The 72,089-nt window shown below is 29.6% G+C and overlaps 3 protein-coding genes and 1 long non-coding RNA gene across 9 annotated transcripts in view; all 4 read left to right on the top strand.

Annotated features, from left to right (window-relative positions):
- Window positions 1-931, top strand: part of LOC112692344 — a 14,729-nt gene extending 13,798 nt beyond the window's left edge. The window contains exon 2 of the mRNA XM_025566988.1: window positions 1-931. This exon is cut by the window's left edge and continues 311 nt beyond it. Within this exon, the coding sequence (XP_025422773.1) occupies window positions 1-147 (147 nt within the window). The 3' untranslated portion in view covers window positions 148-931.
- A 13,739-nt stretch (window positions 932-14,670) lies between these two features.
- Window positions 14,671-19,361, top strand: LOC112692390. Of its 3 annotated transcripts, none has more exons than XR_003149412.1 (5): window positions 14,671-14,744; window positions 16,466-16,527; window positions 17,457-17,534; window positions 17,612-17,923; window positions 19,218-19,361. It is a non-coding gene; the product is annotated as an uncharacterized LOC112692390 (long non-coding RNA). The 3 variants fall into 3 exon arrangements; XR_003149413.1 differs by lacking the exon at window positions 14,671-14,744 and adding an exon at window positions 15,114-15,318 and having other exon boundaries at window positions 17,462-17,534; XR_003149411.1 differs by lacking the exon at window positions 14,671-14,744 and adding an exon at window positions 15,115-15,318.
- Window positions 19,362-20,253: 892 nt separating this feature from the next.
- Window positions 20,254-22,025, top strand: LOC112692358 (vacuolar protein sorting-associated protein 29). 2 transcript variants are annotated; one of them, XM_025567007.1, is made up of 4 exons: window positions 20,254-20,380; window positions 20,522-20,716; window positions 20,780-21,015; window positions 21,867-22,025. In XM_025567007.1, exons 1-4 carry the CDS (start codon window positions 20,378-20,380, stop codon window positions 21,982-21,984), a joined length of 552 nt encoding a protein of 183 aa, XP_025422792.1. In that variant the 5' UTR covers window positions 20,254-20,377; the 3' UTR covers window positions 21,985-22,025. The 2 variants fall into 2 exon arrangements, with proteins under 2 accessions (XP_025422792.1, XP_025422793.1); XM_025567008.1 differs by having other exon boundaries at window positions 20,254-20,448.
- Window positions 22,026-26,130: 4,105 nt separating this feature from the next.
- On the top strand, window positions 26,131-65,823 carry LOC112692318 (transient-receptor-potential-like protein). Of its 3 annotated transcripts, none has more exons than XM_025566945.1 (15): window positions 26,530-26,609; window positions 44,555-44,624; window positions 44,715-44,952; window positions 45,681-45,823; window positions 48,151-48,352; window positions 50,484-50,648; window positions 51,160-51,394; window positions 53,899-54,051; window positions 54,113-54,371; window positions 54,699-54,941; window positions 56,572-56,767; window positions 56,827-56,994; window positions 57,849-58,086; window positions 62,083-62,293; window positions 64,139-65,823. In XM_025566945.1, the coding sequence occupies exons 3-15, from the start codon at window positions 44,716-44,718 to the stop codon at window positions 64,671-64,673; spliced, it is 2,985 nt and encodes a 994-aa protein (XP_025422730.1). In that variant the 5' UTR covers window positions 26,530-26,609; window positions 44,555-44,624; window position 44,715; the 3' UTR covers window positions 64,674-65,823. The 3 variants fall into 3 exon arrangements, with proteins under 3 accessions (XP_025422729.1, XP_025422730.1, XP_025422731.1); XM_025566946.1 differs by lacking the exon at window positions 26,530-26,609 and adding an exon at window positions 42,849-42,953; XM_025566944.1 differs by lacking the exon at window positions 44,555-44,624 and having other exon boundaries at window positions 26,131-26,609.
- The last annotated feature ends 6,266 nt before the right edge of the window (window positions 65,824-72,089 follow it).

The following is a 72,089-nucleotide window of genomic DNA, read 5'->3' as shown; positions in this document are numbered from 1 at the left end:
GAAGTGTACACGCCCGGCGACAACAAGATCCCACGGGGCCACTACGATGTGGACGTGGACGGGCTGGAGGTCCGGTTCGGCCGGTCCGCCGGTGCGGCTGCCGACCGCGGCGCGCCATCCGCTTACGATCACCGCCGCCGCCGTTGAACTCCGCCCGCACACCACGACACAACATGATCATTAATATTATTATTAATATTAATATTATTATCATTACTATTATTATTACTATTACTATTATTATTACTATTATTATTATTATTATTATTATTATTAATATTATTATTATTGTCATCACTATCTTCGTATCCCGTCACCATGACATCACACGACCACACGCGAAACGACCGAATACAGTGAGTATACATAGGAAACCGACGGATCGATGGAATCCGCGGAGTTGGATCTTTCAAAAGACATGGAGGACAGTTAGAGGGACGGTTAAAACATTCAATTTCGCATGACTACAGGATTAAAGATCTAAGTTGATCAAGGCTTCGAGGGGGAGGACGTTATCTTATCCTTTTCCACCCTTTCCTTTGCCCACCTCAAGCGCTAACCGTGGATCCACCGCCGTAGAGTCAATGCAGTCTTAACGAAGTATATGAGCTATAATAGCGATTTCGCCGTAAAAAATATTTCATATTTCTATTTCCAACGATCAACTGTTACATTATTGGTATTCAATCGTAATTTTAACCGCACAGCCGACACGGTTAGACACACAGTTAATCGTGTTATTTACACGTAGTCTTTGATATGTGGTTCTTGTCCAATTATCAATATCATAATACATTACTTTAATTTTAATGTTTACTCATATATTGGCTTCATATACGTTAACTATAATGTAACAGTAGTTTTAACCAAAAAATATGTATAGCATCATATTATACAACGTTGTAACTAGTAACATATTAAATAAACTATCATAAACATAGTGTATATTGTTTTTTATGATTAACGATCACTGTTTAGATGTATAAGCAACTATTCGTTCGTATTAAAATTATTTAAAAACTTGAAAACCCATGTTATCTTATATTCAAATGAAATTGAATTGAATAATTATTGTTTTAAAAAAAAATCCCGTAAAGAATGAAATGTATACTTGCAAAGAGAGTGCCCGTGAATTGATTTTTTTATGAGTGAATCGTTTTCAAAATACGATAAATTGTAGCATTCGAATTTAAAATTGCAATTTTTTGTAAGTACACCACTATTTTGTGCAATGGAAAAAATTGTCTGAGCAAACTAATAAATTCTCGAAAACACTACCAGTCTCATTACGAGTAACATTAACATTGTTAGACATTTGCATAGTGAAAAACATGTTGTTATAAAAATAAATATGTTGTGGTAAAATAACCGTAGAATTATCAACTACGAAGAAAACAAGTCAAAAATAATTAAGTAGGTGTGTTAACTAGCAGTAAACTGGCGCATCATAAGACTTACGAGTATGTGTAAAGAAAAATGTATTGCTTTAAATATACAAACTAAGAAATAGTTTATATAATATTTAATGTTATAAAAATAAATAAATAAATAATATAGGTATACATTTTATTTTTTCATAATCAGTCACAATTGTATTAACATCGTATATGTTAGAGCTAGTCACTTCATGCCCATAAAAACTTTTAAATATGCATGCAGTTATATCCCAAAAAAATCACTTAATGTATTGCTAAAATATGCATTAAAAAAAAAATTGAAGTTTTAATAAAATTATTTTAGTTTAATTTCTTCATAGCACCTACAACATTATAAATTATAATTTATAGAGAAAAAACCTTGTTGAAGTAAGATAAGTAAACAAATAATATTTATTGTTCTCCGCTTTGTATAGTTCATACTTTGAGTTTAATCTAAAACAAAAATTTAATATTTGATTAGAATAACAACTTTTAAATTTAATATATCTTTATATATTTTTAATAAATATAGTACTAACTTAAACTCTCCTTGAGCATTATATTGACCAATTAGATATTTTCTTAAGCTGGAAAATTTGAATGACCTCCTGTTGTCGCCCAGAATATTTTTATACTTTGAAAAGGAACGATCCATTTCTATAGAACATATTGGCGCAAACTTAACAAATTATAAATCATCACGCACTTGTATAACATCACTAACTTCGCAATTCGACTGCCGAATTTTCAGCTAACGTACGGCTCCAAATATGAATTGAGATTAACCGCATAGGCGATTCGGGGATTTTGTTGGTTAATATTTTACTATGGAAAATTCGAGTATATTATAAATAAAAAATGTCTTGTCAGGTAAATCACAACGTCATAAAAACGCAAATGAATATGAAAAAATAAAGGAAGGAATTCATTGAGAAAAATTTGTCGTTTTATAAAGAGATAATTAAATTTAAAAGAAGAGGTTAAAATAAGTTATTATTAGAGATAATGTTGTTAAGAAGTAAACATTTTTTTTCAGTTATTATTTATTATAAAATATTGTTTTTAAAATCGGTTTGTATATTTAAAATTGTACATGGGTTTCGATACTCAAAAATTTCCAAATCCCGTTGCAGCACCAACAAAGGACTAAGACGAATATTAAACCACACGAATACCGCCGATAAGTGACATTAAACGACAGAAAAACAGGGAATGAAGCGGGGACTGCAAAACGGGATGAACACAGAGACGTTCACGCATCGACAAAGAGTTGGTGCCGACGAAATTGACCACGAGGACAGCCGATGGACACAACCACGATGGTTGAACGATCCAGTGGCACCACAACAGACACGAGTACTTACGAACCTTTTGTAAGGTGTTTATCGTAGCAGAAGACCGTGGGAAAATCGATTGATGGGAAACGTCAACACGACCGTAGCGACTCGGGCCGAAAAAAATTTATCTTGATGGTTGAAAAAATTGCAAAAATTTTTGTTGGGGATGGTTGGTGGTGGTGGTGTGGTTGTTGTTATTGCCACGTGGTGTGGACAACGTACGCGTAATAAACACCCTCTCACAGGTTGGGGGGTCGTCGGTCGACGACGCCGTGAATACCGTTCCCGCACGAGAGGGTGAGGAAGTGTGACGTCAGTTTATTCCGGCGTCACGTAGTTTTTATATTTTTCTTCGACTGAGGGAGAATTTCCCAAGGGACACGTGCGGACATCCGATCGATTGCAGAAGTCACGAGTCCATGGATCTTTCGCGCCGCGCGCGGTTACGACATTCCACGTGAACACACACTTCCTTCTCAACACCGCTGACGACGCTCCGTTGTTGTGAAACACGTACGACAAGCGAAACGGTAGGTGAGGATGGGGCGGGGGGTGAACATGAGGTCGCATCGACGGTGATCCGGTCCGTACGTGCACCACGGGTTCGGCCGTGCGGCCGGTTTGACGTACGTTGCCACTCGCATCCCCGAACGTATTGGTGACGTTCCGTTGGTATATATACCAGCGGTCGACTGGGAAACCTTTACAAGCGAGAGTTTACGTTACCAACACCGCTATCTGTCAGCGAAAGTGTTGTACGTTTGCTCGACGCGATTGTCGAAGCGAAACGATTCGTCGTTTACCGTTGCTGCCGCCCGGACTCGTGGACGGAACATCGTTCTTTTCAACAGCGGGCACACAAATATAACTTGTAAGCACTATTAAAAATACAGACCGTGGTGTTTTGGCAAAAAAATACGCGTATTTAAGGATTTATGACAATGACTATTGTGTATTCATTAGGATCAAGACTTATCAGATTTTATCACTTAAAAAGACGTTCGCTTCGCTCGCGAGTATTCAAGTCTTTTCTGGATCTCATGTTCACAAGTATAAACTTTAATATAAAAAAAAAAAAAATGTGTATTAATTTTATACCATATGACTTCTTGATTTATCTAAGTATTTAACAGCTTCTATGGAAAATTTAATAATTTACCGATTTTAAAGGCAAAAAATATAATAAAATATTATTATATTTATTTTTTTTATTTACAATTATTGTAAAATAAAAGCATAATCATGTAATAGTCAAATAGATAACTACAAAACATATAAAATATAATATATTATATTGTATATTATACAATTAACTTTAACAGAACCTATACTTAATAAAAAGGAATAAATGACAACGGTTAAAATTGATTATAGTTTATCAGCAATGCATCAACATTGATCACGGATAACAGTAAATTGAAGATTGCAAATGTTTATATGAAACGCCAACGCATTCGGTTATCAGGAATCTATTACTACTACAATTCTGGCTCCATTTGAGACATTTTAGGCGTTTCCAATATTTATCATTGCGTGGGCTATCTATGTATGTTTATTTAATCATTGGCCATACTATCTAGTATATTCTTGTATAGAAACGTCAACGGCCGCTAGTAGATGTTATAATTTGATACCTAATGAATATAGTAAGACAACAATCGATAGCTATGAATAATAATCAATTATCAATGTTATTATTAACCTACCAATAACAAATTTTCTAAAAATAAATGTATTTCCTATGGATTTTTTTTCTATTTATGAAGTAGGTATACGAGCGTATACGTGCGTATTGGTTGTACTTTTATAAAGTATACGCTAAATCACCATAATGGTTCACGGGTATACATCGTATACCCGCGTATACCCTTCAAAACACCACGCTTGTCTCAGATGTGTATTGCTAAAAAATGATTTCCATAGCAAAATATACAAAGAGAACATAAGTTTATATATTGTTGCTGTGCAAAACTCTTTGTTTGTATTTAAAATAATAATATAATTTTATAATTTTTTTATTCGTACCTTATATATATTTTTATAATATTATAAAATCACTTATTTTTTAAAAAAATGTAAAACTCCCACAAAAATTTTAAATTACATCACTGCTATCTATCAGTTCACCGTGTCGTATTTTACGGCAGAACGACGTGATTTGACTTCGTAAATAGAGAGCGCTATATAATACTATTCGGCAGTAAATATTTTAAGATATATTCTATTCTCTGAGCTAATAAAAAAATGTCCACGCGTATAATCAAAACATCAACATCAACAAACTATGAAAACCCTATAAAAAAAAAAAAAAATGTCAGTGTAAGAAAATTTTTCAAACCTTGAAACTCTAATATACCATCCAAACTCGTAATGGTATGTATAATCATTGATTATATACATAAAAACCTCGATAAGACGAAATCGCTTGGGACCATAATATTTTTCCATGTTAACGAGGTTTCCGTCTTGACGGGGTTAGTTAATTGTATGTAATTTGAAACGGGACCAAAAAAATGTTCCGTTATACCGAGGTTTCCGTGTTATCAAAGTTCCATCTTATCGAGGTTTTACTGTATTACTAATCAATGATATAATACAATATATTACAATATTATATGATTTTTATCGGTTTTCCATTGTAGATACATAAATTTCAATATAATTAATATTTCAACTTCAAATCCTCAAATGAAATGATAAACAAATAACAAAATCAAACATAAAAAATGTATATACATTAAATAAAATAATAAAATAATTGAAAATATATTAATTTTTGCCAAAATATCGTCGTCGCCCTGTAATTAAAGATAAGATCTAGGCGACAAATGACGTGTATTAATTGCTATTCTGCTATTCGGTGATTGAATACTGTATGGAGCAGTGGTTTTTAACCTGTGGTCCACTGCCCTCTAGGGGTCCGCGGTAGCCCTGACACATAACATAATATGTACATATTATGTACATCAATACATGAAATGAGTGTATTGTTATAATATTGTTGGATAAATATTATTATTATTTTTTTTCATATTTTTTATTATATAATATATAGATTTTATCATTATACGATGTTATACAACTTGTATATCAACCATCGTATTAAGCTAATAAAAATTAAATTTTAAGAATATTAAAAAAGATATTAAAACTAAAATAATGAAATTCAAGTTAACTTAAAAATTAAATTAAATAATAATAATTATAAATATGTATGTTATGCTATGTCTATTAACGTAATTTATTAAATGAAATAATTATTATAATTTTGGTTTTAATAACATGAGATGTTTTGTCAAAAAAAATGTATTCGAAAAAGAATTAGTCAAATTAGTTAAATTAAAAAAAAGGGGGTCCTCTATTTCTAAACATTTTTCATCGGGGGTCCGCGATATACAAAAGGTTAAGAACCGATGGTATAGAGTATACGTCTATATAACACAAAATAATATCACCTTCATTTTCCATGTATCATTTGGCAATTCTTCGAAATCATAATCGATATTATAAGAATTTTTTATATGAACGCTTGGAGGTTTTCCAAAAAAAGAAATATTTTTGTAGATTCTACCATTTGAGTATATATAACTTGGGCACACAACCCTCTTCTCGGCTTCGTGGTCACAATCTAGTCCACCACCGTTGTTATGAACCCCTAAATAGTTATTATAACGTTGTTCGAAAACAATGCATTACGATTGTGTGTTGTTATCGCGTCGTGTCAGTAAGAAATGCTTCTCACATAAGTTTTATTCGATTCTACACACGAACCATAGCTAATATAGTCAGTCAGTCGTATTTCCACAGCTAATATATGAGATTTTTGTCGTCATATAATTATCATTCTGTTTTAATAAATATTTTAACTTTTTCCGTGCAATTTTCATTTTTTAATTTGTTATGATTTAATTCATAACATCATTTACACTATTTTGAATTTGTTTGAATACGTAATCAATATCATTAATTCTTCTGTCCGATATATGGTCTAAAGAATCCTAGATTGATTACTTTCGATATTGGATTTGTCATTATTTACATTTATAGGTAAAGGTATCGAAGTAAACCTAAATGTATTAATTTATAACTACTAGAGTATAAAATAGATAGAATTGAGTTGGCACATATAGGTAGCAATAAAATTAAAAAATAATTATTAAAACATTTTCAGAGGTTTTACTTACTGGATTGATGTACCAAAATCCGTATTATCAATTACAATGCCATTTTTTTGAAATGTTTTTTAGGTTCTCTGAAAAATGCGAGTAATGTAATCATTTATTTTTCATTGCTTTTCATTTGTAATACTTATATAACTATAAATTATAGAACGTATAATGAATACGTTTATGAATATTTAGTATATTAATACTTTTCACATATTCTTACCTACCCCATTGCGAACTTCAAATATTTTTGTCGGCCTGTAGCATAATGCCTAATAATATATTATATTTTAGAACAATATTATATTATAAAATAGATAGATCCTAGTAAAAAGTCATCATTAGTACTGTGAGTAACGATTCATAATTCATATAAGAAATTTTCTATTCCCAAATGCACGGATATGATCACTTTTTTCTAGCTCAACAAATGTTTTAATAATTTTAGAGGTGGCCATACTAACACTAACTTTTTGGTATTTGTGCGATAAATAATTTAAGTTTCAACAGCATACAAATGTAACCTCGCACTTGAATAATAATATACCTAACTCAATAATCTATAGCGTATTCTGTTTCCGTCAATGTGACTGTCTGTTTGTCTATGATATAATAAACTAGATATGATGTCAATAGTCGTATTTTAGTCTCAATTTCGCAAATATGGTGCTGATCTTTCGCCACTACTCATTGGTTCATCTAATATTGACTTCAAACTATTTTGGCGGTAACCGATATATCTCGTTTTTATCGAAACTTTTTTAGTAAAAAATATTTACCTATTACATTAATGTTAATCCTAATTATCTATGTTATTAACCTTAAGTAAATATTATTATTTTAAGCAAGTTAGTTTTAAACAATTTATAGTATCAAATAACTAATTACTTATAAGTTCATGTAATCATGTTAGTCAATAATCGGACGATATATTGAAGTCTGTGCTTATCACAGTAACATAAAGTACAATGGATGAAGGGCGTTTTTCACCACTAGAGAATAATTCAATAATAACAATTTGAGAAAAGTAATTAGAATTGAAAGAAAAAAAAAATGTTATTGATGCTACTAAAAAAGAAAAAATTATCTGAGCGCACGGTAGTGCGCCGACCAAGTTCCAGCAATGCCAGTGGATCTTTACATGAACCAATTCGCCCAGTTATTCTAACCCATATATCTCTGTTTCCTCTTAAGATAAATTTTTGAAATTTAAAACACAGATTAAGCTTAAGTAGCTTAGGACGCTGTAAGAAAATGAGCCATTAATATTGTATCATTTCGAAATGGGAGGATTTCAAAATTTTCAATTTTGTTACTGATTCACTCACTCACTGATCATCAAAATTATAAGACATTTCTCGTATATGTAGAAACGTGATATTTGGCACATAGGTAGGTTTTACAGTGTAACTAAAGAGAAAAATCTAAAAATTGAATACCGCCTTAGAGTGTATTTTTAAACGTATGAAGTGGCGCGCTTAATACGCATAAACGTTTTCTTTCAAACAGCGTAACAATATAGTAATAAGAAATTGTTTGTAGTTGACTTATATATATATATTTATAAAACATAATAATATTTTCGTAAATTTATTTTATTAAAAATCAAAATATAATATAATTATTCAAATACAGAATATTTTAATAATATTCGTCGGTATACGAACCATTATTTTACGTAGTAACGTCATAAGAAAACATTGATGAAATGTTGAATACTCTTATGAATTGAATGGAATTATTAGTTATCGAAATAGCCACGACCGTATCGTGATGAGCATCCAAGGATGTCACTTAATTCATTTTGATCCCTATCAGGTGAAAGCCAAGGATAGTGCCATTCTTGAATATAACCGTCTATGAACTTTGTATTAGTCAGACTTAAGAGATATTCTATCTAAAAAGTATCGACGACGAAAAATAAAAGACCGTACTTGGCTATCATTGTACGTATCATAACCTACCATCGTTCACTATTAACAAATTATCTCCAATTATCCATACTAATCATTTCCCCAACTGATATTTTTGGAACACGGACAATATTGACAGTAGGTGTTCGACGACTTGGTGTGTGACCACTGCACTTCTACATTAAAGAGCAATACTCCTCTTTTATTTGTATTGTTTAACACTTGACCAGTTTCTGAATAAGGCATATAACATTATTATCGAATGTACTCATTTATGACCTACGTGGGTGATGTGGAGAAAAAACTCAGAAAAAAGAAAAAGGTTTAGATTTCTTCTCAAAAAGATAGCGAATCATAGTAGGTAGTGATGTCTAAATTGCGACCAAGTCTAGTTTATGTTTCATTCAGAAACTGACTTAGTGTTAAACATTACAAATAAAAGAGGAGTGTTGCTCTTTAATGTAGGAGTGCAGTCGTTACACACCAAGTCGTCGAACACCAACTGTCAATGTTGTCCGTGTTCCAAAAATATCAGTTGGGGAAATGATTGGTATGGATAATTGGAGATAATTTGTTAATAGTAGACGACGGCAGGTGATTACGATTACCACAGCGTCGTCATGACATCTATTGATCATAACAAATTCCCATCCGACCACCGTTATGGTTAAAAGAATTTCGGCTAAAGAAAATACACGAATACGACATAAACAGACGAATAAACACTTATCGGATGGTCGCTGTCGGTGGAGCCTGCGGCATTCGGTTTACATCAATCTCTCATTAGCTTTCTGAAGAAGATCAAACATCTTTGGGCTGCTTGCGCTTTTGCCAAATGTAGCGCGTCCCCGTCACCGATGGTCGTCGATACATAAGGGCCCACGTCCAGTCGAACGCGGTATTGGCTTTCGGCTGAGAATGCACAACGCGAGAGTAAGATTTACAAAAAGAAATACGAAAACGTGGACGACGTGATCACGTCGATGGAAGTCCAAAACCCCTTACGGATGCCGTCCGTGATCTGGGTGTAGGTCAACGTGAACCCTTCTTCGTCGGCGATCCTCTTCAGAAAATCTTCGTAATGACAGCGTAACATGTACACGCTTATAGACGAAAATCTCTGCGAACACAAGGACGATTATATACGTTTGCAACCTTACTACGGCGGCCCGACACTTTTAGTTTGCCCAACGATTTGTTTTTCGATAAATTCAATCGCGAAGCTACTTCTTTAGCGTTGATCATCGTGCCGTCCGCGAAACGTATGATCAGTTCGCGGTTATCACGATTTTCTCCGATCGTTCGCGGTGTCGCCTCCGGGGTAACCGACTCCTTCGCCGGTTCTCTGCCTGCGGTGCGTCCCCGTGAAATGAAAAAAATCAAAACCGTCATCATCAGACCACCGTTCAGGTCAGGTGGGGAGAGGGGTGAATAGAACCTCTAACGACCAAACCTTTGACGGTGGACAACGCCGTAGAGTTTATCGGCCTGGTGTTACGCAGGACACGGCGTACGCTCACGGTATCGTCGTCGCTGTTGGCCGTCCAGTATTCGGTGTCGTCTGCCTCGTTCGCGTTCGCGACCCGACAACCGACCTCCACGGTTTCGGTGCTCGCGTCCACGGTCACGGTGACGGTCTGACAACCGCGGTCCTGGGCGACGACCGCGGGCGACTTCGGTTCGACCGACCGAGCGACGCACGCGCCCGCAAAAGCCCAACACTGTTCATGCACGTACACGTGGCAAACTGTTGACGCGAAACGGGTGACGATGGATGGGAACGACGCCACCGCACCGCCATCCGACAGATTTTTTTTTTAGTTTACCGTACATTTTATCGTGCGAACCCGATCTAATGGTTACCGGTGCATTCGAACATCCGCGGCGAGTAAATCCTCCGTGAGTCGCACGCGACGCATTTCGTCCACCAGAACCCTCTGAAATGTTTGCCGGACGACGTAGGCATCCCACCGCTGTCTCTCAAACACGTGATGTGCACGCAGCTGCTGCAGTCGTACGGTCCGAAAATGCAATACACAATGTCACGATGACCGCTCCACGTCTCGCGTGTACCATACTCACGTTTGTTCCCCCATCTCTGCACTGTTGTCCGCGTAGGTGCGTGTCTTCTACGAAAAGATTCGAAACCTGTTCACGAACCTAACCTGTCTTCGAATGTACGTTGACAATACTTGTTACTGTACAGGTTAAAATATCGCAAACATCGAATGACGTTGTCCTCGGAGGTTTTCCACTTCGTTAACTTTATTTTAACGTCGAACATTTTCCCCGGCAACGAGATTTGTTTTTACGCGTGGCCAGTATATTATAATAAATATTAATAGTACATTCACCGATAAGACTTGTTTCAAAAGTAATAATACTTATAGGAGATATTGACTTCTTTCTATTAAACGATGATGGTAATTTTAAAAGAACACGAGAATTTAATAGAATGCAATGTGCTGAAAAATTTCTTATTTTCTCTAAAGTCTTAATTGATTCTAATTCTTCTTCGGGTGGATTAATTAGAGGTGTTAAATTGTTAACAACCTATGGTGGATTTATAACATTTGGTTCACCAACTTTCACAGTTAATTTATTTTTTATTTTCAACTTCATACTTTTTTCTTTCTTATTTTTATTTGGATTTTATTATTATTATAATTATTAAAAGCATTATTTGTATTTGATTTTAATTTATGTATTTAAACGTATTTTTTATATTTTTTATTACACTAATTAGTTATTGGCAAAATGATAAATAATAATTTAAAAATATTCATTATAATATATAAGTGCCTGAGTGTATAATGTACTAATAAAAATCAAAATTAAATTTGGTTATAAAGACATCTGGCTATTATGACATATATTTTACGGTTCCTTGACCGTCGTTATTGGTGTATGGACTGTATTTACATTCACTAAAAATAAATACGAACAGTTTAGGAGTTAAATATAATTAATATATTATTTTTATATTTTAAATGGCAATTTAGGCCATTGGTTATGAGACAGTGTTTTGGTTAGTAAATAATTAGTGGTTTTTTTGTGGGGGCCATGACTGTGTTTTTTAAAATTCCATGGAGTCATATAGTCTGGGATCTAGAGATGATGGATAGTAAATACACAAAGAATCAATTGAAAATGGTTGTTAATTATTGTGCCACATCATAATCTAGGTTGTCATTGGTTTTATAAATAAAAAATTGTTTGCATACATTTTAAATTTCTAAATTTTCGAATTTAGTCGAACTAACGGTTTTTAAACGATCGCCGTCAAAACTATTTGGAACTTAAAAATAATTTATTTCACTTTAAAATAGAAATAAAATAATGGATATTGATATAGAAATTTATATCGTAATCAAAAATCGTACGGACAAAACTGTCGTGTGTGAAGGGGTCTTAGAAAATATATTTTGAATGTTCGGGTACACGTTTTGAATCAATTTTGTTACAGTAGGTACTGAATTACAGAAAGTTTTAATATTTATTTTATCATTCGTTGCTTGAAATTCGCCATTGCCTATTAAAAATAAATCTTTGACAAAATTTATATTATCTTGACCGGTACATAACACTCTCATATTATTTTTAAATTATAATAGTTTTATGTATGGCCAGTGGTGTATTGGAGGGTATACGCGGGTATACGCCGTATACTCGGATCCCTATTTTTGGATTTATGCGTATATCTTTAAGAAAATTCGTTATACAACAACAGTATAGAATTTATTATTATTATTATATACTATAGCCACTATCCAAATATAGCCTCGTGCCGCATAAACTTCGATTAAATTTTCCCAGACTTCGGGTATTTGCAAAGACGATCAGAAACTGCCAAGCGTCTAAATACTGTAACATCAGGCCTGGTGCACACTTGCGTTATTTTAACGCGCGGCAACGCTGCGGCACCGCGGCGATGACGCCGTATTCAATACACACCTAGCGGCAAATATACATACCTATATACATATACATAACGTTATGTATACCTATATACATAACGTCATACATACGTACGGTCACAAGCGATGGAAATTTATAAAAGAAAACGTATTATTTTTGCGTACCTTGTGTACAAAACGACGATAGTGTGCACTGACCAATATGATACAATGAATTGAGCGACCGCAAGTGAAGTCGCGGTGACGCTGCGGTGCGATAACAACTTGCGGCAAAAACTTTGTCGCAGACGGACGCGCGTCACCGCAGCGTTGCCGCTGTGATGTGTGCATTACGCAATTAAATTTTGGGTTTTCCATGCCGCGTTTGCGGTGCCGCAGCGTTGCCGCGCGTTAAAATGACGTAAGTGTGCACCGGGCCTAAATAATACCGGTGGACGCGTGCGATATTGTCTTGTCGAGCGGATATTATAATTGTTAAAAATAGATCAACAGTCAAAAAGTTCTGTTTATAAATTTATCACAATATTAACCGATCTGTCTACGATGTTTTGGATAGATTGTGATTATAAATTATTATATTGTTATCAGTTTGTCACTTAGTATTTATTCGTCGCATGTTTGTGCAAATTACTTTAAATTAATACTAAAATATTATTACACATAATAAAACATTAGGTTTCATGAACATAAATATTACGTTTCATATATGATATATACTTATGAGTTTATTAAAGATAAGTTTAATATATAGACTTCCATGGCAGACATGAATCCATGGGGACTAAGGAGGCGCGCGCCCACTTCAAATCCCCCAAAAATACTTTTGTTGAAAAGTTGTACACCCCCCTCTTAGAAAAAAAGTCTGGCGGGGATATATCCCACGTTCCCATCATATTATGTAATTTTGAGTTTGGGTAGGTAGAACATTTTTTTTTAAGAGGTTAATCCCCCCCCTCTCCCACTAATAAACGCTTATGTGCTGAGCGTATATCCTAGAAAAAAATTACGAATACACCACTGTGTATGGCCATAAGTAGAATTTTTTCAGAAACGCATTGATTTCATCAGCTCTTGTCCTTCATGCAATCACAGGCAAGAGCTGACGGAATTCTCCAGAGAACAACACTGTGCAGCCAACCATAGGACTATTATTATGATGCAAGTCTCGCATCGTTCTATCTAAAGCGTCAATTGAAGATTTTTGGGAAGCTTCGTCCCAAAGAATTAGACTACAATCCTGCATCAATTTACCAGTATCACTTTGCTTTGAAACGTTAAAGACACTCGTAGCATTGTCACTATCATATTTCAAAGGAAGTTTATATGTAGAATTAGAATAAAACTAATAGCATAGTTGCGACGCCAGACGATGCAACCGCAAGAGCAATTTTGCTACCATATCTTTTGCAAGAAGTAAATTTATCAAAAAAGTTTTACCCATGCCCCCGGGAGCATCTAAAAGTAATATTTTTCCTTCATTATTGTTAACAGATAAATAGATAATTTCACTGAATCGTATACAATTCTTTGTTCACGGTTTAATGTATTTTCATTTTGAACGTACAGTAATAGTTGGTATTGATCGTAATAATTATTTCTAAAAATTAATTCGCTCTCTCTCTCACTCTCTCTCTCTCTCTCTCTCTCTCAAACACTTAATATTAATTGTTGTCCCATTTATGTTTATCGGTAAAGGAAAACCAAAATGTATCATAGATTTGCTCGATAAAATTTCCATTTCTTTATTTAATTCAAATAAAGATTCGTCATAACATCAGCGTACGGGTTGATATCGAATGCGGCAATCGGTAGTATAATATTTGTATTAATAGATGTAACGAGTATTCGGTATAAATGTGGTTGGGGTACTTGCGATAAATTTCGCGGAACAATTCATATCTACACGCCGATATTAAACACAATTCGACGAACAAATGGTCAGGTTCCAGGTAGCTGAAAACCCGCGGACCGCTGTGCCGCACTATATGCATATGTAGGTAAACAATTTACACGTTTATTTTAATTAATAATAACTAATTATTTATTAATTTTATGGGACTAAATTTATTCTATAAACCTTCTCTGTGATGTCCTCTTTAATTTAAAAAAAAACTGCACGACGATTGACTGAGTAGTTTCGGAGTTAATCCCGAACAATAAAAAATGATTTCATTTTATTTATATAACGAAAATAAATAAAATGTGTTGGTTAATTAATTAATTAATAGAAAATTAATATTATTCTGACATGATAATATCAACCACGGTTCCTACACTATAAATATGTTGGTTTTCTCTTTATTCTTTTCATTCCGCGGATAGTGTATAATATACCTATTTTAGAGTAAATATGAATAGATGATTAGAGTATATACGAATCACAGCAAACAATTGCCTCGTGGTTTTTCATTGATTTAAACAGCACGCCTCCTCAATCCGAAATTGTACCGTACGGAATCCATACCTAACCCTCGAGTAATCATTTCGTCACGTCATGTTGCCCGATCAATATTGACTCCGTCCGGACTGAAGTTTGATCGCAGCTGCGGTATGTTCGAATTATTCTTGTAAGTTACCAGCTGAAATATTTTAATACTAAATACATATGGTAAAGTGCGATTGAAAATGTTTTTGTTTTATTTTAAATGGTATTCTAATCAAATTCAAAACAGTGCCACTGTTAAATTTCCATAAAACAATACACTAATATTATCGATAGTTAAGGTTTCGGTCTGTACACACGTACAGTTTATATGAAGAGCATTTATATTCGTAACATAGTTTTCGATATTATAATTCGGTATCCCATTGCTTCGACTATAAACCAAAAATTGAATGGTCTTTACGGAATTTCAATCTCATCAACTTATCAATCAATTATGAATATTGATTTCATTTTTTTACTGTACCAAATACTCTATCAATGTAACCTCGGCTTAAGTGATGTCAAATTTTGGTTAATTGATCATAAATATCGAGCGAGAAAAGTAGTCCCGCGCAAGACAGTTGTACAATCGAATTACAGGTGGTGGGCGTCCACGAAACAATGTTATTTTTATCATTTGTAATGATGAATAAAAATTTCGGATTTGCCTATTTTTATTTCCTGTTTACCAAAGACAATTATCTTTATCCACATGGCCATGAAAGAATATATTTAATATATAAATATATCACTATACATTATATAAGTGGCGTAGTCAGAAAACTATTTTGAAGGTGTAGGGTTGAATTTTCAATAATATGTTTACATAACATTGTTCCTTTGTCTTAAAATGATTGTATATCTTACAAAATACATATTTATATAACAATATATTTAATAACAAATACATTTCCGTGAGGGTTTTATCACCAATTATCCTCCCCCCTTTCTTGGCTATGCCGCTGCATTGCTACACCTAACAATACCTGAATTGCTCCTGTAGTTTCTATAACTAACCATAGGTTTTTGAATTTTTCAATTGTTAATTTCAACCGCTGCTATAACAGGTTTCTAAAAATAAACTATAATTACCAATAAATGCGATTTTCACTATGACTTGTCATTTATGTAACTCGTCTTCCCTTATGAAGACGTAGATTGTCGGTTTTAAATTTTTTTATTTTAATATTTCAAATTTCCTATTCTATAGTAAATTCTTCCATCTATTATTTTCGTTTTCATTAAAAATAATAACTATCTAATATCTTCTTTTATTATAATTCCCATAGATATACAACTGTAAATATAAATCACGAACACGCAGCTAAATATAAATCACCGTAAATAAACTGTGAGTATAATTAATAATTACATAAGTAGTTGAATCTATATTTACGAACTTGACGAGAAGACTTTGACTGTGCATTGACAAACATTTAATTGACTTTTTAGACTTCAAACAACTTGTTTCTTTGGTTTTATTTTGGAAAATGATGCTGTACGTTATTATTGACTTATAGATTGCTTGATGTATAAAAAAAATTATGATAAGAGAGTGTTAACAAATTATGAAGATGTGAAGAATATTTTGAGAGTTTTACTGAACGATCCAAAAAAAGCATTTAGAGAGTATTTCATGAAATGGAGGATTGATGGGGTTTAGTTAGTGAAGTAGAAGTGAATGTCGCGAAGAAGGCGATAAAAAAGAAAAAAGCGGTTGAACCTGATGGAGTGCTTATAGAGGTGTGAAAAATTTTAGGGTATGTAAGCATTATATAGTTAAAAGATCTTTTTAATAAGGTATTAATAAAGGTAAAAATGCCAGAATATTGGAGAAAGAGTTTTATTAAACCAATATTTAAAAACAAAGGAGACATATAGGAATGTGAGAACTATAGAAGAATAAAGCTTTATGAGTCTTAGTATTAAGATTTGGGAACAGATTATAGAGAAGAGAATTAGAAGTGAGACATCTAGAAATCAATATCGGAAGATCAGTTTGGTTATGCCAAGAAAATTGAAAACAGAGTATATAGAGTATGAATTTGAAGGAAGATACCAAGAAGTGGAGGGGATGAGAATACCAATAACAATATGTGATTAGATGATAGATAAAGTCAAGAACTTTAAATATTTGGAATCATTTATATAAAAGAACGAGTGCTTTAGTGAAGCATTAGTTTTTTTATGTGATAAAAAAATTCCAATGAGGCTGAAAGAAAAAGAAAAAAGAAAAATGTTCATTATTATTTTATTATTAATTGTTAATGTTTGATTTAGATTAGTATTTAATTGATTCATCGTATCATTGAAAGTCCTTGGACATCTTCAAGTATTCTATATTGGAAACATTTGACTGTAAGAATGGATTTTTTAAATATACATCTTTCAATGTTGAAATCTTTATTACATTACATTTATAACATTTTAAATAGAACAAGGAACATTTTAACCAAAATTATATTGACTCAAGTTTGCTAAAAATGGTAGTTCACAAACTATCAGTTACATCGTTTCGGAAACCACAAGTAATAACAGTAACTTCGCAACAGCAACTAGTATCAACCAATATTAGCAGTCAAAAAGTTGATTTTAGTTGCTCAATATCAACTTCTAAAAAAAAACTTTGTAGCAATTGTATGAAAAGGGGCCCTATTCAGTGGAGGAGAACTAAATATGGCCATAATCGTCAGAATAATAATAAAAATAAACTACTGTATGCTTTGATCGAACTACATAATCATTATGTAAATATGTATATTATTAATATATGAATAATTTCAAATTAAATTGTTAGTTAAATAATAGTTTAAAATTAAATATTCATCATTAGTAGGTACATACAAAACCAAAAAATCATCACTGAATTTATAAAAATAAAACTACTCAAATTTTTAATTTGACCTAATCATATTTTACAAATATATATAATATTCAAGCTAAGTTTTTATTTATTTCTATAAATTAAACATTTGTTTCTTTATTTTTATATTGATTTACGAGAAGTGGTGTAAATTGGATCCAATTTCTGATGATGCAGAGGCATATTCTCAACTTATAATTAGCAACACGCCAATTTTCCAATTTCCTAAGTACAATTCTTCCCAATAAACTATATATTTTCCTATATATTTAAATAACAAATAAATTTTGAATTATTTTAGCATTATAACCTTTATTATTATAATATTAATAAAAAAAAAAACAATCAAATTTTGTTTTTAATATGCTGATTTCCTTGGCTTTTGAAAATAATATTTCAGGTATACAAATTTCAATGATTTTCTGGTGGTGCAAAAACATATCTTTTCATCACCACGTTTTAGATGTGGTGTTGCAAGTGTCACATTTGCACCACCCAGTTTACGCCACTGTTTACATGCATTAATCATTAAATAATTTTGAATTTACATTTCTCAATTTAATCATTTTTTATTTACTCTAATATTGCAATTTAAATAATGAGATAATAATTTAGATATAAAAACATATATTTTTCTATCTATTGTTACCTATTCATATTGGTGTATTTTAAGGTTTATTAATTTTTTTATTTTTAAACTGTTATTTGGAAGCAAATATTCTCAATAAGTGACACCCTAGTTAAACTCGCCTAGACACTATGTTTTTGTTGAAATCTATCAAACACTTAAAAATTAGTTTTCTTATTTATTCAGAACTCTTTATATTAATTGAATTATAATTAGAATTGTAAGTAAATTATTTGATTTTTATGTGTAAAGTATTGAAAGCAATTTTTGGGGAAAATGCGACATAAGTTAGAAATAATCTAAAATTTGTTGAAATTTGTAATATAGAATTTTTTTTGTTACTTTTTACCTATTCCAAAAAATTTTGTTTTATTTTCTTATCATACTTTATGTAATTATTATTTTAATTTATGGGATAGTACTCTTACTAATATTAGTTCCTATTTTTCAATAATCGTTTAAGAATATGAATAAATATGAATATATAATGTTATTTTAATTTTTTTAAACATACCATAATTTAACGAAATTCTTTAATTATATTTTATAGATTCATGTTATTAGTTTTCTTAATAAAATGATGACATTGCTGACTTTGAGTCAACAACAACTTGGTAAGGTAAAATGACAAGCATTACAACAACTATTGATTATATATATTGTTTTTTTAAATTGTTTTATAATTTGGCAATTAATAAAGTAAACACAATTGTTGTTTTTTTTTTTAGTCATATTAAGATAAAGTAATGATAAATATTTATATCATTAATCACATTTATAAACTTATTTATTTTATTGTATTTTTATTTAGTTTTATATTATATTTCACTATAGTCCTTATTTATTTTTAACACCTAGTAAATATAATTTTTATTAAATTATTTATTTTATGTTTATTTTAAATACCAAAGTTTTGGTTTATGTCTTTAAATTTTGTCTGTAAAACTTTTAGATATTTAACACTTATTGCTTTTTGTTAATTGATGAGCCTTTTTTTTTTTTTGTTCCACTTGTTTTTGTTTTTTAATAAGCCAACTATTATTCAATAAAAAGTAAAAAATTTTATGTGTATATTCTTAAATCTTATTAGTTACATTTAGGCAAGGTTTACATGGTGCTCAGTTCCTAAGTGTTGGTAAAAGTTTTATATTCTACCTATATGTTTTTAATGATTAAGTTGATAGCATACATTTGATTAAAAAACGATATTAAACATTAATATCACAGACACCTATAATAGTCAAAATTAAATTCAAAAGAATCCATGATTAGATTGAAAGAGTCGAAGTAGCTTGTTATTTTTCAAGTGTTTAGGTTTACAAACAATAATTATTATGAATAACAAATTAGGCAAACAGGACTAGCATAGTTAGGGGGATTCCTTAAAATTGATTATTTCGATTTTTAATCTCAAATAAATGGCAGTTCTAATTAAAGAATTTTTTTTTTCGAAACCGCAGAAGTATAAGAAGAATTCGTAAAAATTGACTTCGTGTTGTCTAGTGGTAATATTGTCGGTTGTGGAAGTAAGCAACCATGGAGTCAATGACCATCGACCCAGTTATATCTCCGATAAGACGTGTGATACTGACGAACACGAATATATTTTGTGCTAGCCATCGGTTTTTGTGTTCTTCAATTTTTATTTTTTTATTGCGATAAAATTTGTACTCCTTTTTCAGGAATCGATTAACCAACGAACAGTTCGAAATGGTAAATTTGAATTCTTTATCTAGTTTTTCTCTTATATCGCATTCGTTGTTTACTGGTGAATAATACCTGTAATGGAATAAAATAATATAAATATATTTTATTCAACATTCATTTGCTGATACGTTTTTTTCTCTTTTCTAGTGTTCGGTATTGGTTATTGGCGATATGCATGTGCCATTTCGCAGCAGTGGACTTCCGGCTCAGTTCAAAAAACTACTGACACCTGGTAAAATACAACATGTCTTGTGCACAGGCAATCTATGTACGAAAGAAATGTATGAATTTTTAAAATCGATTGCCAATGATGTGCATGTCGTGCGTGGTGATTTTGATGAAGTAATGTGTATGCAAACTTTTAGTTGATGTTTCAATGTTTTCAAATTTATTTTTGTTTTTTAGAATCTCAATTATCCAGACCAAAAGGTAGTAAATGTTGGACAATTTAAGGTTGGTCTATGCCATGGTCATCAAGTGATACCATGGGGAGATCCTGAATCGTTAGCTTTACTACAAAGACAATTGGATGTAGATGTTCTAGTATTTGGTCATACTCATAAATTTGATGCATTTGAACTTGGAAACAAATTTTTCTTAAATCCTGGTTCTGCTACTGGAGCTTTCAATCCGTTGAATCCGTAAGATTTTAATATTTTAATTTTCTATTTCCTATTAGTATATTATACCTAATTGATTACAATTAATGTTAATTCAGGAAATATTCTAGTGTCCATAAAGTATATCTGTCATATTAAGTTTTTCTTATCTTTTGTTTTTATGGAATTATATTATTTTATTTTACTTTATGATATTTTTTTAAATAAATCTCTGAGAACCTATGAGTTATAAACAACTTAAATTTAATTTAATTGATTTTTGTCATAGTATTTTAGTCCAGCAATTCCTAAACTTTTTACCTGGTAGAACTTTATTTTAGACTAATTTTAATCCCAGTACCCTTTAGCAAATACCACAATGAGCATGCAGTATGCATGATAAATTAACTAAAAACCACTACTATAATCTTAAGTAGAATCTTTCCATTATTAGTATAAAAATATATTCTGAACCTAAGGAATTAATTTGATATTGCATTGTTATAAAATGTACCTTTTATTTTTTTCTTTGTAAATATTGATCAGTAGAAATAAATCAGAAAAAATCATAAAAGAAATATTTTATTAATGTTTTTTAAATACTAAAAAAAAATGTTAATATTTTGATCAAACAAGTACAATTCATAACCTTTAAATAACATTGAATAAGTGTAAGAAATTTTGTATTCTTTAATTATTATTATGACAACTTTTATGAACTTAATTAAATTTATTTTATCTGTTATACATAATTATAATAATTATGTTTGTGATAATAATTATAAATACCAGTTGTACTATTTATTGTAGAGATGCTTATCATTTTTATTTTTCATGAAATAAAATTACTTCTATTAAATAATAAACTAACTTAATTTCGTTTTTTTTTTCAGTGATATTATTCCTTCATTTGTGGTGATGGATATTCAAAGTTCAACTGTAGTGTCATATGTCTATAGGTTGGTAGATGATGAAGTAAAAATTGAAAAAATACAATATACAAAAAAATGAACTGTGATGTCTTTTATAAATAATTTCATGTTCACATATATTATTTTTATACTGGCTAAATTTGTTATAATTTATAATATTATTCGTACACTTATTTATTCATTGCAATTTTTATAGACTATAAAATATAGTTTTAATTAATTTTTAATTATCTATTAATTATACTTTTACTATATAAACATCCCATTATCTGTAGTTATGTTTCCATTATTACACCGTTTAGTATGTTAAATTGTACATAGTTAATAAGTAAATTGAATCTATTAATATTTTGTATTTGATCAACTTTAAATGAATTAAAATATTATATTTATTTACTGATTGTTATGGTTTAGTTTTCTTTTCAACAATCATCTTTTTCCATAAATCAACAAAAAATATTTTAAAATAATTTTTATATTATTTTGACATTATTTTATACATTTTTTATCAGTTTTGATACCAATTTTTGTTTCATCGTAGTTATTTAAGGAAAATATAACAAAACTGCTCAATTTTTGCTAAATTTTTGGTTACAAAAAATGTTCTTAAAGCATAATTTTTTCCAAGAGCAGAGTAGGAAAGATATTGATGCTATAAATTGTCTGATAACTAAAAGTTTTGACAGCAAAAAATTAACATATGAACTCAATAGTTATAAGTATATTTATTACTTATTGTTTATTTATTACTTGTAAAATTAAATGGGTTAAAGGTAATAATCATTTTATTATTTACATTTATTAAACTATTATGAATGGTATTAAAATACAAGAAAAACATTTGTTATGGCTTAACATCTTAGCAGTGCTTATAATGCACCTTTGGAAAAAAAAATAATAGTACTTAAAATCTACACTAAAAATAATTAAAATAGCGGTGTTAACACCATGACATGACCAACAAGATTAACAAAACCATGATCTCTGAGAATAATATACTCTAATATTTTATTGTTTGTTCATACGAGTAAGATAGTAAGAAACTAATAGAATGTAGTATTTTATTTTAAATTTATACAATTATGTTCTGATTTAGATATAAGCTTAAATAAACTTAATAGTCACAGAGTCTGATTAACAAATGTTGAATCCAGGGATATAGAAAAAAAAGAAGCCTCATATAAAGTTATTAGTTATTTTTCTTAAATATGTTTATTTTATTTTATAAATATATAAATTGAATCTTAAAATGTTACACTTGATCCTAACTCATCAATAATGTCAATATTATAATCCATAATTGAACAATGCATGGTTAAATATATTTCTAGCATTGTCTCAATGTTGGGAAATAAATATTTTATGTTCATCATTTATATTGAGGGTCATCCCTAAAACTTGATTAACATATTAATAATTTGATTGTTTAACTAAACTTTAAACAATATTTTTAACTATTGGAGTGTAGCAATTCGTCTACAAAGATTTCTTTATCCAAGTCGTCAGGAAAATATCAATAAATTTGACATATACTTGATAATATCCACATCTTTTATATTGCTTTTAAACAACAAACTATATTTTTAATTTTTAATTAAGTGCCATTACTTTTTTTTAAGTTCAAAAATTGATTTATTACATATTATACTATGTGTATTAAAAATAAAATTTTCTCTGGGCTATCAGTTAACAATTTTACTGTTTGTATCATTCAAATATTTATTTTTAGGTGCTTTCACTTTTTCTTTTCAAAGAATAATCTGCAATGTGAGTAATGTCTAAAGTGGATGCTTTATTTTCATATATTGCAAAATCTTCCTAGACACCTTGAATAAAATCAATTAATGGAGTATAAAAATGAAATTTAACTAATACATCATTTTAGATGATTGTAAATTTTTGCCAACACTATCATCAATAAAATTGATTTCCATGTTACATTTAAAACATCATTATATAAATGTAATATAATTAATAAATAATTATCTAAAACCGTAGACGCGGTCCGTGGTTAATGTGTCGATCTCAAAGATAATAAGCCCGACTTCAATAAAAATTAACAAGCAGGAAATCAAATCGAACAACAAAGGCAACTCAGTGAAATATCTGGAACTATTCCTGAATGAAAAACTAGACTGGAAAATACACACTTATAAAAAATTAAGCCAAGGGTACACTAAGCTGAGAATGAGAAGGTACTAAACCATATTAAACCACAGCTCAACCATACTGATGAAATGCTCTTTACTTCTATACACAGCAATAATAAGACCTCTAATAACCTACGAATGCCCGGTATGGGCAGCAGCTTCACAAACAAAAATTTAAAAACAACAAACCTTGCAAGATAAATTTTTAAGAATAGCTCTAAAGGCCGCATGTTCATGAGAAACAAATAAAGATAACACGTAATGTATGAGTTATAACGGTTTTTATTATTCTTGTTTTTAAAAATTGTATAATTTTATAAAAAAAAAAATAAAAAAATTAAAAACATATTGGTCTTCATACAATTATCAACTAACGAAAAATATGAAGCCGCTCTGTTTTCTAATTATTCTAATTGAAGGTCAGGTGACTAATCATTCATGTACTCGCCTAAATCAGTAACTAAATCATAACTGGTTATCAATAATAATCGTTAGTTAAAATAAAATGTATAAATTCGGTTTATTTCCAAAAACTCCTTCCACGTTTTTTTTCTTCCGAGAACGATGGTACATTGTTTTAATGTTTAAAACAGTGATATAGCAATATTGATCATCTACCAGGCCCGTATTTAAAAATTTGGCACCTCCGGGCATATAATTTATGCCCCCCCCCAAAAAAAATAAATAAATTATATTAATATAACACTTATTATTTCGTCCATAATCGAGATTCTTTAATATTAAAATATAACTTATAAATGAAAATCATTTAATACTTTTTTTAACTAAAAAACTATAACATAATAAAACATACAATTTCCTTTTTTTTTAATTAACAAATTATAATATAATAAAAATACATTTTTTTTTAAAATTTACAAATCATAACATAATAAATCAAAACATACTATTTTCTTTTTTTTTTTTATTGTTTTATTTTTTTTTTTCATTTGGTACATCAATTTTAAAATTAATTTTACTAAAAATTTTGCCACCCCTCAGATTTGACGGTCCCGGGCATGTGCCTACCCGTGCCTCCCCTAAATACTGACCTGTCTATTTCCGTATCTCATCCAACCGTTGAATCACTCGTTGTTTGAATTTTCGTGAAACGGCGAGTTGATACCTGAATTGCTGTTTTGTCATTACATTTTTGTAAAGTCCTTAGTTATTAACAGCTGTTTCGAGTTCACATTTTATACAATTCAAAGAATAATTTTGAAAATGTTTCGATGCACTTGTTTCAAATTGCAGTCAGAAGGACGTCTCACTTAAAATGTAGGTACCTATTTTATAAAATCGTCTTAGACTGCAAGAAAAAAAAATGTTATGAATTTTCTGCATCACTTCAAATCTTTATACTTACGTAGTTGTTAAATTCGGTATATTATGAATTTTTTGCATCACTTCGAATCGTCGTACATACGTAGTTGTTAAATTCGGTATATTGTACCTATGTAGAAAATGTAAATTTTCCTTCGCATCTTTGCGTACATCACCGTACAAAAAATGATTCCAGTAGTAACCTGTTATTAATCACGGAGCATTGGTACAATCGATTTTTTGTCGACACCGTGTATTATGCTTATATTAACACTTCACACTTGTATTGTAATTTATTGATGCCTGAAAGGGGGGGGGGATCGTCACAATAACAGTGAGACGTTGACCGTTGGTCTACTTCTAGCGACTCGACGGGTTGAGAGGGCATAGGTACAGTGGTGACAGTTAATCCGGTGAGGTATGGGATGGTGGGTAGGAGGGTGTCTCGCTCATTGTTTACCGTCGCCTATTGGTTCTCGGGATTTTCATCGAATTTTCCCCTGTCGCGTCGGCGACTAATAACAATTTCGCGATTCGTCTCACACTGGCCGGGCGGCACGCGTCCGCTTTCGAACGTCTACGCCGGCGGACTTCCACATCCCTGTCCGCGTAAACGTATTTTGCCGATCGCGAACACTCCGGATCGAAACGAACACACGCGAAATCGGTAACTCGTACGACGTTTGACGTAAGTATACGCACCTACGTGCAATGCGTGCGTGTGTCGTGTATGAACAACGATGTTCGAACTTGAACGACTGTCGCACGCGGAAGCCTAACCTTCGAGAAACCCGGTCTGACCGGATCGTTTTTTTTTTTAAAAATTTCGCGTCTGCTCCGAGTGTAAGACGCGCGCGATACTACCTGTCGCGTCAAGGCGTACCGCAATTGTCGTTCCCTCGGCTCTGTTTGCCGCTCGATTACTTGGCCGCAGTCGATTCCGTCGGCGCGCGAGGCGAGGAGAGAAAACAATCGAACAATTTTTAATCCGAACACGGAAATATCCCCGCGTCGACTGTGGCGTCGGTCCCTTCTGCGCCAGCCCTTCGGCGTACGTCTTCGCGACCGAAACGCCAGAGTGCACGCGTGCTTCGGTGCTTTAGTGTACGTTTTTTTATTTGCTCATCATGAACCGGATGGCCAAGGACCGGTACTCGGCGAAGTCTCTGTCGCTGGAGGAAAAAAAGTACCTGTTGGCCGTGCAACGGGGAGACGTGGCCAACGTGCAAAGGTAAGTGTCGCGAGCTCGTACGCTAAAACTACTGTTATCGAGGCATTTTGCGTTCGTTCCCAGGCACCGGCCGCCAGACCGACAACCACCGGTACCACGTTGTATCGAACCTCAAAAATGTGTTCGAAGGGGGGGGGAAGAACCCGTGTTGAAATCGTTCGTTCTCAAATATTAAAATATCCACATGTCAAGATATTCTGACATTGATATAATAATATTCTTTTATAACTTATTAATTTGGAATGTTTTTTTAAATTTTTTATATGAATACCGAATACCAATACATAGGAATAAAGAACCAATCTGGTTCTAATATTGTAATCAATCGGTTGTTGGAATACATTTTTTTCTGGGTCTAATGTAATATTAATAATACTATTGATTATCAGTAATAATAACCGAGACATAAATTCTTAATTCTTATTGATCAAAAACAGGAACTACGAGTATAACTGGACATACCAAAAGATACTACAGGTATTGGTATCTGCTGTTTACCCATTTGTGGTAATTGATTTGATGTTTGATGGCCTTTAAAGTTCTTGTAAAAATTGAAATTTTACATTTAAGTATTATGTTTTTTTGCACGCTAATACGGTATCATATAACTCCATGATTCATTTTTGTCAATCCCGAATACAACCGAGGCATCTTTGACATTATTTAAGTCTCGTTACAGCAGTAGAAAACCTCCCTTGACGTTACGTAGCACCAGATTCTTATATACTCATCTCTTTCGACGTTATCGCCTTAGACATGCGTCTATATTAATAAATACTTAAATACGTATCTTAAGACACCGAAGTAATCAGCAGAGACACATTTTTAAACGCATTCTGTAAAAATGTCAAAATTTCTCTTGCAGTCTGTAATTGCATTTCGAATTTTTATTATATATTCTGTAAATAATTTGAAACCGTTTTCAGTTTTGTTATAAAGAAAAAATATCATAAGATCCATAATAAACAATAATTTATTGTTTTAATGGTTCCTCTGTGTCTAAAATACAATACATCTGTGCGTTCTCTTAGACGACTGTATACTTAAGTAGATTCGTATGCGAAGATTTTTCAGAAATAAAGTATGTAGGTACATACATTTATACATTACATCTAGTAAAATCAACGGCGAGGACCTTTCAGAATTAGTTGTTAATGATGTTTATGATAAAATTATACAAAATTATACTTTACACCTTAACAGGCGTGGATCTAGAAATGAAAAAAAAAAGAAGTTAGTAAAGTGAGTTACTGCATAATTCGTTGCGCATGTCGATTTGTACGAAGTCTTTCTTTTGTCTAATTTTTTAAATATTTTAAGTATCTATGTCCGATATGGTTCTACTTAATGTTTAAAGGGGGGGAGAGGCTTCAGCCACCATAGATCCCCTATTCGCCTCTGCACGTTAATAATTAAGATATGATTTTATATTATGTACATCACATTGCGGCGAGAAGTATAAAATCCGCGATAAATTTATACTATCACCGGTGTATACCTATATTCAAATTACTAGAAATGTGTAGATACTATTACTACTTTTTGAAATTTTGTCAATTTCATCAAATGATTTGTGGATTTCGAATAACGTTGCTACAATTAACCGTTAAGTGATAACTAGATAACCAATTGATATCTGACTACTACATACATATGTAATAATAGGTGAATATTCACCTTGTATTTGGCAAGTACGTTTCGTTAAGAATACTATTAATAATGTTAAAAATAAAAAATTATTATTAAGTAGCAGTGGTCACTACACTTCGTAATTTCCCTTATCTTATAATATAAAAAATCTTCATACGTCATAGATACCTAATAGTGTTTTGTATTTAGATTATTTTAACGACATTCGCTATTTTTTCTTAATCTCAAATATTAGTTCATGCTGTAGTACTTAATTATTATTTTTAAAAGATTAAAGTTTTATTTTTACATACTACAAGTAATAGTTTATTGATATTAAGTGTTTTATGAAATGCTGATAGATATCGCATAAAAATTAATACGAATGTAGCTTCAGTAGAACCCGACCTGAGAAATGCACTTTTATAAATATTATCTTATGTGGATTACTTGCAATTGTAGAGTGCTTGGCGGATTATTATTTATAATCGAACTTTGATAATGGTATATTTTTTAGAAATTTTTCGGGGCCAAGCGAAAGCATATATTATAACGTCTACTAAAGTTTTTAAGACCTATATAGGTTAGGTTAGGTTTATAGTATAAAATAGTGTATGTAGTATATACTACATACACTATTTTATTATTTGTATGCAAATAATTTAGTTATTAGATTTTTAATAAATACATATTTAAGGATTGTTTCTCTCATGCATTGTTATTCGTCAACAGATCATTGATTAATATATTTGAAACAAGTATATTACATAGTGAATAGTATAGGTATATATAACATATGGTCCATATAATGCTGGATAATTAATTAAGTAAATTATACTATTAAAAAGTATTTAGTTTTATTTTTTCAATTGTTATGTTTTGAATGCAAAAATATATTTATATATTTAAATGAATATATCCCACTAGGATTTTTATCTGCATAGATTAAAGCATTTTTAACAACTATTATAGATACTCGTAAACAAGTTGTGTAAAAGTTATGTACTCTTGTAATGTACTACATTTTAAAAAGCTGTGTCATATCGTAGCTCTCTTTGTTGTTTTTAAATTATAAAATGTATTACTCATCGTCTCTGGTAATATAATATAATTTATACAATTATATTGATAGGTGCTATATAACTATATACATACATTTCAATTATGGAAATTTACACCTTAAAATATGAAGATTTATTTTACGATTTTCTTTGTATGTAAAATTGATAATTGTAATCAAACTCGCTGTTGTCAAATTAATTTGTATATAATTATTGAATGGCACATAAAAAAAATAAAGGTATCTTTTCTCTACATCAACTAATTATTGTTATATTTATAATATACAATTTATGTTTAAAGAGCATCTACGTTAGTATATGCGATAAGACCAGAAAAAAAATAAACGTTCAGTATTGGATATACAATTAAAAAAATTAGCGTGCATAAAATAATAATTAAACAAAAAATAAATATATATTAAATATTTATATACAAGTTTTACGTGAGTCCTCTAATAATTGATTTTTTTTAATTTTATTTTACGGAAGTTAACCCAAACTGGTTTTTATGAGTTGAGAGACATATTTATGGTACATACATAGTTGCCTAAGCATAATCTTGTTGAGTCAAAATTATTTTTAATAATAAACATTATTTAATAGTTTATTTGTAAAATTATTGTTCTCTTTGTCTTAAAAGCTTTGGATGAAGTCATACTATTCGAAACCCTCGATCATTATGCATTAAACGAATTAATTATAATATAACAAAATACAACGGTAACGCACTCACGCAATCACATTTAAATTGCATTCATTAGATATTCCTATGATCTGCACATTTATTGTAAGACTATTGTTTTGAATTAGCATAACCGTGTTGTCCGTTTTGTTTTAAAATTAATTGGATTGTATTAGATTATTACTACCACGAGTTCTTCAATTCCTACAGTCGCATATACAATTGCGGGATAAATTAAAATTTGCCAATGACCAATGAGTCAAGGTCGTACGTGTTGACGTAATGCGAGTAATACTATGTACCTAAACATATTAAAATACATATGATGATAATCCAAGTGTGTACGGAAAACACTATACGGGTCGGTGTGCATCTCTACCTATTTACCTAATTACCTATTTTTACTGAATATATATAATACATTATGCACCGAACCAAATGTTTTATTTTTAATTTTTATGCAATGCGCTTGTTCAGTGGATATAGTATTATTCTTTTATATACTACATCATTGTGAATATACCACTAGATTATAATCAATGGTAAATCGAGAGGTTTGGGTGTTTGGATATGTGTGAAACTGTAAACAAAAAAACTTTTCGGTGATTGTTATTCATACCTCATTTCAAGTATTCTAAAAATAATTAACAATATTACAAGATTTATATAAATAGTAATTAAATATTAATTTTTTTTATTGATTATTGTATATATTCAGATGCATGTATGAAACATACAATTTTTAATTATTTAGTTGCTCACAAGTAGGTGTTCCATATCGTGATCAAATTGGAATTAGATTATATTATGCTAGATATTATTATATTTTCATAATATATTATTTACTTACGAGGTGTGTAAATAAAGTAATGAGACTGATAGCGTAGCTAGTTATCTGGAAGTACTAATGGTTTCCGATGAAAATGTTTGTAGATAATCATGTAATGAACCTTCAGTACGAGTTTGAACTTCGTAGTGTCACGTTTTGGTCTGTGGCGATTATATTCGTAAACCAGTTTTTTTTAGTACGTTCCAATAATGGATGACGACAATTTTGAGCAACGATGTGCTATCCGATTTCGTCTTGAACTTGGTCACAGTGCGTCAAAAACTTTTCAAAAGCTTCAACAAGCTTATGGAGAAAGTGTGCTTTCAAGGGCCCAGGTTTTTAGGTGGTTTAAAGCATTTTCAGAAGGCAGCGAGTTGATTGAAGATGAACCTCGCAGTGGAAGACCTTCAACTGCAAAAAATGATGAAAACATCATCAGAGTTCGAGAACTTGTCCGATCCGATCGTCGATTGACGGTCAGAATAATTGGAGAACAGTTGGGATTATCTTACACCACCGTTCATCAAATTTTGACCATTGATTTGGAAATGAGAAAAATCTGCGCAAAAATGGTTCCGAAAATTTTGTTACAAGACCAAAAGGACAACAGGAGGGACAGGTGTCTCGATTTCTTGGAGCAGATTGAAAATGATCATTCTTTCTTAGAACGTGTCATTACTGGAGACGAGTCTTGGATTTTCGAGTACGACCCAGAAACAAAGCGCCAGAGCCAAGAATGGCACACATCAGCTTCACCGAGGCAAAAAAAAAAGGAAGAATGAGCAAGTCAAAAATCAAAACGATGCTAATTTGCTTCTTTGATAGCCAGGGAATAGTTCACAAGGAGTTTGTATCTCAAGGCCAAACAGTCAACCAACACTTTTATAAAGAAGTTCTCGATAGACTTCGAAAAAGGGTCATTCGGGTGAGACCAAACATCAAAAATACCTGAGTGCTGCATCACGACAATGCACCTTGTCACACAGCCATTTCAATTAACCAATTTTTGGCAACCAAAAATATTCCCATAGCCCCTCAACCCCCCTATTCACCTAACATGAGTCCTTGTGACTTTTTTCTGTTTCCAAGAATAAAAATTCACCTTAAAGGACAATATTTTGGGACGCTAGAAAATATTAAAATGTCTGTGACCGACCAACTGAAAGCTATTCCAATAACTGAGTTCCAGAACTGCTACGAACAATGGAAACATCGACTCCAGCGCTGTGTGAATTCTCAGGGCAATTACTTTGAAGGAGATAATATAAAATAGTCACTTTAATTCAATAAAAAAATTATAAAAAATTAATCTCATTACTTTATTTACACACCTATTATACCTAAAACAAACCTGTATTATACCTGTTATTATACTATATTGTTATTTTACTAAAAAGGTGTTAAATAAAAAAAAAACAAAAACCGAAATAAATTTAACAGCTTAAGGCAATGGTTATCAATCGGGGTGATATAGATCCAGCATAGGGGTGATGTGTAATCTCCACGGGAAAAGTAAAAAATAATAATAAAATAATTCATTTTTCGAATAAAATTATATTATTGCCGACACTGTCATGTATATAGAATACCTAAAAGTTCTTGTCTATTTATTAAATTTATTTAATCTAATTGATACAATTAAGATTGTTTATTATTTTTATGTTGTTAGGGTGACACAGTTTTCGTTTCTAGTGACTTTAGGTAACAAGAATCAAAAAAAGGTTGAGAACCACTGGCTAAAACTTTAAGTCTTTAAATATCTGATTGTATTTATTGTATAATTTTTTTTATATTTAATGCTTTAAATAAGTAGTATGTTAGCTTACAACAGTTCACAACATTCTTAAGGTTATTTTTCATTTATGAACATTTTTTTTTTTTAATATTTTACGAAGTTATGAAAGCGTGGTGTCGTTGATCCTTTGTTCATAATATTTGATTAATTTGTGTAAGGTTTATTTATGAATTAAATATATGTCAACCATATAAAAATTCATGCAAATAAATATAAAAATGAAATTAATATAATTATATAATTATTGGATTTTTAGATTAACACATTCATAGGATGAAGTTGTAAGTACCTATCGATTATAAATTGTGATACCCGGTAAAATAATATTAACCTTTATTCATAATCAAAACTAAAACATTGTTGAAAAAAACCTTTGGTGGGTTATAAAGTATAAAGAATGAATTAAAGAGAGAATTTTTTTTAAAGTTCAAAGCTATTGATTATTATCAGTTCTTCAGTTCAGGTAAAGAATCAAAGGTTAAAGTCAGATAAGGGTTACAATTTAGTATTTACAAAAGATATATATTTTATAATATTATACCTACAAATAATATAATTAAAATTGAATATGTATATATTTACGAGAATATATATATTAATAGAAAACAAACCATTGTGTTTTTTATATTATTTATTTTTAAGTTATTTTTATAATAATTATTATTTATTAGATTATTTAATTATTTTATTATAATATATATCTAGGTATAAAGTTATAATACATATATATTTTTAAAGCAAAATTAATTTAAGAACAAAATATGGTATACGATTTATTCTACTAAAAAAAAAAAAATTGATCTTGTGTTTAATGGGTTGCTTTCAAATTTATAATTCGAAATAATTAATATTCATTTGTATAATTAAAAGTTTAGATGAGTATTGATTCTAATTAATCCTACAAAGAGGCAAACAAATATAATAAAAGAATATTATTTTTTAGAATTGTTTTGTTTTACAATGAATATTTAATAATTAAATATCAATATTAAAAAAATAATAAATATCATTGTATAATCTATTAAAAACAAGTTATACAACAGATATCTATTATTATAATGAACAATCAAAATGTAGGTTTATTTAATTAAATCGATAATGTTTAGCAGGTAACGGGTCTAATAGTTAATGTTTCAATATTTTTTAACTAAGCGAATAACAATCGTCAAAAAACTTACCAATTGTTCTTTAAAAAATTATACACATAGTTAAACGTCAATTATTATTTATATGTGTTATTCATAGCTACCATTGTTATAATAGTTTACGAATTATCATTTATTAGAATATACGAGTATACATCTAAATTGACAAAATATTAAAATACAATATAAAAAATTATTTTGATTATAGAAAATTGTGTCTTTGTTGTTAGTATTGGCTTTAAATAATAACTCATTACAAAATCATTTATTTTTAGGTTCTCTCATAGATGTTTCTAAGTGAATTGTAGGCATTTATCATAAAAAAAATTTTGAAGTTATTTTTATTACTTATAAAAACGCGAACAATATGCTTGCATAAATATACTGTATTTAAAACATTTTTGAAATGAACTCTTGCTTTTGTTTCATTTTATTAATTTTAAATAAATTGTTTGTGATAACTAGGGCTAGGGACTTCATGCCCGTAAAAACCTTAAAATATGTATGCATTATGCCCTAAAAAATCAATAAATATGCTTTTAAAATATGCATTTAAAAAAAATTATATTTGTAATAATTAATTTAATAATAAAATAAAATTAATAATAAATAATAATAATATTTTTAGATGTGATGATCTGAGATAATTATTTTCTTTTTATTTCAGATTTGTTTTCATTTTATATTGAGTTTTTGTCAAAAACAAAAAATTTAAAATTGATTTAAAAACAAATTAAATTGAATACATTTTTTCTATTTTTAATATAGTACTAATTACTTTGAGCATTACATTGGACTATAAGATATTTTCTTCAATTGGGAAATTTGAATGACCTCTTGTTATCAGCCAAAATATTTTTATATTTAGAAAAGGAACGTTCCACATCTACCGAACTTATTGGTTAAACTTAAGAAATGGTAGGTAACCACTACTAATATCTGCGTGCAATCCGTCCATAGATTCATTTTATCCATTTAAAATGTTCGATATTTTTTGTAGTTGATCAAATCCAAAATTTTTCTCCAAAACTTTTTTAATTTTGTCATAAATTACTTTAGCTTGTGCAGATCTTTCAATTTTTGCAGAATGTATATGTTCTTTTGTAGTTTTAATTATCTTAATGGATTCAGTTAATACCACACCTTGGGTTTCAAGTCTAGTGATAGATGAAGAAATAAATCCATAATTTTTTTTATAAAGTTAAAAAATGAATTCCTGCATATAAATAATTGTTAAATATGCACTTATTAAATGAAAATTGGTCAAATATATACTTATAAATGAAAAATGGCCAAATATGCAAAATATTATACTAACTATAAATTTTAAATATTAACTTGTACTGTTATTAAACAAATTTCTATATTACTTAGCTATGTTTTTAATGATTATTTAAAAACATGTAAACTCCTAGAAGTCCCGAGCCCTAGTGATAACTAATTAATATAGTTGTATATTTCTGTCAAGGAATCGATTTAGTCGTCAAAAATGTTTTTCGATTTGTTGATAGGTTAAAGAAATAAAAGTTATCAGTATAATAATGTTTTCCGTATTTTCCACATTAGGCACGGAATTGATACAAAATATAAAGATTATTTTAAAAAAATGTCGATTTTTCAATATTGGTATTATTTCATTGCCAACGCATTTGTTCCGATATGATTATATATTACATTTTTTAATTGCGCGAAAATTGCATCTATTCAAATCGCAGTCGAAGTTTGTAACTATTGATGCGTAGTGGAAATTACATTTTAATCGTCATTGACGACATAGGTAATAGCGCGACCACTATATCGAACGTGATGATAATCGAAGAAATCGTTTTTGACTGAAGATATTATTATTATTACATATTTACATGGTTAAATTATGAGCCACGAGCCACGAACGCGGGCTCAAACGTTATATGTACTATCTATTTAAATAAATTATCATAAAAGTACACAATATCACTGGATATATAAGTTAACAAAAACGTGCATTTGGTAATTTCAGTGCGTTGATTACGCAATTTTATTTAGTTGAAATACACGTTTTGTTTGACGTAGTACTAAATATTATAATCTGAATATCGAGGAAAATTAAAATTTAAAAAATAAATATTTTATTTCCCATAAATAATCATATTTTTTTACAACGACAATTATTATTTTGGTAAATGTCTACGTTGTCGAAAAAAAAAGTTAACTATTTAAATTATTTTTCATAATATTTTTTAAGGTATTTTTTTTTTTTTTTTGTAACAAATTGATATTAAATTTCATATTCTGAATATTAATATTGAATTTCTATTGAAAAAAAAATATTGTTCTTTGAATTATTTGAAAATATTTTAATAACAAAGTAAAATGGTTAAACTTAAAAAAAAGTATTAGGTTTTAGTATAGTAGAAGGTAAGAATAGTAAATTTAGCTACTCGTTGAAAAATACATCTTGTATTAGGTATACTTTGTATACCTTGTATCTTTGATAATTAAAATTCAGTGTTAATATTTTTATAATAATATTTTCAATCGAGAGGATCAAGTCCATTTATTTATAACTTGAACTTGATTAAATTAATTTTAATCTATATCTATCTATATCTATACTCTATACCTACTATATAAAATAGAACCCCCTTTTTTGTATGTACGCGCATAACTCAAAAAGTACCCAACGGATTTTAGTACAGTTTTCACTAATCAATAGGTCTAGATTCAGGGAAGGTTTTAATATACAATTTATTCGTATAACTTAATTAATAAAATTAAAAAATTATTTGTTCCATACATCCGAATATACTTAAATAGCATAAAATTATCACTCTGGTACAGGTTTCTCTTGCGCAGTGGCACTTTTGTAAGATTTCCAAGACAGCGATTCGAGTTCTAACCACTATATCATCAGACATCTTTCTTTTTGCATTTTTTTCCCACTTTTCACTCAACTTATCTTAGTTTTGTTTGTAGAAACATAATAACTGAGTTATTTCAGTATAGTTCTATAGTTACTATAGTTCCTGTGTATATGTATGGACCGTATTTCTTTTTTTTTTAGTTATCTCTGCAACGTCTACAGTGGAAGTGGAGCACGTTCTCGACGTATTAGTGTTATATTGAACAGGCGCACCAAGCGAAAAAATAATTGTACGTACGATTAAAACGACGTTTTCAGTCGATATAGGTATTAATTTTATTTTTGAAGTGGACTGTCACGGTTGGTTTTTGAAGTTGTAGTTACCGTACGTTTGCATTTTATGCCTGTTCGCGCAATCAAAATAGACCAAAATACTCACACTGGCAGTGACATTACGTGTTATCGAATGCTATTGACTCTTATCGTGCGCGCGGTTGATAATCACAACACGATAATAATAATTGGTTCTTTGAGTGCACAGTCGAGACACGTCGTCAGTCGTTTACCAAGTCGTCTAGGCAGTTACTGCGTGTTACGTGTGATCGCTCGCCGTACACCATCGTTGTTATTATTATTATTATTTAAAAATAGTAGTGTGGTGCTAAAATAGTAGTGTTCTATATTACCATCCTATTTTACCTTTCCACCTATTGTATTGTTAGCCTTTCGGCAATCAAACAATGCCTAAACGAAAGTCTACTATAGGACGTAGTACGGCAAATGCTAAAAGAGTACGCTTAGTACGTAGCAATGAAAATTCTGTTGAACGAAACAATAGACTTTTACAAAATCGTGAAATAAAAATTTAAGAAATGTTAATGCATGGTTTAATAAAGAATACTCTGCAATGAATTACGATTTTACTATTGATTACAAAAATGATCCGATGGTTACATTAGGTGCAATGTCTATTGTTTGTCAATATTGTTTAGCTCTAAAATGGAAAGATGAATCTAAAGGAATGTGTTGTTCAAATGGTAAAATTAAATTAGTAGAGATTTGTCCTCCTCCTGAACCATTGAATTCTCTCCTTACAGGTGATTATCCTAAACATGGAAAATTCAAGCATAACATACGTCGCTATAATAATGCTTTTCAAATGACATCATTTAAAAGTCGTAAAATAGTTTAAGGTAAATTTATGCCAACTTTTAAAGTACAAGGCCAGGTATATCATTTGGCTGGCAGTCTACTACCGAATAGATCTGACGAATACAAATTTTTGCAAATATACTTCATTGCCGATCCTGAAACTCAAGTGACAACTCGATGTAACATAGATTCTAGGAAACTGTTAGATAGCTCTTTGATCAGGTCATTACAAGATATGTTACACTCACATAATATATACATACAATCTTTTAAAACAGCCATTGAAAGTGTCCCTCCAAATGTTCCCAATTACAATATAGTCATACACGCTAGCAGGGTACCAACAGGTGAACATCGAGGACGTTATAATGCGCCATCAACAAGCGAGGAAGCCGTAGTGATATCTGGCCAACAATTTCATAAACGAGATATTGTACTGTGTAGCCGAGACGATAATCTTAAAAAAATATCTGAAATTCACAGGTCTTATGACAGCCTGCAATATCCACTAATGTTATGTCGTGGTGAAGATGGATATTCTATCGATATTCATCAAATTAACCCTCACTGGAGTTCCATTACAAAAAACCGTTTCGTGTATGAATTATTACTGTTATCGCATTATGGAAAGACAAAACAATTGCAATATGTTACTCAGATATGGTATGTTGTTAAACCAATATTTAGTCGATCAATATTCTAAAATAGAATCAGAACGTTTAGCGTACATACGAAACAATCAGACAACATTACGAGCTGAAAATTATATACATTTGCAAGATGCCTTGAACTCAAATGAGCCGAGTACCGAAATTGGACAATTAGTAATTCTACCATCATCATTTATTGGTGGACCACGATATCTTCACGAAAAGACACAAGACGCAATGACCTATGTAAAAAATTATGGCAAACCTGACCTATTTATCACTGTAACATGTAATCCAAACTGGGAAGAGATTAAAACTAATCTTCATCCTAACGCACAGCCGCAAGACAGATATGACATAGTCAACAGGGTGTTTCATTTGAAAATACAAAAACTATTGACTCTCATTAATAAAGCTAATATATTTGGTGAACCACGTTGTTTTATGTATACGGTCGAGTGGCAGAAACGTGGCTTACTACACATTCATCTTCTATTATGGCTTAAAAATAAAATAACACCAGACCAAATTGACAATGTGATTTCAGCAGAGTTGCCAAACAAAGAAGATGATCCATTATTGTTCAACTCTGTAGTCAGACACATGATTCATGGACCATGTGGAGTTTTAAATACAAACTCTCCGTGTATGACGATGATGGCGTTGATGGTTACCCCAAATATCGGAGACTATCACCTGAAGAAGGCGGACAAATTGCTATAATTCGAAATAATGATATTGATAACAGGTGGGTAGTTCCTTACAACCCACTGTTGCTTAAAACATTTGACGCACACATAAACGTGGAACTGTGTAGCTCTGTAAAATCAATAAAATATATTACCAAATATATAAACAAAGGTAGTGATCAAGCTACATTTAGTTTATACAATCGAAGTGAAGTGGAACAATTTCAATCTGGTCGATACATATGTAGTTCTGAAGCGGTTTGGCGTATTTTATCTTTTGATGTACACGAACGAGTGCCTGCTATTATTCACTTGGCAGTTCACTTAGAGAATGGACAAAGGGTTTTTTTTACACAACATAATGTCAATGACATTGTGAACAATCCACGTGATACTACATTGACTGCTTTTTTCAAATTATGTGCTAAAGACGAATTTGCTAAAACCATAACATATGACAAGGTTCCAAATTATTATACTTGGAATCAATCTATCAAAAATTTCCAACGACGAAAATTAGGAACCCCCGTCGAAAATCATCCTGGGATAAAAAAAACTGATACCCTTGGCAGAGTGTATGTAGTTCATCCGAATAACAGTGAATGTTTTTACTTAATATTGTTGCTCCACGTGATCAAAGGTCCAATTTCTTTTGCAAGTCTACGAACTGTGAAAGGAGTACGTCCTTGACGCCCCTGGAGGTACAGGAAAAACATTTTTAATTAACTTATTGCTCGCCAAAATAAGAACAGACAGAAAAATCGCTCTTGCTGTGGCTTCATCTGGAATTGCAGCTACGCTTTTAGAAGGTGGTCGAACTGCGCATAGCACTTTCAAGATCCCGCTAAAAATGTCCTACGATGACACATCAAGTGTCTGTAATATATCCAAACAAAGCAAGACTGCTCAATTGATGCGGGATTGTGTATTCATTGTTTGGGACGAAGCATCCATGACCCACAAAAGCTCGGTTGAGGCATTGGATAGAACCTTGCGGGACTTACGTAATAAAAATACATTAATGGGTGGCTGTACAGTCTTTTTTTTCTGGAGATTTTCGTCAAATCTTGCCAGTTGTAGTAAGAGGAACGAGAGCTGATGAAGTCAATGCATCATTAAAGAGATCTTACATTTGGCCAGACATAACTAAATTGAAACTTAAAACTAATATGAGAATATTATCATCTGACCAAGGAAATAAAACTTTTGCTGATGCTTTACTCCGTGTTGGTAATGGTCAGTCACTGACTAGAAATGGTAAAATTGATCTGTCTGAGCTTTGTTTTTTGATGTCTAATTTTATGGACCTAATTGAAAATGTTTACCCAGATTTACCTAATATTTCGACTAAAACGCCAAGTTGGTTTCAAGAAAGAACAATATTGTCACCAACTAACGATCAAGTCAATAAAATAAATGACATGATACTGTTAAAATTCAACGCACCAACAAAAGTTTACTATTCCATTGACACTGTTTTAGATGCAGAGGAGGCGATACATTATCCAACTGAATTTTTAAATTCTTTATCACCTTCAGCGACCCCACCACACAAATTAATTCTAAAAATAGGGTCTCCTATAATTTTACTTCGTAACTTAAGTCCACCTAAATTATGCAGCGGTACAAGATTACAAATAAAGTCTTTAAAAAACTGTCTGCTTGAGTGTATAATCCTTATTGGCTGCGGAGCTGGGGAAATGGTCTTGGTTCCTAGAATACCAATGATACCAACCAATTTGCCATTTCAGTTCAAACGGCACCAATTTCCCGTGAAATTAAGCTTTGCAATGACTATTAATAAGGCACAAGGTCAAACATTAAACGTTGCAGGTTTAGACTTAACCATCCAGTGTTTTTCCCATGGTCAATTGTACGTAGCTCTGTCACGTGTCACATGCAAAGAAAATCTATTTGTGATGGCCCCAGAAGGTGAGACACTTAACGTGGTGTATCCAGAAATATTTAATACTTAAGACAAATTGATATAATTAACAAAAAAAATAAAAATCATACATCATACATTATAACGAAACAAATATATTCCACACGTATATAAAACAAATTAATCAAATTAAATATCTGATATAATTCATATCAAACTTTTCACATATTCCTAAACATATATAAATGTACTGAAATCTAGCAATAGAAAAGCATTGCCGGGTCAGCTAGTATTTTATAAATGTATCTTTATTATTATACATATACATAAAATATTTCACTATTTGATACATATGTAGTGTACTTACAATGTACATTTTTAATAATTATTTTGAATGTGTGTATAAATATATATTTAACGGAAGTAAAAAAAAAAAATTTGTATTATTAGTATCAGATGTATGGACTACATATAAAATTAAATATATAAATTGGATTAATAATAAACATTATGCTTTTAATTAAATTTGAAACATTATATAAATTAACACAAGAATCATTTCAGATTACAAATAACTTTAAGCTAAAATTATAATTTCATTTATACAATGTATATCAATAGCTCATTGAATAAAATCACGAAAAACTATGAATATCAGATATTCTCTCACATAACTCGGAGTTAATTTTTATACATTGTTTATTTATCATAGGATTAACATAAAAAGAACTAAGAAGAATTTAAATGATGCAATTTTAAAATATTTATCACTATATTCTTAATAGTATTTATACTTGATGAATAATAATTATTTATTGCCTTTATTTTTTATACAATTTTTTTTTTTTTTTTTAATTTGTATTTTATACTTTAAACTGGTATAAAAAATTTAAATATTTTTATTGTATAATTTTTACATTTTCTATTATATAGTATAATATCTTATAATATGAATTATGAACTATTTTTATTTATTATTAAACTTGAAGTATGTATATAAATCGATAGTAAATATATTGTAGACCAAGAAAATCCTTTGTAGTATAAAATATAATTTCCATACTGCAATATTATCCAATTACTCAAATTATTTTAAATAATCTATATAATTTGCTGATCTCTTAAAGCGTTTGTTTCAACTAATTGGATATGTGATGAACTTTAAGTTAAACATGTAATTTAAAACATATTTTAGAGATAATTTATTTGAAAAACTATTTATGGTTTAAAATGTTTGATCTAATTATCAACGAATTAGCTTAATAAAACAATTATGTAAATTTTTATTTAATGTTGATTCATGTTTTTAAATATTATTTATACATTTTATAGCTCATATTAATGAATATTATCTATTACAAATGCATAACTGTTCATTAATATTGAATTATATATTTAATTGAAGCACCCAGAAAATAGTACCTCCACAATCTAGGCCAGCGGTTCCCAAACTTTTATGACCACGGAACCCTTAACAAATATTTTTTTTTCGTGGAACCCCAACGTCTCTAGTTTCAAGTTAACACAAAATCTGTAATTATTTGTATTTACATTTATTTTTATTGTTGAAAAACTAATAATCTAAAAAATGTTTTAAAGATAAGTATATGATTATTGTTAATTACAATTAATGTTCTTAATATTTAGGTACATCTCGCGGAACCCTCAAGATTGTCCCACGGAACCTTTTAGTTCCGCGGAACACACTTTGGGAATTGCTGATCTAGGCAGAGTGCACACAGTATACTGCATAATTCAAAAGTATTTGCGGGGATTTATGAAAATGTAGTTATCGTAAAAATTTAAAATCAATATAAAATGACAAGAAATTCAAACTTATTTTAAATGTTTAATCATACGAATGTAGCACATTTTATGAAGGTCTATATTTTTCCATCAACAATTTCTATATTGGATCTTTGATAAGAATTCAGATCGATTCCGTGTCTTGCGAAACAGCTTTTTAGGAACTTTATATTCTTATGGTAATTTTTATTAATTTTTTATATAATTTATTTAAACAATTTTGAACGCGTTTCTCAAACTTTTCAATCTTTTTTTAATCATGATATTCATTTCATGGTATATATGGGCTATACTGTGATATAATAAATACTATGAGTAGGTAAAACAAAAAAGTGAAATTTAATTTATTTATATTTTAGAATTATATACGTATTATTAAAATGAATTAAATATTAATTACCTTTGTGTGAATTCAATAAAAAAATTACCCAACTATACTAAATACGAGTACTAGAGCTTATAGAACTTATATGCTGGTCGATTAATTATTAAAGATAATAGAAAAATTATTGCTATCTGCATTCCTAATTTATTTTTAATTTTCATTAAATTGTTTATTTACTCTCGAGTAACATAGTATTTATTTCTCATGGTCAGAGCTCGGGATTTATAGCACTTAAAATCATTAAAATAAGCGCTTAAAAACATCATTATAAGCACTAAAATAAGCATTTAAAAAATTTAAAATTAAGCAAAAATATTTATTCAAAAAAAAAAAAAAACTATAAAATTCTATCTAAAAAATCAAACAAAATAAAAATAAATCTTCATTTTCAAGACTTTAAGGATTTTACGGATTTTCTAAGGGATTTTTCTGAAAAATAAAATGTAAACTGTTATCTCTGTTCTTGATCATTCTGACGTTTGACACTCAGTTCTATTTTCAGCGTTGGAATATCTTTGTTAACCCTAAAACGATGCCTAGGATGGCGACGAACTACGTAACAAAGTAGATAAGATAAGAATTATTTTTAATTTTAATTCTATCAAAAACGACTTTGCTGGAGAAAACTATAAAAACGTAAAAAAAACTGGTCAAATAAGCAAAAATAATCAGAGAAACTGGAAATTAGCATTTTTTTTAAAAATTTTTGAAAAAATTAATAAAAGGAACTTTCAGATTTCATAATTGTACGTGTTATAAATTGACATATACTTCTATAGCACTCTGCTACATTTTAAGTCAATCCATAAAAATAAGCAAATGCTTTAACTCCCGAGCCCTGCTCATGATGGATTTAATTTGAGTTTGTATTTCAATCTAAATTTATTTAATATTTGGAATTTAGCTATAATATAATGCATGCACAAATTATTAATTAATTGTTATAAATAAAACAATTACGAAGCATAATATTGAACAAGGCTTTAATTTTAGTTCCCTTATCTATATACATGTAATATAAAAGTATACTTATCAAGAAATTTAAGTTTTTTGATTTAATAACCAATTTACATTAATTCATGTAACTAACTTCAATACAATCAATTATTATACAGTTAAAATGAAAGTCCATAAAACGAACCAATGATTATGATTTTTTTTATAATAATAAGTATGGGCTACAATTATGATATGTATTTCCATAGCATACTCAAACTTGTCTGATATGTAGAAAGGAAATCTTTAATCAAGAATAACATACATTTTATACTATGTATAAATAAAAAAAAAAAAAAAAAAATGTATAAATAAGTTTATTTATTTATTGTCCATAAAAATATAAATAAGAAATAAGAGTAGATGTTATTGTTGTTATTATATTTTTTGAATTTTCAGGACTTTATAAAATTCAAAATTCTTATACTGCAGCGTTAAATATTATTTCACAAGAATGTATCGATCAAAGGCTAGTTAATGTTTTTCGGAATAGAATGCTTGTGTATTTAACTCTCAAAATTATATTTATAAAATTAATTAATTTTTATAATACATATAGGATGATTCAACGAGCCTTTCGTTCGGGTAACATAGACATTGATTGTGTTGATTCATTTGGCCGAGGTGCCATCAACATAGCGATTGAAGCCGAAAATCTGGAAATGCTCGAAATGCTGGTGGTGATGGGCGTTGGCCCAAAAGATAATCTACTGCATGCTATCAACGCCGAATTCGTCGAGGCTGTTGAACTTCTCCTCCAATACGAAGAGTTGGTACATACGGAAGGTGAACCATACGTGAGTGGATAACTTACTTAAGTGTATTTATATAGTTTTCAATCGTAAAGTAATATTTTTGATAATTTTTAGTATGCTTCGTTCAATAAACGTCGAGAATAATAGGTATAAAAAATAAAGTACATTTTCAGTTTTTAAATAATCAAAATAAATATGATGTTTCGTTTTACAGTTGATTATAGTGACTACGATTCACTATAGTTATACTTGTCATATCGATTTACTTTTAACAGTCAAACTACTTTTTATTTACTTTGTAGAGGAGATTTATCCATTTTATTATAGGATTCATCTAATTTAAGAATTAATTCTTAACCAAAATTTTAATTAACATGCAGCTTAATATATTTGGAAATTATTCCCAATCCATACATTTAGTGATTGTCCTGATAGTTATTATAATATTTTTTAAAAGATTTATTATAACAAAATCAATTATTCGAATAAATGATGATTTTTTTGATGTTATTATTGTTGCACTTTAGATAATTATTCTACGAAAAAACCAAAAATAATATTTAAGAATTTTGCTTCCCTTATATCTAAGTAAAATTACCCCAATATAAGTTGGGTTTTGTTGGATTTATTGTACTGCAACGTATTGAGTACACCCAAATGCTAAAATATCTATTTTACAGTTATATTATATAAGTAGTTAATATTTTTTAGAAATTTAATAACTTTTAGGGTTAGCAAATATTACAAATTGTCATACATTATTTTGACAGAGCTGGGAAAGAGTTGATTGGAATACTGCTTATTTTACACCGGACATAACGCCACTTATTTTGGCAGCACACAAGAACAACTATGAAATTATCAAAATGTTATTGGACCGAGGCGCCACATTACCGATGCCACATACAATCAAGTATACAAAATATAACAATTTTTAATTACATGCATATCCATACAAACGTACTATGAAATCACTCTTAACACTCAATTAAATTATGTTGAAGGAAAGTTCTCAGATTTCACGTTAGCGACTCATACTTAAAAGTGTGATTCACTCTATTTTAATTGTATAATTTACATTTTATCATTATATATTCTTTCACGACCTTATTTAATAATGTAGCCGTTAAACCATCTAACTTTTGTTAAACGAATTCTTGGAGTTGTGTGACAACATCTCATATCTATCTCGAAGGTTACATTTTTTTTTTTTCTAATTTGGTTCAATTGAAATAGTGAGATGACACCCCAAGGTCTTTGCCAATGTTTATTACAAGTGGATAGTATGGAGATTAAGGGATATATTTATCTATGTATAGGTACATAGTATAAATTATAAATAAAGTACCACTATTTATTCCTTTTCTCCAAAAAGAGATAAGAGTGAACAATGCGGAAAGCAGTACGAAAAATAGTGGCTACGTGGAACTACATATTTTTTACACCACACCTTGATTCGGACCAATGACTACGCATAATGATCATTTACGTTACTGTTGCGGCCCGAAAAGATTAAATATGTATTATTATTACATCATAATTTTAATATTTGCTTAAATACTCACTTGTTTTAACTTATTTCCAAATGCATATATGGTATAATATAATTTATATCTCCACAGAATGACCCAATCAAATTTGATAAGGTTATACAGTATAGCCAACAGGTATATTATTTGAAATCAGGGACGAATCATTTTAAAACGTTTAATATTAGATCTTATATTTATGAAAGGTCCAAGCTGACAGCGAGTTTTCGTATAAAAATATTATTTAGAGGGATTCATTATTATTTTTAGTTTATTATTCAGTTTTAAGAGTAAGGGTTCTAGAACCGGTTAATTTCAGTTAATTCTGATTATTAGAGATTTATTAAAAAATAATATGAAATTATTTATTTATTCTTGTTTGAAATGTAATTGTTTCATTTTATGAAAATAGAAGGTATTATGAATAGTTAAAAAAATATCTATAAATATATTGAATATATATATATTATATTAACGTACTATATTTCTTTGAGTTACGTTAAGTTGTTTTATTCCAACTCATAGAATTTGTAAAATATTTTGTTATATTGTGAAACATTATTATTTGATAAAATAAATATCTTTGATTTAAAATTTTATTTTAATTAGGAGTTAAAGTTAATACTAGCCATTGTTGTAGCTAAAATTTTTTTATAAACATTAATTAAATTTAATACTTAATAGACAAGATCGACTCATCATAAATTGTAATATATTAATAAACATACAAAAATAATAATAATAATAATATTACAAATTTACTTATTATATGCATAACACTATTACAGTTTACAACACAAAATAATAAAAACATAAAAAGATTTGACTTTTATTTTTCTGAACCGACAAATGGACAAACAAAATAGTCATTATCATAGTTTTACTAGTCTAAATAACTGACCTAAATGAACCCTTTTATAATTAAGGTTACGGTTTTTCATTTTTGGAAATAAAGTTTCCGGTTTCAGTTACGGTTCCTAAATTTTAAAATTAATCGATTCCAGGTTTCTATCGGTTCTTTTCAGTTACGGTTCTGGTCCCTGCTATTATCTGAAACACTGCTTAGCGGCATTTCCATAGGGGTGGGGGGGTGGTTTGTCAATTTTTCGGAAAAAAAAGGTAGAATAGTCCTATGAGATATTAATAATTGTTATTACTCTATACTTAGCTCAAATATAAATAATGTATTGGTCACTTAATGTTGCATAATATATACATTATAGTGATATAATTTTATTTTTAAACTTTCTTAGAATTTTCATAAATCACTGAATAAGATTTTAATTAACATTTTGGTGTTAAATGTAAATTGAACTATATATTAAATATTAACATATTTTTACTTCTATAAACTTAAATGTTACAAACAATTTAACGAAACCTAATTTTATATTATTCGAAAAATGTTATAATTAATTAAAAAGTATATTATAGACACACGCCCAAAGTCATAGGTTCCTTGAAACATATTAATTATAAATACTATACCTACCTGTTCGTCAAAATACAAATAATATTGTTATCAACCTTTTTTTTATCTTTCTCACTTTTAATATTTATTACGTTTATAGAGACTTATTTAAATGTATATTTATATTGTATTTTCTAAGTACGTCATTAATACTTACGTAATTATATATTACATTGCGATGCTTATAATATTAAGACAATATAGCAATATAGAAAAAAACAATTTTATTAATTTATCTAGATGTGGGTGTGATAAGTGTATTACAGCGTCAAAAACGGATTCACTGAGGTATTCGATGTGTCGAGTAAATGAATACAGAGCACTGGCAAGTCCATCGCTGATGGCACTTTCGTCAGCTGATCCTATACTCACTGCTTTTAAGTTGTCATGGGAATTGAGGAGATTAGCCAGAATAGAAAAAGAATTCACCAATGAGTATATGGTAAACACACTTTTGGTTAAAATTAAATACTCGTATAATTTTGCATGATCTTTTCTAGGAAGTTATATACATAATAATGTAACATATATTAATTTAATAATTAACAATATAAGTAAACAATTCATTCGATGATTTTTCGCTTTCAATATTGGACACAAATTATTTTTTGAAATTTTAATTTATATCATGATATTTTTTTATTATTTAAAATCCTATCTGATTATTAATGTACACGTAAAATATTAAACAATACCAGTTTTGTTCTTTTATCTCGACTTATAGCAACTATGAGCAGTGGCACAACTACGGAGGTGCTAGAGGGTGCATAAGCACCTCAAACTTAATTTAAAGCACCCCTATGTTCCATGACGTTATCAATTAAAAATATCTATAGTTATTATAATGTTATAGTTATTGTTATACTTATATAGTAAAACTTTTTAGAATATATTTATATTACATAGTATATATATTATATAGATATACTATAGTTCTTATCTATAGTTATTATGATGACATAGTTCCACATATGAGAGAAAGTTTATACTTTTGTCGACCAATGTTTATGAAAGTGCCATTATTAGCACGACTCTGAGTTTTAGAGTGGCATAAACGATTCCTTGATGATAAAGACGAACAACTTGTTGGCCGTCTTTGCTCATTAAAAACTGACGAAAATTGTTAAAAAGTCAATGACATTACGCGAAAAGATTGTCAATTGAGCATTAGAATAATAGCTCAAATGGTTAATATTGACAAGGAGATCGTTAGACAAATTACAATGATCAATTAAACATAACAAAAATCTGTGCTAAAATGGTCCCTAAAATCCTCTTTTATAAACAAAATGACTGTAGGTGACAAATTTGTATAAACATTTTCAGACGGATGGGAAGTGAGCCAAACTTGTTGAAAAAGGTGATAACATGCGATGAAACTTGGATTTTTCAATATGATCCCGAAACTAAAAGACGCGCTGGAAATCTTTCGCATTGTCAAAAATGAATAAAGCTTGAATGATCACGTCAAAATAAAGGTCATATTTATCATTTTTTTTTGATTTTAAGAGGCGATTTTAATTGAATGAGTACAACTTGGACAAATTTTAAATCAACATTATTATTTACAAATCTTGGCTGCTCTCAGAGAAAGAGTAAAAAGAAAGCGACGAGCATTAAGAAAAATCGAATCGTGGATTTTGCATCAAGAAAATGAACCGGCTCATAATGCTTCATCTATTAATCATTTCCTGGTCAAAAATCGAATTCCAGTGCTATAGCTACCCCTATCCTCCATTTATGCTTAATGTTGCTCCATACGAATTTCGACTCATTCCAAAATTAAACAGTTTGTTAAAAGAAACATATTTTAAGTCAGTTAAAACTGCAAAAAAAAATCTATAGAGATATTAAAGGTATTACAAAAAAAAGAAGATTTTTAACATTATTCCAATCAATAAAAATACAAATGGAGCAATATATCAAGCTCAGAATAAAATGTATAGAAGGAAAGAAATATCAAATTATTAAAAATTGTAACTAAAAAATGTTTAATGTGAAAGTCTCGTTATTTAATAGTCACACTTCGTATAATGGTATTGAAAATATAATAATGGTATAGTCTAACTATTGGTTTTCTGTAATGGTAGGAGGTGTGGGTTAATAATGTAGAATACCCCCAAGATTTGAACTTTAGTTGCACCACTGCGTATGAGCTAATTTGTTTGTCTTGTTAAGTGTCACATTAGTAAGGAAAAAAAATACTTTATGATATATAATAAATGCATTTACGATGCATTATAAATTAATTATCTATTAATAATACATTTTATAGAGTGTAAGTGTTTTTATGAGAATCCTCTTTTTATGATGCTTATTACTATTACAAACAATTTAAACTTATTAAATTTGATAAGAAGGTTTGATGAAACATATTTAAGATGTGTACTTGATAATACGGAAATCTGTCTTAAATAATAATTTATTATTATTATTATCATTATTATAATTATTAAATATTGATTTATTATAATTTTGAAGAAATAGCAAATTTCATAATAAATTAATTTTAATAATTCTTAGGACCAAAAGATGTTTACAATTTTACTTTTAATTGGTTTTATAATGTATAGGAACTACGACAACAATGTGAGCAATTTGCTGTTGATCTGCTTCGACAGACCCGAAGCTCTCAAGAATTAGATGTGATTTTAAAACATGATTCGGAAAATGCACCTAGTATAGGGTCTATGAAACTGAAACTAATCGAATTGGCCATAAAATATAAGCAAAAGAACGTAAGTTAATTATTAATATTAGCACATATGAGCAGGGGCGGATTGGCCTATTGAGAAATCGGGAATCTTCCCGATGAGCTGGTTCTTGTTTGGGCCGCTCTATATTATTATATAATTCTCAAAAAAAAGTTTTATTTTGTAAAATAAATAAAAATCATTAAAAAAATAAATATATATTTAAAGATGCATTAAGATCAAACTTCACAAAAGTTCAAGTTGGAACTGATTAATCATGTAACTTACCCAAAACTATTATAGCTATAATTATAGTAAAGTTATTGTAGATATTATTAATTTAGGAGTGAAACTAAACTAATTTTGAAATTGATGCAAAATAAAGCATTTTTCCGCCCCTGCATATGAGTGAACTAGTAAAATATATACTTCTACAGTTATAAGTTCAATTGTATTTTATCAACACATTGATAATATTTTGATGATAATTTCCATAAAGTTTCTATATATTGAAACAAACCAAGTTTAATTTTAAATTATTTCATGTGGTTTACAGTTTGTCGCTCACCCCTATATACAGCAATTTTTGGCCACCGTTTGGTATGAAGGACTTCCAGGATTTCGCCGTTTACGACTTTATAAACAAATAATTCAAATTATGAAAATTGTTTATTTCTTTCCATTCTACTGCCTTGTGTACTTATATGCACCCAGTGCTCAAATAGGAAAAGTAATGGAAAAACCATTTATGAAATTTTTGATTCATTCATCTTCTTATCTTTCATATTTAGGTGAGTAATTGTCTTTACGAATGAATAAAATCATACACCTATTTAAAGGGAAATTGCCATAATTTTTTTTCTCTTTCCATCACACGTGCAGTATATGGATTTAGAAATTTTCTATTTCCAGCGTACCGATTGATTTATTGATGTGATAAAGATTTTTAAAACTGATTTGAAATCGTCCTAAAGTCTTCTTCAGATCGACTTTCCCACTTTTTTGATTATGTTGATGATATTAAATTTCACAAAATAAGATTAAAGAAATTGGAAACATAAAATTAATTTATGGGTATGTTTATTACAAAATTTAAAAAATATGAGTCGATATAAAGAAGACTTTACTAAAGAAGTCTAAAGACTTTAGAGTTTAAATTAGTTTTCAAAATCTTTATCGCCTTAATAGATTGATTGGCACGTTGGAAATAGAAAATGTCTAAATCCTTATACTGCGCATGTGATAGAAAGAGAAAGAAAACCATGGCTTGCAATCCCCTTAAATCAGACGTTAATTAATTTTAAAAATAACTATTAAGTATATTTTCAATTATTATCAGTTCAGGGTTATATGCCTGCCACAATTTTTTAAACGCCTAATATATAATTATATAGTTTAGTAAATTTATGAACTATATTTTTATTCTTTTTATTTTATTTTCTTATGGGTCCATACAAGTCAATGCTGATGTTTGTTATTATTTCATGACCGTTTTGTGAATATTTTAAATAAATTATGTGCTTAAATAATTATATTAAATAATAAAATTAAGAATATTCTGAACATTATAATGTAAAAAAAAACACTTTTTTAAATATTTTTAATTAAAACAATTATATCATCTATACATAAAAAAATAATATAATCAGCATAATGGATAATTGTATTTGTTGACACTTAAAATAAAATTAACATTTATTTATTAATATTTAATTTTTTATTTATATTAAAACTTTTTGAAAAAGTTTTCAATACTAGAGCGAATTTATAGGATGAAATTGAAGAAACATAATATTTTTTGAAAAATAGATAATACGAATTATAATATTTTTATTTTTATGTATCTGATCAGTGTTATGAATTTAGAGCAATCTCGAGTATTTTATAAAAATTTCCTTCTTAGAGTTTCATAAAAAACACTGCTCTATATTGGTTTGTATATTATCATTACAATAATGTCTGGTCCAGTGGCGTCCACGGATCGTAATAAATATTCTGGGGAGACTTAAATTGTTTAACATATGCTCCATATAACAACGGACAAGAAAAACCCTTATATTGGAAAATTAATTATACTTCATGCTTAATTTAATATTTAGTTAATATTTTTAATTTAATTTAATACTAATTTTTTTTAATAAGCTTATTAAATTCTGCGATCTTTTTTATCTGAGAACTCCCAGAAAAATGCAGATGATGGCTTACAGCGACTAACGACGGCATGGGGCATGGTGATTATTTTTACCAGTTTCAATAGCACCTAAAAAACGTGGCCCATTCTCCCCGGCCCCTCCTGTTCAAAAAAACCAAACCATTACATGTTACGATTGAGCCTGTCGGGCGTCAGTTTCACTAAAACAGTGACCGTTGTCGAAATGACTAAAAAATAGTATTTCCATCGAAATAATTATTTATATGGTTTAGATTTTGTAATCTTCAATTTATAATAGTAAATAAAGCAAACGATATAATATATTTTCAATTTAAATAAAAATATTGTTATGAATTTTTATTTTTAAATAGTTATTATTTATATGTGTAGCTGTTTTTTTTAATGGGAGACGCATTTTCAAAGTATCCTCTGATGAACCACCTCTAGTCTAGTCCTTTGAATATTATAACAAAACCATTCGATTTTCATTGCACAATAACTATTGTTTAGAAATAATGTAATGCTTTGAAGATCAAACGAGAGATATCAAGTATTTATACATTTATAACAATTCGAATTAGCACTCAGCGTGAAAATGATAGAATATTAGTAACATCGTAACATTATATTTATATAGAAAAAACATAGCGTACTCGGTATTAAACAGTTTTTTATTCATAGGGCTTGGTATTGGATTTCCTAAAAATCCCAATAAAATAATCTAAAAATGAATTAAATACATAAAAACACAAAAAACATTACCAACGATTTTCTATTTTTTAATTACTTTAAAAAAGGTGCATAAAATTGTTTATTTATTTTTAAATTAATAATTATAATTTATATATAATAAATAATGCAAAATAAAAACTAATAATATAGATTCGTATGTCAATATATTTACATTTTAAGCTAAAAAAACATGGAAAATTATAGACATCAGTGATTTTCCAATGATTGACGCTAAAAACATCAATATCAGGTCCCTATTTGTTACGCTTATTGTCTAAAGTATTTATAATATAAAACATAAAACTACATATAGTGTTATATTTTGGTGAATACCGAATATTCTCGTAGTTTGATTTTAATATTTGTAAAGTACCTATTTGAATATTCGCATACTGCATTTTTCTCATCTAGGTCTACTGGTACTCGCATCACAGAGAGCTGAAACTCAGTTCATACAGCTTTTTGGGTCCGAATCCATGATTAAAAGTTTAGAGTTGCGGTTACAACATCAACGAGGCAACGGACCGTCGTACATCGAACTCCTGATCTTGCATTTCGTTATTGGTAAAGTACACAAGTCTAACAGGGATCAAGGACCCATATAATTGGTTGAAATTTATTACAGGGTATATTTGGCAAGAAATCTTAGAAGTGCGGAAAGACGGGCTGAAAAGATATCTTGCACACAATGCATGGAATTACGTGGAATTCACAAGGAACAAAATGTACGTGATTGTGATTGTATTGCGCGTTTATGCGTATATTAGCGAAAATATGCAAATTACTTATGATCCTTCGTCAGCATTTATTCCCCGGGAAAAATGGGACACGTTTGATCCACAAATCGTGGCCGATACACTATTTGCTGCGGCTAACATACTCAGGTACAGTGCCATTATCTATGAATTACAAATATATAAATATTTTTTTTTTTGCTTACTTATATTTTGAGTAAGAACTTATATCATATCACATACTGAAATTAATCAATATTTGCCCCATGAAACCATCCCCTTACTTTCAAAAGACGTTTCTTTCCATACTCCTGTATCTCATTATAATTTTTACGTTTTCATAGTACTTATAAAATTCAAAGTCTTAGAAATATATTAGGTACCGAGAAAATACATTTTTTCTTTTGTTAATATTGATGCACAACAATTTTCTCACTCAAATGTATTATATATTCATGTAAACTATTTAATTTTCAGTGCTTTGAAACTGATTCACATGTGTTCAATAAGTTCACATTTAGGACCTTTACAGCTGTCACTGAAACGTATTATGATCGATATACTTAAGTTCTTCAGTATTTACAGTCTGGTATTATTTTCGTTTGCTTGTGGACTTAATCAATTAATGTGGTATTATGCGGATATGGAACGAAAAAAGTGTGACAGTTTAATGGAAAATGGAGGCAATGAATCATGCTCAAAATGGAAGAATTTTGGAAAGTGAGCACAAATATAATATAAATCTTTTTAAAAATCTATAACCATCGTAGGTTGAATCATAAATTAGTTTTAAACGTCAGTAGAGAAAATAATAAGTTATAGTAGCTTATAAAATAAATATGATTATAATATTGTTTACGAATAAATAAAGGAGTTGAAAATATTTAACTGTTTATATTATTATTAACAATAGTTAAAAAATAATTTTAAACTATTTATTTTATATCCTAGCGAATTTTAATATCATTTTTAGAATAGAAAAACACAAGTATACATTATTAAAGTTGTAAAAACTAAAAAAAAAAAAATTTTTATAAATTTAGATATTATAATAGTACATTTTTTATGTTTCAGAATAATAATATAATTTCAACGGTCAGGTTATAATTGTAGTGTTTAATAATTAATTTTAAAACTATCCTCAGTTTAAGAGTTAAGTCCAAAGATTTACCTATTTGCGCCTTTAAAAACTTTATTATAACATATAAACGCGCTAAAATAACACGCATTATAAAATGTAATCCACATTGTAGATAAATTTTATAGATAATATATTAAGGAATGAAAATAAATCATATTTCACTATATCATAAATTATTTCAAACAATATTTATTGTGAAAGTAATATCAACCCCAAATGTACTTTATCATTAAGTAATTACTAATTACTAATTAAAATATTTAAATCTAATAACGTCATTAACGTAATATAAAATTAAGTATTTTTTTTAGTCCAAGGTCATAATTTTATATTTACTCCAATAACAGATTATTATTGTTTATTAATAATATAGATTTATTAATTTTTATTTTTATTTATAACGAAAACAATATTATAACCATTTTTAGAACTTCATAAAAAATACTAAACATAAATCAATAATTAAATAATTATTGTTTTACTATTATATTAACTAAATAATGAAAACATATTTTTACATGTTTATTTATGTTATTCTCAACAATTTGTTGTGAATAAATATTTTAGAAACAAGTTTTCCACAGACAGCCCTTTATAGATATATGTCTAACATTTTTATATGAACACTTTGAAAATAATTAATATTCAATAGCACATTTAATGAATTCATATGTTACAATTACGAGTACTCGTAATAGTGAAACTCGTCGAGAATAATCAATTTATATTGAATATATATGTACGCAAGCATCAAAAATCAAACAATTATTGAACAGTGAATGTTTTAAAACATTAGTATTATAAAATAATAAATAGCAATTTTTTTTTCTCAATTAATTAAAAATAAAAAATAAAACAAATAATTTTAATTGGCTTAAAAGGTGACTACTTATTATAGATATTGGATAAGAATAAAATAGCTAAGTCGAGAAAAATCTTATTTTATATGATATCACTCATGCAACGTGATCGAAATAATAATGCCATCCTATGATGATCCGGACTATGTTAAAATTATTTAAATGTGATTCGTGCCAAAGCTAATACGTATAATTTTGTAAAAATAATAATCATGTGACGCAGTATCTATTTATTAATTTACTATATAGTGAAGTAATAGAGTTTTACAATTTTATTAATTACAAAGCTGGTTATTAGAGTTAACTAATGGTTAACTCTATATAATATAGTTTATATATTTTTTTGTAGTGTGTTTGAATCTATACAAACTTTATTTTGGACTGGTTTTGGCGAAGTCGATTTAGAAACTTTCGATCTACCGGGTATGAATTCTTACACGAGAGTTTGGGCACTTTTTATATTCGCTACTTACTCGGTCATTAATGTAACCATTCTTTTGAACCTGCTCATCGCTATGATGTCTAACTCTTATTCTGTCATAGAGGTAAATTATTTTGTAATATTCATATGATATATTTTACTAACATTTTACTTCATAAACAGGGTCAATCAGATATAGAATGGAAATTTTCCAGATCAAAGCTTTGGCTGAGTTGTTTCGAAGAAACACCAACACTTCCCTCACCTTATAATGTCTATCCTACGCTAAAACAATTCAAGAAGCTTTTTTGTTTTTTATTGGAAACTCCAAAAATAATTCCTTGGTCTCAAGTAATATTTTGCTTTTATGATAACATAATAACTACTACAGTATAAAATTATAACTTGATATTGTTAGGGTGCGAGTTTATAATTGTTAAGGAAAAAAATATAATTTTATGTTTCTAAAATCGTATGAAGATGAATAACAAGCTTGTTAAATTATTTTTTAAATATTAAAAATAACATTCAAAATAATCCATTTAATGTTCAATGAATATAAAACTGTACAATTTGAACTAATTAATTATTTCTAAAACATTTTAAAATTCAATCTTCTTTTATTAAAATGTTTGATTAACGGATTTTGAGAAATTGATTGAAAATAATAATAGAAAAACATAAAAATACAAATTGTATTTTAATAAAAAGTCAGAATAGTAATTTATCTCGTATTTTTTTTGCATAGTACAACTTTTTTTCGTTAGAACATAAAAATAATAATTGCAATAAAATAAAAGAAATATAACGTTACCTTGCTGCCGTATGTGTATGTATTAATTTGTCTGATAATATTATTAATCATAGTTGTATTCAGTAAACTTTTAAAGGAGGTGGTTATATGATTGTAAATCATATTAATGAATAATATAAAATAATTACTTTTGTATTATACATGATTACCTATTAATTATTATGAATAATAAATCAATGAATTTGAATGACGATAATGTAAATGAATCTCAGTTTACCAATATTATGTAATTTACAACATTTACATATTTAACAATATATAACGAGTATCACAAAATTCTTAGTTGATATTCTGATTAGATTATTATATATTATACCATAGTAATTCCTTTATACACATAATTTTTAACTTTATTATAATGAATAAATTTACATTATTAAACTCGTTTAAGGATAAAAATGCTGATTATAACATAAATAAAAATCAAAGAGAGAATGAATTCGCAACTGTAATGCGGGCACTTATTTGGCGCTATGTTTCAATGAAACATCGAGAAATGGAAAATATGGATGTAACTGAAGATGATATTAACGAAGTTAAGTCTGAACTGAGCAGCATGAAGTACGATTTTCTAGAAGTACTTCGCAAAAATGGAATGGAAGTTCCCAGTGATCATCGTAAAAATACCAGTAAGAATACGTTTTATTATTTTATTAATTCGAATATCAAAAGTTAAGAACACATATTATTACTTCCATTTTTGAATATTTAACCAACACTAATTATTTTTCCACATTAAGATATAATATATTTTAACATTGATGTACAAATATATTGATTGATTATAAATATTGATAATATATTGACAATTTACGTAATAAAGACATAATCATATACTATAATATATATTATTTTAATATGATAATTGGCATTACACAAATTGTTGAAAATATATTAATCTATAATCATAATATCAACATATGTGTTAATATATTAATATTACACTTGATGTAACACGTAGAAGTATACACATACCTAAATTAAAATAATTATTTATTTATTCTAAAAAAAATTAGGTTGTATTATACTTAATATATTAATACAAATTCTATTTTGTAATAATAATAATGACGATTAATGCATGTCGTACAATAATATATTTTTGACTTATACCTACGATGAAAATGTTAAAAACCTTATCGAGAAATCATGGGTCAGAGTTCTTATTTTAGCTTATCACTTATCAGGATTACTATTCTACCCAGATAATATATATATTTTACAAACTATAAATACAAACAATTGAACTTGCCTATTGCGATGGTTTGGGTGAAAAAAAAAAGGAACTCGATTGTAATCATATAATAACATTTTTTTGGCAATATACACATACATTATTACATTTCTGTGATTAACATTAGTAGTCAAAACCATATATTTATCTCTATTGTTTAATTCCCTGAAAAATAATAATTAAAATAATTTTAGCATTTCTATTTAAAAGATAAAAAATTTTTAATTATGGTAAATTTAGAAGATTTAAGAAGATTTTAAGTGAAATACAAAAAATTTAATTTAACACAAATATAACCCTTTGAATATCACGTTATGGTTTTATTAAGTTTTTTTTTTTTTTTAATACAAAATTGAAAATGAAGACAAATATTATTTTATTTTAGCAATTGCCAAAACGATTAAAATATTGCTATGATAACCAATTTATATATAAATTAATAATAATAATAAATATATATTGTTATATCAGATTTAGTCATGTAATCGTATATCTTAGTTAACAGCGAGCGTTCATCATATTGTTTTTGATTATCGTCCATGATTGTGTTAATGAACTTTATTTTAATAAAGTGTGTAACTAAACGTGGTACTTTTATTTTATTGTATTTATTTAATGAATCGTAATATTATATATACAGAAACATTTTTTACGTAAACATACATAGTTTATTAATTATTATAACTAAATTATTAAAACTACACGTTTTTTACTAATAAAATACGGACATCGTATGAATTTGATAGAAACGTTTATGACGAGTATTAACGTTCGTTGTTAATAACGATTCATTATATTGCTCACAACCAAAAAAAATCACTGAATTGTAAATATAATTGTACACAAATATTTTAAGTATAATTTAGAAACTTACGATAAACTTTTAGCCCTCACTGATATTTTAATGTACTAATAATTGAAGTAACAATTTAAAAAATAAGAAGAAAAATTTATTCAAATTAAAAAAAAATGTCACTATATAAATTTCAAATTATTAATATTTTTAATTGGGTAATCAAATGAAGATGAAAGTTAATCGTCTTAATTATTTCGGACTACAATTTCAAACTTGATTGGTTTTTAACGAAATTAATTAATATTAGTTATTGTTTTGAATATTGCTATATATAATACGTATTATACATACATTAAGGTGATTCTAGCCCATCATAAATACATGAATATAAGACAAATATGTCTGACAACATTTTGGGACTTGTGCTGGGCCGAATTTAATTCAGTAAAAGTCCAATAATTGTATATTATCTCTTTTAGAGAACGGTTGGAGCATTTATCAAAATCTCAACTTTTTATGACATTTACATACAACGCAATTTTTTCTATTTTTCAACATTTTCAATAATTAATATAATTTGTTAAAAAATATACTTAGAAAAAAAGCTTCGACCATTCTCTAGAAAAGACGTTTAGAAATTATAGGATATTTACATAATTAAAATCGTCGCGGCCCAAGTCTAACAAAATGATCATAGCTGAGGCATGTTTTTACTCGAAAAGTATTCCAAGATTTTTTCATAATTGAATTATTCTGACATTTGCTTGTGAATGCGAAAACGTTGTACCCCCAATCGCACCCCGGGTGTTTCAAGCGATAGCGATGTTCCTACCGACCGTCCACCATAAGCGCTACCACAATCCCACATATTACCTACGAATTCCATACTTGTATATATATAACCGTAATTAGTAAGTTAGATAATAAGTAATAACTACAACTCTATAAATACAATTTAGTCTGAAATTCAAATAGAAAAAGTAAGAATTTTATATGTTTAAATTATCACCGAGAGATCCACCGTATACATTATATTATATGACCATACAGTATATTCACAATACCTACACAACTACATATTTCCTTTCGGACACCGACACATCGACTACGTCGATTGTTTAGTTCAATTCTGGTTTTTTATGTAATTTTAAATTACAGTTTTCTTTTTTCTTTACATTTCCATCGAACATTTTCAATGATTTAGTTTATAAATCTGCAAAAGAACTGTTGTTTTATAAATAATCTTTTATAATATCTACATACTAAAAATATTGTTTTGCTATTTTAGGGGTTTAATTATTATTATTCTTCAATTTTATAATTATAATAAATAATATACTTATATACTAATTAATGTATGTATATAAGTATGAATAATTAGATATTTTATTTATGATGTATTTTTAAAAAATTAATAAAATGCATATTGTTAATATAAATTTTGTATTCGAATTGATCAATTTGTGCATCGATTCCCAATCTTTTCAATCGACGTAAATTATGTGTACGTAATAAATAATAATGATAATAATATAAATAAGAAATATATAGTAAATTTATTAGAAAATTAATATAGCGTTGTGTATGGATAAGTCATTAGTGTTTGCTAATAAATATACGGTCAGCGGGTTGACGCAGGGTACAGTAGTATAATCGGTTATTTTGGGAATGCAAGCGGGTCGCATCCGTATAAGCGAACACACACACCAACATTCATTTACTTCGCACACACTCTCAACTCAAATATTATCGGAACTGATGGGTAGCCTATACAAAACTCCTTAGGAAATGACCGACTGAAACCACCTTAAGTTCAAATTTGAATTTCCAATTCACTTTATTAAATTAATGTTTACATGAAAACAGATTAAATGTAAAACGCATAAAATATAAATGGACTATTGCTGATTCAGATAATACATACGTGGTATTGTGATGCACACGATTACAATACGGATTACCAAGCAATGTAGTTATGCATCATGCAAAATAGGTATTTCGAAACACTAAATATTATTAACTACAAATGAGACTTTCAAAAATATGTTAAATTAACAAAGTAATGTAAACGAAATAACGTAGCAATTCATTGTTCATATACTCTTGAAAAATAAATTTGGTTTTTAGATTAGATTTTGTTGCATAGTTAAACATTTTCTTCGTTAAATTTTCTACTACAATACCTATTATATGTATAATGAAACTGCAACAAACTGGATTATATTCAATGTTGAACATAATAAATTTCAAAAACCGCTAGAGTTTTATAGATTGTTTTCAATTTTATTGAGCTGTAAAAACGCCATGGCACGATGATTATCTCTTCTCGTGCCAACTATTGACAACGAGTCTTTGTAAATAATTCACGTCATCACTTGATATTATCTTTATCACGAATTGATCATTGTATTACGAACACAACACCAGTGGGCAGTGTTGCAGTTCGATCTACAGATTTCGAACTGGACTCGGTTTGATTCGGTTGCCGAAATAACTGTCGTCCGGTTCGGGTCATTGGCTTGCCGCTGCGTCGATTAACTCTGCAGTGCACACGTTCTGTTAACATAATACGTCAGTTCGTTTTTGTCGTTGCAGTGGGTAGAAAATCGAAGATCTGGGAGCGTCGACTGATGTCGGACTTTTACGTGGCACCAGTGTTGCCGGACGGCAGCATTTGCAGTAGTGGCAGCGAGGTGTTCGAACGGCAGCTGCGGCCGATTGACCGATTCCGTAATGCGGTCAGAACAGTGGTGGCGAATTCAGCGTCCGGCAGGTGGCGGACCATCATATGCGGCGTATACCAAAAGTGAGTGCACTGATGCAGGTTAACGCCGTCGAAATATTTTTCGGGAGAAAAACTACCCGTATAGATTCGGTTATGTTGATGTGAGCTCTTAGATTTGAAAACAACGATTGATATCGACCGTATCACTTTCGGTAAACGCTTAGTTGACCGTTTTGACTCGTGTTTATGTAATCTTATTTTAATCTATTTAAAACACTCTGTTCAGCCTAAATATTATTAATTAGGTTTTTCAAAAAATTATACTTCTCGTTTACTTAACAATTTACTAAAGTAAAGCGAGAAATTGTGAGGAACAACAATAGTTAAACATTTATGATTTACAGCAAGACAATCTAATAATCGCTCCATTAAAAATCCGAAGTATTATAATTGAATTTGATTCAACGAATCAGTGACTAAGTATATATCAGTCTTTATCAGTATCTTCCAACCTTTATGCTAAGGTGGCCCATAAATGTCCTTTGTATTGAGACGACCCTTCAAAAAAACCTAGTACGCTTTGATATCATAACAACACAAATAATTGAATTATAAAGAATTGTATCATATATTTTAGCGCAATACTGCCAAGCTTAATTCTGATAAAAATAATTGTATTTTGATAAATAAAATATTTTTCTCATCATTAGTTTACGAATAGCGACCCGTCAAAATTATTTTATAACCCATAGGTTGGGAAACGCTAGTTTATAACTACCGAAGAACAATTATTTTCTATCGTAAATGTATTTATGTACATAATAATGTAGTTACATCCGATTCCAAGAGCGTAGGTAAAGATAATTTATGGGAGGGAGGGGGTTTGATATATTTAGGTAATAATTAGTTTTTTTTTTTATAAATATAAAGGCTTCAATTACAAAGATTATTAGCCTATAATTACAAAATGTTAGTTTTACAATATAAAAGATGACATTATTTTATTATTATAGGAATACAATGTGAAACATTATAATATTTAAAGTTTTTTATCTAAATCTATTTTTTTGAAAAATTTAAAAATGTTGCCGGAGTTATGTTGACTGAGGGTTTCTTCGAGTGATCTTGAATTATTGAGAAGAAAACGTGAGGTTGAGAATTTGGGGCAATCCATTACATGTGTCACACGAAGGGGGGGTTTGCTTAGTTACCAGATATGAGTGAGTGATATGGGAATGGCCTTCTGGATCTGTTTATGATTATCTGTTCTCTCCTTGATGCGTTCTCTGGATATGCCCATTTGGATACAGTTTTTTTTATGTTTCTGAGTTTGTTGCTAGAGGAAATTGAATCCCAGTGATTTTGTCATATTTTTATAATCCGTTTATGGGCTTCATTCGTGAGATCTTTAATTGGTAATTTATTTATGATGGTAGAGGTTGAAGAATAATTAGTTTTATTATAATATATTTATTTACTATCTGGGATTTTCGCAAATGGGGGTTTGAACCCTCCAACTCCTCCCCCCTTACCTACGCCTCTGTTCAATTCTGTCGGACAATTCTTCTCATGCCCGGCGCGCACTGCCGTGTACCAATGGTGATTGTATAACAAAAAATCATGTACTTAAACTACACGTATGTTGCCATATTATATAATTTCGTTCCGTTTAGATTTTAATAAAACTGTTAAAAGTTGAATAAAAATTAAGAACCATTTAGGATCACCCATAAAATACCATGAGGAGGCGACTAATATCATACTCCAATTATCCTGCAATCCTCTACATCCATTAAAATAAATTACAATGCTCAATAGATATCACGAGTGAAACATTTAATTTTGAAAAGATTGCATTTAAATTTTAATGGGTAATATTGAGATGCCGCTTTGATGAATTGCATAATGGTATTTTTTTTTCCGTAGCTCGCCGATCGGTATCACGGCCAGACCTGAATCGTTCGTCAACAAGCAGAACTTGCAGTGGGCAATGAACGAAGTGTGGTGCACGTTGCGTGAGAAGAAGTCACTCGCGGTGCCACCGGCCCGTTCGCAGCCCGTGGCGGTGGTCGAGCGGTGGTCTCAGCCGCAGCCGGCGTCGTACCCGTTCGAGTTACCGGAGCGCCGGAGCACTTTGCGCGCGCTCATTAACGAGTTCCGCCGCGACGAGCACCAGCACCGGGACGTGACTGGCGGCGGCTGCGGTGCCACATTGTGGGCGGGCGAAGCGACGGTGCGAGGGCAGCTGCTGAAGGGACCGTTACCGCAACAGGAGCAGGAGCATCGCCGGTGTAAGGACCGTGGTATGAGGAAGTCCGCATCCGTGTGGTACGCCACGCCACCCGCGCTCGATCGGCCGCTTGTGTCTCGGACGAGCATGCCCGACCTCAGGCCGCCGGACTCCCGGAGACGTGACCATCGCCGGGACGACGGGACCGATCGGATACCCGAGGAACGTTGACCTGGTTGCGATGGATGCACCGCACTTGCGTGCGGCGCATCCTTTCTGCACCAGCATGGGAACACAAGACCACCCGAGTCCCGTCAGCTCCCGTCCTTGAACAGTGCGACGAAGTTGGATGGAATAGCATAACCCAGTGATCCTCGGTGTCACCGCCGCACATGCGCGTTTATTAGTTAAAATTTTCAGCGGTATAGTCGTTTTGTCTGTATCGTGCCACCCGTACCAGCTACTTAGGGACCGAAATGGCCGACCGCTATACTTCACGTATGAAGTAGTACGCTTCGTAACTCTATCGAGCGGATATGATTTAAGCGTAAACTGTCCGACCGTTTAACCTGTTAGGGCTGACATCGTTAAGATTCCGTTAGAGCACGTCACTTTAGAAGATTTACCGTTACCTATCTTGTCTAGGAAAACAAAAATCCCTCGTCAACCGTTAAAACTAATATTTATACAATGTATTCTTTATGCGGATTTATCGTCTTAAAACGTTTATTTTGATTAACCGAGAGTGCGTTGTACCGTAATTTAGTTATGAGGGTATCGTGTGTTGACGTTAGTTTGCCATGGAACCTGTGAAAAGTGTGTGAACACTTGTTCTCGGACAAAGTCATAAAATTAAACGATTTAAGAAATAGACATTCCTGCTAGGGTAATATACAATTAAATTTATAATTTTTAACGATTAGTTTACATTAGAGAACTTTAAGATACGCTCCGGAAAAATTTTGTTTTCAAATGGTGTCACCCACTAAAAAGTTAGCACAACTTCTTGAAACTCGAAAAGTAAATTATAAGAAACTCAGTTAACTTTTTAATAATGCCAAGCGAATCTTTTATACGCTCGATGTCATTTGGATCAAGTGTGCCGTATAATTAATGGGATCAAATTTGTGGGCGAATTATTTCATTATACTTGTAATTTTAATAAAATGGTTTTCGGTTTAAACGAATCTGGTGCATAAACTAACTAAACAGTAAATTATAAATTGTGTTGTATAGTATAGAGTAATATGGCTCAGCTGTGAGTCTTCTTCAATCTTTTTCGCCCGTTTTTTCATTCTAATTTACTAATTGATTTATTTTATAAACGATGTATAGATTTTAAATATTCAATAAACGCTTTTTCTAAAAAAAAAATCAGATATGTTGCTGGTTATGTAAAATATTTAATGTGTAAATTGTTTTATTTTTTTATTGCATGTAAATGAAATACATAACTTTAAAATTATGTTATTTTGTATTTATTTTGATTATCCTACGATAATATCACGTCATCGATCTTGTTTTAGTATTCTTGCAGGTTTCTTTACTGCGCATCGATTACAATATTTTTTTTGCTTGGACGATTTGAGAGTGAATTATTAATACAGCATGGGGATGCAAGGGATGGCTATATAGTATTCATTATTTTACGAAAATATAATAAAGATGTTAATCATTTGACTATGTAACATGTTATAAACCAATAAATAACGAATCTATCGATACGCGCACAGATAATAATATTCAAATAAAGATCTATCTCAACAATATCATAAGTAGGTAAAACCCTCAAAGAACCGGACCAAAGTCCGTCCCACCATACTTTATTATATAACATGGATCCAAAACGATTTTCTCGGTGCTTTTAATCATAGGTCATAAGTGCGTATACCGACTGTCCGATTGCTTAATCTTTTAATCAAACTTTACAATTTGCGTTTTCTGTGCGGGTATTAAAAAGTACCCAGCATAGTTCACTAAAATTGTGTCTGTTTCACTTAATTTAAACCGCACTCTACTCCTACAGTAATCATCAGTGTCTAGTTCATGGACATCCGAATATAAGCTATTTAACAAGTATGAAGAAGACGAATATCTTAGATGAAGAATCTTCGCGGCTGGTACAATATAACATCGGTTGAGTTATTTTGGGCATCACTTGACAGGAATGATATTACAATTATGATATCCAACATTCGAAACGGATAAGAACTCATAGAAAAAGAACAAGTATGTGCTGTTTTACTTAGCTTTCAAGATTATCCAGTTGCACTGATCGGTTCTTGAACTTTTATGACCCTGAAAGTCCTCCCTTAGACAAGGAAGTAAGTAATTAATCCAATTCTATATCCATCACTCTCATTATCCGTCACTCTCTATATCTAATCTTATCCTCCTCTTCTTATTCCTTTTCTTCATACCCTTTTGTTTCTTTCCTGTCTTCTTCCTTTTTCTTTTCTCCTCTTTAATTGTAAGCTATTATAGATGCAATAGAGTTTGTACGTTTAAACGAATATGGTTTCGTCTAACCAATTGTTGAAAAGAATCGTATGCGGTTAACGTGTTACCAAGAGGCTTGCATTTGCATTGATGTATACTTATGTATTGTATATTATATCGGAATAGCTATGCCAATGAAAAATGTTACTGTTAATTTATTAGATATATTTATAAAAATAGTAATATTATAAAACACAATTAATGATACTATGAAAATATTTTGTTGAACACTAATAAATTGTTATAAACATTGATATAGAAAAATTATGTTTATCTGCATATTGCATTTCAGAGTAACGTATTTAATTATAATACAGTCTATGAACGATAATATGTAACAAAAAATATACCACACACGTGAGATTCATCATAACACACAATCAATGTAGCATACATAGAGGGGAGGTGTCATCTGCGCTGTCTACGTCACATGATAATATTACACTAGATTATTGTACACTTAAACGAAGTACCTAGTACGTTTCCATAAATTTTCTATAGAATTCGAACACTAACGAAACCAAATGGATATATCAATAAACATGACTACATAGTGTACCATAGCTATTTGAAATTGAACGGCGATAAATTCTTAGTCTATAATAGCTATACAGTGAATTATTGTTCTTCGTAAGCACTTCTATTTTAGCAGAGAAAATAGATATATTTTAATGAGCTTATACGTTTATGTGACCAACACATATAATTGTATTTAAAAAGTTAGCGTAGAACAAAACGCCTTGGAGGGATATTGATGTACGATAACAATAATAATGTATTGTGTTCCCATAATATGAGTAACCGAATGTCATCAGTGACGTATACACATTTGGGAAAATATAGAAAAAAACAATAATATTATTTTAATGATTAAATTTACTTATTTTTATCTAATTTAACACACAACTGTGACAATGGTCAACATAACACATATTATTTTCACCATAACATATAATATTGATGCCGATTGTTTTAGTAAAAAATACATACGATGTATTATGTAATATCGATAAATCTCTTTGTCAAGTAAATACAGTAAAATATAATACAAAAATAACTTATTTATGCTATTCTCATTGTTGTATATACCATTGTGTATAGTTCTAACTTGAAACAAATCGATCGATATAATAACGAGTTTACGGTGATGTAATGTAATTTAAACATTTAACAGTCCATACGTTTAAAATCGTTTTATATGATATATGATAACTATACCTGTGTAGGATTTTTAACAACTGTTATCGCAGAATTCTTTTTTTATAAACTCATAATTTCCGCATAGTATTATATTACTTAATTTATCACGACTATGAAGGTGTATACATACGTACGTACGGTCAATGTGTACTCGGTATAAAAATAAAAACAATCATAATTAATCAAAATTAAAATTAAACTTTGTTACAAACATTATTGCTATAATATCCTGACAATATTGTTGATAAATAACCAATTATATTTTTATATAATAACATTATTGTATAACCTTTACACACAAATAATTTACAGTGATCACAGAATTTTTCAGGTTGAACATACATTTATTTGATTCATGTTGCATACAAATAGTATATTATGCATAAATACCCATTAAATATTTAAACGTTTTGTTTTTGTTAGAAAAAATAAATTATTTTTCGAAAAACATATTAATATTATACAGATCACATTTCCGAACTTTATCTAAACAATAATCTGTAGTCTAAATTCGTTTTTCAGTAGTTTCGAATGCTTTGATAGCTTATCAACACATGCACCCGAATAGTTTAACTACAATGACCTAAAACTGAGTATAGCAGACGTATTTAAACTCTTAAGCAATAAATAATTAACTTGCAAGAATATTAATTTGTATGTAAATTTGTTTACAATTAAAACAAACAATATATAGCACTTGAAATTGTTATTATTTATTCATGTTATTGGTGTTGTTAAGAACTACACATTAAACTAAATAATTTTTATGTAATTAACATTATTTATAATTAAATTATAATTAATGAATACCCATAAACATGATTTTTCCATTGAATATAATTACATATTAAAGAATTTAAAGATTTTCGAATTGATTAACATTTCGTATCTAAGTGTTAGAGTTGTATCGACTGATCATTGATAAATTCTTTACAATTTATATATAGGCATGACTGATTTGAGAAAACAAGATCAGTAAAACCGACGGTTATTAATAATTAAATCTTTTGCTCGCAACAAATAATAATTATAATTATTTATGTAGTGTATATGATGAAGTTGTGACTAAAAGAGTTCTAGGACTTAAGATGGTTCTTTATTTGCAAAAAAAGCTCATATCATTAAAAATATAGAATTTTTAATATAAACTGGTATTATATATCAATTATTTCGTAATAATATAATTTAATGTTACCATAACTCAATAATGTTGTACGCAATTAACCACACATAAGCGTGATTAATAAAACGACCATCCTTTTAAAGTTCATTAGTACCATGGGTTCATAATATATAATTTAAATTAAAAGCTTCGTTGGCTTTCAAGCCCTATTTCTATTCGTTACTATTTTTCTGATTTTTTTTATTTTTTATAATAAAGATAAATGATCATATCATATTATATTTACATCAGTATAGTATAGTATAGTATATTTACTATCAGTATCATGTTTGTTTAGTTACCATCAACAAAATTTAAAATAGATTATGTTTTTTCATTTTTGGCGTACACCGCGTTATGCTATGCGTACAGTTTCAAAACAAACGCACGTTAACATTTTAAGCATCATAAATTCACAAATTTTTGTAAAACTCTATTTATTTGTTTAACAACGTGACATTCAAAAGTAACGAGTCAGTTATATAGTATAGTATGAGTAATGTAAAAACAATAAAACAAATTAAATACATGATGGCAATATTAACTTATGAAAATAATAATGCATATAAAAATTAATTTGATTTTAAAAATAATCAACCTGTATTTCATTACATTCGTTTAATATTCGGTTGGCCGGAGCTAAAGGAGAGATATAGCTTTGTTTAACAGTTGAAATAATGATTTGGAACGTAAGTTGATTGAGAAAACGTTAAAAGGGATAACTTCTAATAATATTTTTACAGAAATCAATTATATTTTAATCGGCATTATTACCAAATTGTCCAACTTAAAAGCCAACATACGTATAAGAATCGTTTTTGCAATTTTTTAAGTTTATCAGTTAAGTTGAAAGATTTGTAATGGCTGCAGTAGAAAATGTTACTATTAACTATTTTTAATGAAATCTGGCTCAATATATGCAGTTAATCTACCCGTCCTTTTCACCGATAACTTTTCATGTTGCGATTGAAACTGTACTGTAGATCGACCGTTTCACTGAACTGGCGACCGCCATAATGACTTATATCCTTATAATTAGGCCATTGAAATAACTATTTACAGATTGTGTAGCATTTAGTAATGATAAATAGGGGAGGATTGGGTCTTGTAGCCGAGTAGATAGGGTGGCTGTTCTTTAATATATGGTGGCCAGTGGTTTCGTTTTTCGGGTTAGACTACACAGTCCTGAAAGAAGAAACCACCACCAAACCTCAAGAAATCTGTTTCTAACACGAATTCCAACAAAGTTAGCCCTACCATGTCTCTACATCGAATACATCTCTACATTGAATCACAAAATATATCTTATATTCGATATACTATAGCATACTATATTACTATAGTTATAGTATTATATATTATAGTAGGTTAAGGTTCAACCGTAGAACGAACAAGTATACCTACGCATTTAGAAGTCTTATAGTATTATGGGGTCGAAACAGACCACCAAAAGTTTAGCATTATAAAGCATAATGAAAAACAAGTGAGAGGAAAAAGTCACTTACATTTTATTTTTACTTAAATTTGGTTTAACATGTTCAATTAAAAAACATATTAAAACTCAAAATGTTCAGGAAAATAAGTACACTTGATTATTTTATATTTAATAAAAATGTGATAAAAAAAAATTAAAAAAATTAATTCATGTTATTACTGTTTAAGGTTTCAATAGTGTGTTTTTTCCACATTTGCCAATCCTTTTGTCTTTAATGATAGTTTTGGGTGTTTCTATAAAAAAAAATTGTGCATTCCGGTAGAAGTTTATCAAGACATGAACAAACGCAATACCGGAAAAACAGAACGATCACGTTTTAAACGGAGTGGATAGTCATCCCACACGTGTATACGCAGAGGCGAAACTAGGAAATTTATACCCGGGAGAAATATTAAAATTACGTTCTATAAGGGACCGAGAATCAAACATCCTTCTCAACAATGTTTTTCTAATAATCAACATACAACCACGCTTGTGGAGTTTTAAACATATTATCAGTAACAAAGTTAATAATATCAAACTAGTAGTCGATAAAAAATAATGTACTGCAAAAATTATACGCTCCAAAATGTTACGCTCGGTAATGAATCGAAATTGATCAAAAATCGAGAGAAACGGTGACGATTCATCGAAATAGTTCGAATAAATGTACCGTTTGATCTTTCTCCCGATAAATACAGTGTAGGCTACGGGAACAGGGACAGTTAATAGATGGACATCACTCAGCATGTTTTAGACGTACAAACATTTTATTATACGTAAAATAAGTGCCATTTCATGTTTTTAAAACAATATCAGGCATGTATACGATGACTTTGATGATCTTGTTTGTAGCGAGAAGCAAGATCACGACTTTGCACGTACATCGATGATGAATTTTTAATTCGAAACCGGTCGTGCTTTACACATACAATAACACTCCGGGCTAATCATTTATTTATTCGTCTATTTATCTATTTATTTCTGTGTACGAACTATTTGTTAATTTGTTTAAATATTACGATGTGGGGCCGTATGTGACAATGCAGTGGTGGGACATGTCCAGCGTCCAGGAAACCGTACCATAACCGTAACGCGCCATCTAGCGCGCGCTAGTGTGGTCCGAGAATATGACCAGCCGGTACATCGTGAACTACGCAAATTACGTGCGAAACGTTCGTGTGTGCGTGCGCGTAGGCGGTGGGGAGACGCGTTGAACGTCGATCATCCGCCCACGCCGGACCCGGTGCGATCGGTTTTGATCGGTTCGATTTTGCCGGATGAAAACACGAAATCCGATAGGTACAATGAG

This window comes from Sipha flava, unplaced genomic scaffold (assembly GCF_003268045.1).
Source record: "Sipha flava isolate LNK unplaced genomic scaffold, YSA_version1 73_pilon_pilon, whole genome shotgun sequence".
Classification (NCBI taxonomy): domain Eukaryota; kingdom Metazoa; phylum Arthropoda; class Insecta; order Hemiptera; family Aphididae; genus Sipha; species Sipha flava.
Note: the sequence above shows the minus strand (reverse complement) of the source record. Positions and strands in the feature narration are given on the sequence as shown.

What these genes read in the sequence shown, in the direction of transcription:
- LOC112692358 (XM_025567007.1), top strand. An exon ending in TGCGTGGTGATTTTGATGAA is followed by an intron (nt 20,717 to 20,779) that starts GTAATGTGTATG and finishes TTTGTTTTTTAG; the next exon opens with AATCTCAATTATCCAGACCA. An exon ending in GCTTTCAATCCGTTGAATCC is followed by an intron (nt 21,016 to 21,866) that starts GTAAGATTTTAA and finishes TTTTTTTTTCAG; the next exon opens with TGATATTATTCCTTCATTTG.
- LOC112692318 (XM_025566944.1), top strand. Translation starts at nt 26,506, where the DNA reads ATGAACCGGATGGCCAAGGACCGGTACTCGGCGAAGTCTCTGTCGCTG. An exon ending in AATTCACCAATGAGTATATG is followed by an intron (nt 48,353 to 50,483) that starts GTAAACACACTT and finishes TATAATGTATAG; the next exon opens with GAACTACGACAACAATGTGA. An exon ending in GATCTTGCATTTCGTTATTG is followed by an intron (nt 54,052 to 54,112) that starts GTAAAGTACACA and finishes AATTTATTACAG; the next exon opens with GGTATATTTGGCAAGAAATC.